The 72,089-nt window shown below is 33.3% G+C and overlaps 3 protein-coding genes and 1 pseudogene across 5 annotated transcripts; 3 read left to right on the top strand and 1 right to left on the bottom strand.

Moving 5' to 3' along the window:
* Positions 1–16,541: 16,541 nt before the first annotated feature.
* Positions 16,542–21,085, top strand: LOC139902861 (uncharacterized). The gene is made up of 4 exons (XM_071885515.1): positions 16,542–16,882; positions 16,968–17,028; positions 18,051–18,195; positions 20,612–21,085. The coding sequence occupies exons 1-4, from the start codon at positions 16,678–16,680 to the stop codon at positions 20,864–20,866; spliced, it is 666 nt and encodes a 221-aa protein (XP_071741616.1). The 5' UTR covers positions 16,542–16,677; the 3' UTR covers positions 20,867–21,085.
* Positions 21,086–23,340: 2,255 nt separating this feature from the next.
* LOC139902859 (BRASSINOSTEROID INSENSITIVE 1-associated receptor kinase 1-like) lies at positions 23,341–26,901 on the top strand. Of its 3 annotated transcripts, none has more exons than XM_071885512.1 (6): positions 23,341–23,452; positions 23,706–24,744; positions 24,829–24,957; positions 25,042–25,359; positions 25,998–26,392; positions 26,482–26,901. In XM_071885512.1, exons 2-6 carry the CDS (start codon positions 24,651–24,653, stop codon positions 26,791–26,793), a joined length of 1,248 nt encoding a protein of 415 aa, XP_071741613.1. In that variant the 5' UTR covers positions 23,341–23,452; positions 23,706–24,650; the 3' UTR covers positions 26,794–26,901. The 3 variants fall into 3 exon arrangements, with proteins under 3 accessions (XP_071741613.1, XP_071741612.1, XP_071741611.1); XM_071885511.1 differs by having other exon boundaries at positions 25,042–25,383; XM_071885510.1 differs by having other exon boundaries at positions 25,042–25,383; positions 25,986–26,392.
* Positions 23,733–24,485, top strand: LOC139901640 (putative receptor-like protein kinase At5g39000). Its single transcript, XM_071884330.1, has one exon. It carries the CDS (start codon positions 23,733–23,735, stop codon positions 24,483–24,485), a length of 753 nt encoding a protein of 250 aa, XP_071740431.1.
* Positions 26,902–27,269: 368 nt separating the features above from the next.
* On the bottom strand, positions 27,270–51,253 carry LOC139901639 (F-box/kelch-repeat protein At1g22040-like; annotated as a pseudogene).
* Positions 51,254–72,089: the final 20,836 nt, after the last annotated feature.

Raw genomic sequence — 72,089 nt, 5'->3', positions numbered from 1 at the left:
ATTTCATTGCGAGGTATTTGTCATAACCCGTCCTTAACCATAAGAACGCGTTAGATAACGTATGATTTCATTGCGAGGTATTGACCTCTATATGAGACATTTTTGAAAGAAAACTGCATATATTATACATTACAAACCATAACCATTATTTTTGTTACAAGCTTAAGACAATAAAAAGAAGATTAACGTTTAGCGATAATCTTCGACTTACAAACTTTACAAATGATGACAACAACACGGTTTCTAGCATATTTTACAGTACAACATCTCGGATATGCAGTTTTATTTTTGACACAAACATGCGTACGCAAGATCCTGGTTAGATCCAACATGATGCAGCGGAAGCTTTAGAAATCACCTGAGAATAGACATGTTTTAAAAAGGTCAACATAAAGTTGGTGAGATATAGGTTTAATGCCGGCAGCAATATATATATAGACCACAAGATTTCGTATATAAACAGTTTAATAAAAGTATTCTAAGTGGTTGAGCACTTGATAACCATACTTAACATTTTCACGTCGCATATTCCCTTTAATATGAAATCTTACTACACCGTACCAAGTGTAGTCACAAAACGAAGTACTGTGCAACCGTTGAATACTGGTCGTCCAGTCTGGTTGGGGTTGTCAGGCCCGATAGATCTATCAACAGGATTCGCGTTTACAATACCGCTGTAAATATTAGTTACCAAGCTACAGGGAAGTATGCCAGTGGTACAACTCAACGTAGAACATATTTTTCAGTTACTTGTGTCCATATCGTAAAACATAAAATACATGTATTCTCATCCCGAAATATTTAGAGTTTAAAAGTGGGACTATATACTCACCCTTGTCTTGATGATATATATATTTTGACTCGGTCTTCCGGTTGATATCACGAACCTATCCATATATAATATATCAATACCTTTTCTTTTTAAACAAACGTCACATATATATACTTGTTATACTTTTAATACTTTGAATAATTCCTTAGTCCGTAGTTAGCAGTTCGTTGTTAGTAATTCAATTTTAATGGTTCATTTTTAGATGTTTAATATACCCGCAATGAAATAAATAAAACCCCCAACGAAATAAATAAAACCCCATCGTATATGTATTGGTCGAGATTAATCTTGACCCATGGTACCGGTGTTGTCAAATGACGTGTTGCGTACATAAAGTACCGGTGTTGTCAAATGACGTGTTGCGTACAATCATGGGATCTTATGATTAATCTTCTCGTGTTGCTTATGGGTGATCCTGAACCATATGAAATTGAATTATGAGTACATATATATAAAATATCATGTTATCTTATAAATATGTGATTTTATGTAAATTTTTCCAATGAATCCCGAAGTCAATTAAGTCTTGGATAACCAATTTTGTTTCGGTCATAGTTTCTTCGTTACAAGTCCGTTTTCGTTGATTCAAATTGCCATCTTCTTGGATCGAGTTCTTCTTTAAGACTATGAACTGTAAATACCTTGGTTTGTATTCAAAATCATACGGCATAGGTGAAAGTTTAGTGAAACATATGAAGTTAAACATTTTTGTTACAACAAAATCATTTAATGACCATTTTTCCAAAAATACTTATACTTTGAAAAACCAAGTTTTACCTTGTTAAATTAACATATAAATAAGTTATATTACATGTCTTGAAGTATTTTAAAAGTTAAGTTAGAAGGATCTATTTAGTTTGCAAACAAGTTTGAAAACATTCAAACTATGTTCTTGTTGTTAAACTTTTGTACCACAAAATAAGATAGCTATATATATATGAATTGAATAAGGTTATGAACATAGATTCTACCTCAAGTTCCTTGGATAAGTTTGCTGTAAAAGAGGAGTAAGAAGCTAGAATCAAAAGGGTGATAGAAGTGGATGAAAGATTGGAAGTAAGTTGGTGTTCTTGGAAGGTTTTCTTGAAGTGTTGTTGTATGGTTTTCTTATGGTGTTTTAGTATGGTTTTTGAAGCTAGATCTTCAAGGTAAGTTGCTGAATGTTTATGGAGTTTAAGAGTAAAGAGAGAGTGTGTGTTTATCTTAGGAAATTTGAAGTTAAAATGAATGAAAGTGAGGATCCATATCCCTCCTTAAAAACGTGGCCAAGGATGGACAAAAACAAAATTCTTACTTGTAATCTTGTGTAATTATTGATGGTAAATGTCAAAAAGGAATTCCCTCTTGATGAAGGCAACAATAGCAGCTGATTAGGTGTGATTTGATGTGTATTTACTATTAGTAAATACGTATAGAAGCTTGGTATGATACGAGTACAAATACTCTAGGTATACGTATGGAAATTTTGTGAAAAATGGAAAGAGAATTCAAATATAGCTATCTTTTGTGAATACACTTATATGGTTTTATGTATTTAAGTCTTTAAAAGTGATTAAATACATTACTTATACAATATATGTATAAACATTATATGTCTTAAGTATTTATGTCAAATAACGTTACGTATAGTTATCGTTTTGAAAACTTAAGTTAGTAGTTTCAAAATACACATATAACTTGTTGTTATTAATATAAAATGAGGTATTAAAACATTCTTTAATCATGTTAAATATGTATATATACATATATATACACAAACGTATAATTATCACATATTGTATGGTTCGTGATATCATCGGTCAAACTAGACGGTCAAACGTTGTGTAAAACTCTTTTCGGAAATATCAGTCTCGACAATTTGGATTGCTTATCAAGTTGGTAATGTTTAATTTATGTAGATATCAATCTTATAAGTATAGAACGATCGAAAAAGTGCGGGTCGTTACATTACCTCCCCGTTAAATAAATTTCGTCCCGAAATTTTAAAATTGTACCTATTTTGCGTTATCGAGAAACAAGTGTGGATACTTTTGTTTCATTTAATCCTCTCGTTCCCACGTAAACTCGGGACCTCTTCTAGCATTCCAACGAACCTTAACAATCGGTATATTGCTCTGTTTGAGCTGTTTAACTTCACGGTCCATGATTTCGATTGGTTCTTCGATGAATTGTAGTTTCTCGTCGACATGGATTTCTTCAAGAGGAATGGTGAGGTCTTCCTTTGCAAGACACTTCTTAAGGTTCGAGACGTGAAAGGTATTATGTACTCCGGCGAGTTGTTGCGGTAACTCGAGTCGATATGCTACCGGTCCAATGCGTTCGATGATCTTAAACGGGCCTACGTACCTTGGGTTCAGTTTACCCCTTTTTCCAAAACGTATCACACCTTTCCAAGGTGACACCTTTAGCATAACCATGTCCCCGACCTGAAACTCTAATGGTTTCCTTCGGACATCAGCGTAGCTCTTTTGGCGACTACGGGCTGTTTTCAATCTCTCCTTGATTTGCACTATCTTCTCAGTCGTTTCATGTATGATCTCGGGACCAGTTAAATGCCGATCTCCTACTTCATTCCAACAGATAGGAGATCTACACTTCCTTCCATACAATGCTTCGAATGGTGCAGCTCCAATGCTCGCATGATAACTATTATTATACGAGAATTCTGCTAACGGTAGATATTTATCCCATCCGTTTCCAAAATCGATCACACATGCCCTGAGCATGTCTTCGAGAGTCTGAATCGTTCTCTCACTCTGTCCATCGGTTTGTGGATGATATGCGGTACTCATATCCAACCGAGTTCCTAGTGCCTCCTGTAGTGATTGCCAGAATTTTGAGGTAAATCTACTATCACGATCGGATATAATGGAAATAGGTATCCCATGCCTTGAAACAACTTCCTTTATATACAATCGTAATAGTTTCTCCATTCTATCCGTTTCCTTTATAGGCAAGAAATGTGCAGACTTGGTGAGACGATCAACAATCACCCAAATGGTGTCGTATCCCCAGGCAGTCTTTGGTAACTTCGTGATAAAATCCATGGTAATACCATCCCACTTCCATTCTGGGATTTCTGGTTGTTGAAGTAACCCTGACGGCTTCTGGTGTTCTGCTTTGACCTTAGAACAAGTTAAACACTCCCCAACATATGTTGCAACGTCGGTCTTTAAATTAGGCCACCAATATCGTGTCTTAAGATCTTGATACATCTTTCCAACTCCAGGATGTATCGAGTATCTTTTCTTATGTGCCTCGTTCAATATTAACTTCCTTAATCCACCCAACTTCGGTACCCAAATACGATTTGCAAAATATCGAATTCCATCTTCCCGCATAACGAGTTGCTTCGCATACTTCTTCATTATTTCATTTCCTATATTTTCTTTAGTAAGTGCTTCTCGTTGAACTTCTTTGATTTGTGAGTTGAGATTCATGCGAATTTTTATGTTCATCGCTCGTACTCGAATTGGTTCTCGTTCCTTTCTGCTTAGTGCGTCAGCCACCACATTCGCTTTCCCGGGATGATAACGAATTTCACAATCATAGTCGTTTATTAACTCGACCCACCTACGTTGCCTCATGTTCAATTGTTTCTGATCAAAAATATGTTGAAGGCTTTTATGATCAGTAAACACAGTGAATTTAACCCCATACAAGTAGTGTCTCCACATCTTCAATGCAAACACGACTGCTCCCAATTCTAGATCATGCGTCGTATAATTCCGCTCGTGAATCTTCAATTGTCGGGATGCAAATGCAATTACTTTCTTTCGTTGCATAAGAACACAACCAAAACCTTGTCGCGAAGCGTCACAATATATTTCAAAATCATCGTTCCCTTCTGGTAACGATAAAATAGGCGCCGTAGTTAACTTCTTCTTCAGTATTTGAAATGCGTTCTCCTGCTCCGAGGTCCATTCATATTTCTTCCCTTTTTGCGTTAACGCTGTCAACGGTTTAGCTATTCGGGAAAAATCTTGAATAAACCTTCTATAATAACCGGCTAAACCCAAAAATTGGCGTATCTGTGTTGGTGTCTTAGGAGTCTCCCATTTTTCAATAGCTTCAGTTTTTGCTGGATCAACCTGAATTCCTTCGCTATTAACAACGTGACCAAGAAATTGCACTTCTTTCAACCAGAAAGCACACTTAGAAAATTTAGCATAAAGTTGTTCTTTTCTCAACAACTCCAGTATCAACCTTAAATGCTCTTCATGCTCTTGCTCACTCTTGGAATAGATAAGAATATCATCAATGAAAACGATAACAAACTTATCTAAATACGGACTACAAACTCGATTCATGAGGTCCATGAATACAGCTGGCGCATTCGTCAATCCAAACGGCATAACCAAAAATTCGTAATGACCATAACGTGTCCGAAAAGCAGTTTTCGGAATATCCTCTTCTTTGACGCGTAGTTGATGATAGCCCGATCTTAAGTCGATTTTCGAATAAACACATGATCCTTGCAATTGATCAAATAAGTCATCAATTCTCGGTAGTGGATACCGATTCTTGATAGTTAACTTATTTAATTCACGATAATCTATACACATTCGGAAAGATCCGTCTTTCTTCTTGACAAACAAAATTGGAGCTCCCCACGGTGATGTACTTGGTCGTATGAATCCACGGTCCAATAATTCTTTTAACTGACTTTGAAGTTCTTTTAATTCGGACGGTGCAAGTCTATATGGAGCACGAGCCACTGGTGCAGCTCCTGGTACTAAATCTATTTGAAATTCTACCGATCTAAATGGAGGTAATCCCGGCAATTCTTCCGGAAAAACTTCAGGAAAATCTCTTGCCACAGGCACGTCATTGATGCACTTTTCTTTCATTTCGACTTTATTAACATGTGCTAAAATAGCGTAACATCCCTTTTCTAAACACTTCTTGGCTTTCAAACAGCTAATGAGTTTTAGCTTTGAATTACCCTTCTCTCCATAAATCATCACCGGTATTTTATCCTTACCAGGAATACGAATTGCCTTCTTGGCACAAACAACTTCCGCTCCTATTTTGGACATCCAGTCCATGCCGACTATTACATCAAAACCTCCTAATTCTACGGGTATTAAGTCGATTTTAAACGTTTCTCCGGCTAGATTTATTTCACAATCACGACAAATTTTATCGGCTTTAATTAGTTTACCATTAGCTAACTCAATCAAGTACTTAGCATCTAGAGGTAATGATGAACAATTCAATTTAGTGTAAAAATTTATACACACGTAACTTCTATCGGCGCCCGTATCAAATAAAATAGATGCTGATAAGTTATTAATGGTAAACGTACCCGTAACAAGCTCCGGGTCTTCTCGTGCCTCTCTAGCATTAATAACAAACGCTCTTCCACGTGCAGGTCCGCCATTCTGATTCGGGCACTGGCTCTTATAGTGACCTTGTTTTCCACACCCAAAACAAGTAATGTTAGCCAAAGCAGTTCTATTTGCGTTGGTGGCAGGAGTCTTGTTACCATTTGCATTTGTAACGAGAGCCTTACAATCTTCAGCGAGATGTCCCTGTCGATTGCATTTGGTGCACAACACACTACAGTAACCAAAGTGATGTTTGTGACAACGGTTGCATAAAGGACTTTGTCCTTTGTAACCAAAACCTGAACCACTACCCGCACCTTTCGGGGTTTCTGGTTTCTTAAAAGATTGCTGTTGGTAACCTCGATCATAATTTCCGTTCCACTTCCTTTTGTTACTCGATACCTTCACCTCAGTAGTGAATGCTTTCTTATCCAGAATGACCTGATCCATTAACTCGTTCGCCATGGTTATAGCTTCATGAATTGTCTTAGGTTTCGACGCCGTAACGTTTGCCTTGACCTTTTTGGGCAAACCACCTTTGTACATTTCAATCTTCCGTGCTTCGGTTGGAACCAATTCAGGACATAGTAAAACCAATTCCATGAATCGCTGATTGTAGTTGGTGATTTCAGTACCAACCACCTTCAAACTTCGTAACTCATCTTCCAACTTAATAACCTCATTCCTTGGACAATACTCGGTGATTATCATTGCTTTGAATTCTTCCCATGGAGTATCATAAGCTACATCTCCTCCTACCGCCTTCACATAATTCTTCCACCATGTGAGTGCACTATCTTGTAAAGTGCACGATGCAAACTTGGTCATGTCTTTTTCATCACAACCACTGATTTTAAACACCGTCTCCATCTTTTCTATCCATCGGGTTAAACCGATCGGTCCTTCCGTTCCACTGAATGATGATGGCTTGCAAGCTTGGAACGTCTTGTAGGAGCATCCTACACTAGGATTTGGATTAACTGCAGCAGCTCTTGCAGCCTCAACCCATAACATTCTGTCGTTCACTCGCTGGTTGATGAGTTCCTCGAGTTCTTGTTCCGTCATTCGATTCAATCGCGCCATTTCCTAATGAAAGAAAATAATTATTCACATGGAATATTATAGATGTAGTGTGTATTTATAGTACATTTATAGCTTGTTAATAATATGAACCAGGTATTATTATAAAAGCCTTTTCTTCTTATTAGCGTTTTATAATTATATCTTGGGTAGTACCTACCCGTTAATGTTCATACTTAATAGCTTAGTACAGAATCAATTACTACAATCTAAATAATACTTAACCATGGAAAATTATTGCATTTCATACTTCGCTATTTTACATATGCTTACATCAAACTTTAAACAAACCACACTAATAATATTATACAAAACATTATGTGATTCCATGGTTTAATACGGTAGCGCATCATTTGGTCTATTTCCCAAAACATTTATGTCCAGGGAATCCCCCAACACGAATCCTAGCTGTCTCCCTACGTTTTGGCTGAGGTGCCGAAGAACTAGATGCGGGGATAGCACTAATAGGAATAGCGGGGATAGGGGTGGTAGTGTTGAGTGGAATTGGTGCCACTTCATTCTCATTAAACTCGGGATTTGGATTTTCTAATTCACTAGCTTTTCGTTTCTTTCCTAGTTCGAACTCGTCTTTTGTAATTTCCTGTATTTCTTCCTCGGGTTCACTTTCCTCCTCGGGTTCACTTTCCTCCTCGGGTTCACTTTCCTCCTCGGGTTCACTTTCCTCCTCGGGTTCATCCGGAAATTGTGAGTCTTCCCCAAAAATACCACTTTCGTCATCGGATATGTTAATGACTGAAACACAATCTGAAGGTTCTGATTCGGAGTCGCTGAATGTGATAATAAGTTTCGAGCCCGACATCTATCACATAACAACTAACCCATTAGTACTTACATAATATTTACATATAAATTTTTAACCAACAGTGATAAGCAATGGTTTTTAAAATCAGACCCGGTCAAAGTCCAGACTTTACTAATGTATCCTAACGACTTCTTGGTTAGACACACTAATGCAAACCTGGTTCGCTAAGACCAACGCTCTGATACCACATGTCATAACCCGTCCTTAACCATAAGAACGCGTTAGATAACGTATGATTTCATTGCGAGGTATTGACCTCTATATGAGACATTTTTGAAAGAAAACTGCATATATTATACATTACAAACCATAACCATTATTTTTGTTACAAGCTTAAGACAATAAAAAGAAGATTAACGTTTAGCGATAATCTTCGACTTACAAACTTTACAAATGATGACAACAACACGGTTTCTAGCATATTTTACAGTACAACATCTCGGATATGCAGTTTTATTTTTGACACAAACATGCGTACGCAAGATCCTGGTTAGATCCAACATGATGCAGCGGAAGCTTTAGAAATCACCTGAGAATAGACATGTTTTAAAAAGGTCAACATAAAGTTGGTGAGATATAGGTTTAATGCCGGCAGCAATATATATATAGACCACAAGATTTCGTATATAAACAGTTTAATAAAAGTATTCTAAGTGGTTGAGCACTTGATAACCATACTTAACATTTTCACGTCGCATATTCCCTTTAATATGAAATCTTACTACACCGTACCAAGTGTAGTCACAAAACGAAGTACTGTGCAACCGTTGAATACTGGTCGTCCAGTCCGGTTGGGGTTGTCAGGCCCGATAGATCTATCAACAGGATTCGCGTTTACAATACCGCTGTAAATATTAGTTACCAAGCTACAGGGAAGTATGCCAGTGGTACAACTCAACGTAGAACATATTTTTCAGTTACTTGTGTCCATATCGTAAAACATAAAATACATGTATTCTCATCCCGAAATATTTAGAGTTTAAAAGTGGGACTATATACTCACCCTTGTCTTGATGATATATATATTTTGACTCGGTCTTCCGGTTGATATCACGAACCTATCCATATATAATATATCAATACCTTTTCTTTTTAAACAAACGTCACATATATATACTTGTTATACTTTTAATACTTTGAATAATTCCTTAGTCCGTAGTTAGCAGTTCGTTGTTAGTAATTCAATTTTAATGGTTCATTTTTAGATGTTTAATATACCCGCAATGAAATAAATAAAACCCCCAACGAAATAAATAAAACCCCATCGTATATGTATTGGTCGAGATTAATCTTGACCCATGGTACCGGTGTTGTCAAATGACGTGTTGCGTACATAAAGTACCGGTGTTGTCAAATGACGTGTTGCGTACAATCATGGGATCTTATGATTAATCTTCTCGTGTTGCTTACGGGTGATCCTGAACCATATGAAATTGAATTATGAGTACATATATATAAAATATCATGTTATCTTATAAATATGTGATTTTATGTAAATTTTTCCAATGAATCCCGAAGTCAATTAAGTCTTGGATAACCAATTTTGTTTCGGTCATAGTTTCTTCGTTACAAGTCCGTTTTCGTTGATTCAAATTGCCATCTTCTTGGATCGAGTTCTTCTTTAAGACTATGAACTGTAAATACCTTGGTTTGTATTCAAAATCATACGGCATAGGTGAAAGTTTAGTGAAACATATGAAGTTAAACATTTTTGTTACAACAAAATCATTTAATGACCATTTTTCCAAAAATACTTATACTTTGAAAAACCAAGTTTTACCTTGTTAAATTAACATATAAATAAGTTATATTACATGTCTTGAAGTATTTTAAAAGTTAAGTTAGAAGGATCTATTTAGTTTGCAAACAAGTTTGAAAACATTCAAACTATGTTCTTGTTGTTAAACTTTTGTACCACAAAATAAGATAGCTATATATATATGAATTGAATAAGGTTATGAACATAGATTCTACCTCAAGTTCCTTGGATAAGTTTGCTGTAAAAGAGGAGTAAGAAGCTAGAATCAAAAGGGTGATAGAAGTGGATGAAAGATTGGAAGTAAGTTGGTGTTCTTGGAAGGTTTTCTTGAAGTGTTGTTGTATGGTTTTCTTATGGTGTTTTAGTATGGTTTTTGAAGCTAGATCTTCAAGGTAAGTTGCTGAATGTTTATGGAGTTTAAGAGTAAAGAGAGAGTGTGTGTTTATCTTAGGAAATTTGAAGTTAAAATGAATGAAAGTGAGGATCCATATCCCTCCTTAAAAACGTGGCCAAGGATGGACAAAAACAAAATTCTTACTTGTAATCTTGTGTAATTATTGATGGTAAATGTCAAAAAGTAATTCCCTCTTGATGAGGGCAACAATAGCAGCTGATTAGGTGTGATTTGATGTGTATTTACTATTAGTAAATACGTATAGAAGCTTGGTATGATACGAGTACAAATACTCTAGGTATACGTATGGAAATTTTGTGAAAAATGGAAAGAGAATTCAAATATAGCTATCTTTTGTGAATACACTTATATGGTTTTATGTATTTAAGTCTTTAAAAGTGATTAAATACATTACTTATACAATATATGTATAAACATTATATGTCTTAAGTATTTATGTCAAATAACGTTACGTATAGTTATCATTTTGAAAACTTAAGTTAGTAGTTTCAAAATACACATATAACTTGTTGTTATTAATATAAAATGAGGTATTAAAACATTCTTTAATCATGTTAAATATGTATATATACATATATATACACAAACGTATAATTATCACATATTGTATGGTTCGTGATATCATCGGTCAAACTAGACGGTCAAACGTTGTGTAAAACTCTTTTCGGAAATATCAGTCTCGACAATTTGGATTGCTTATCAAGTTGGTAATGTTTAATTTATGTAAATATCAATCTTATAAGTATAGAACGATCGAAAAAGTGCGGGTCGTTACAGTATTTGACCTCTATATGATACGTTTTATAAACATTGCATTCTTTTGAAAAGGCACACCATAAATGAATATTTAAATCACAGGTTTTCGACATATGATGATTTCTACATATAGACAATCACCGTAAATAATAGTTTACAATAGTACTTCCGTTGACAATGCAGTCAAAATAAGATACATGGTGATGATTTGGTGAATGCAACGTTTCCTTGAAAAGTATGTCATGTAAGACTCCATGCACATAGCTTGTCTAACATATAAGCAACAGCGGAAGACTTCTAGCAAACCTGAGAATAAACATGCTAACAAGTGTCAACACAAAGGTTGGTGAGTTCATAGTTTTATTGTTTCGTATAATCTGTATGTAAAGGTGAATCACAAGATTTTAGTTGTTTCATCCTGAAACGTTTATCAATAGATTATATAAAAATGGATCACAAGATTTCAGTTGTTTCATCCAGAAACGTTTATCAATAGATTCTACATAACAGAGCACCCTGGTAACTAAACTTTAACGTTATAATGATAAATACCCCATTCGTTTTAATACACGCAAACCAACGTGTCCTAAACTCAAATAACATACGTCCGTTAAAAGGCTAGCGCTCTAGCTCGGACGGGGATGTCAAGCCCTATGGATCCATATACTATTATTCGCGCCCACCAGTCCACATCCTATGTACTGGCAGTTACTAGTTACCAAAGCTAAGGGATTTTCGGTTTAAACTCAGTGTAGAATTAAGTATGTACTTGTATCCATTGCGTTTAAAATAAATTGCATGTATTCTCAGCCCAAAAATGTATATTGCAAAAGCAATTAAAAAGGGAGCAAATGAAACTCACGCATATAAATCTAGTATTTTCAGTATTTATAAACAGTCGCATGTATTCTCAGTCCCAAAAATATATATTGCAAAAGCATTTAAAAAGGGAGCAAATGAAACTCACGCAAAATCAGTTTTAGCATTTGTATCCATTTAGTAATACAATTATAAAAGCATTGCATATATTCTCAGCCCAAAAACGTAAAGAGTAAAAGGGATCATATGAAACTCACGCATATAAATATTGTATATCGGTTAATAAAGCATTTGCATGTATTCTCAGCCCAAAAATGTAGAGAGTAAAAGGGATCTTATGAAACTCACCTTAGCAGCATATAAAGTCGTTCACCAAAATGTGATCGAAACTCGGATTACCAAATAACCGTAGATCTCAACGTATCAGTATTGAGATTCAATATTGTAGAAAAGTACGTAGACGTAACGGAGATGATAAACACTAGGTTTGATTCATAAATATACCCCCCGAACATTACCCATAACCTCCTTGGCAATAACCCATAATTTCCTTAGCTCTAGCTTGCTTGTAAATTTATTTTAAAAGGGACACGCTCATAACCTCGTCGTAGTATTTTATGTATAATACTAATAACATTACTAATAATAATTAGATTAATAATAATATTAATCTTAATAATAATAATAATAATAATAATAATAATAATAATAATAATAATAATAATAATAATAATAATATTAAATAAAATAAATAAATATCTACGGAGTAATTAAAATAAGATCAGAAACAGAAATGATCGGGTATTTATAGTTGTGGCCTGTCCCTGGTGTCCATGCGATCGCATGGCTGGGAAGGCTATATCCCATGCGATCGCATGGGCCGGCTATCCAGCACACAATCCTTTTGTTTTCTTGCTTGTCGACATATTTAAATATTAATATAATATATATAATTTATATAATTAATTATATATTATATTAAATTCATGTGCATAGTTGATTTGTAATTTTTGTCCCAAAAAGTCATACGTCGTTACTCGACTTATGTCTCGGTTCCGGTTTCTCAAACGCATTTTCGTACGCTTAGAAAACTAGCACTTTACATTTCGTGAATCGTACCTTTGTCAAAATATAGTCTTAAATCATCCATAAACTATACCACTCGAGGTATAACTTATACATTTGAGTGTTTTGATCATTTACTTCTATAAATCATCGTATCGCTATTTGTTAATATATCTATATATATATTTTCATTTTGAAATAGTGTTTTACTGTAGCAAAGTTACTGTAGCAATTCACTGTAGCAAATAGTGATTTTCAAAAATACTGTAGCATTTTGGGTACTGTAGCAATTTGAAAATACTGTAGCAAATTAGTATTTTACTGGTTCATCTTAAACGCTTTAGTTAACTTATCTAAATATCAATCAAATCAATAAACGAATGTTACTATCGTTTACTAAATAACTTGAAATTATATATAAGTATATATCTTTATACATAAATCAGTTTTTAAATACACATTGGAAGTTATTTATAATTAATTTTAATAATAAATATTTCAACTTATCATATATATTCAAATAGATATTTAAACCAATAAGTTTAATGTACGATATCAAACAATTAATACATTGTTACTTTTTCAAGTTATAGTATATATGTATCTATTTACATATAATTGTTCGTGAATCGTCGAAAACAGCCGAAGGGTATTTAAATATATAAAAGTAGTTCAAAAATTTTGAGATTCAGTTTACAGACTTTGCTTATCGTGTCGAAAATGTTAATCATACAAAGATTAAGTTTAAATTTGGTCAGAAATTTTCGGGTCATCACAATATGCATATGTAAATTATGTATTGCAGGGTACTAATCTACATCCTATAATCTATTTCTTATCGAAAATCCTTCATCTGTTCGTACGAGATGAATCCCTCAACCAGTTCGATTCCTCAGATTCCGATAGCCATTCCGATAGTTATTCCGACAGCTATTCCGACATGGATGTTCACCTAAGCTCCGGAAACAGCGTCACCGGAATGAATCAACCAATCAGCCATCATCAATTCTGGATGAATTGGGGCTGAGTTCGTAGTCGACTTAATCAATGGAGACGAGAAGAAGGCGATACTTTCCATCAACCAAATTTCCCTCTTGGCGATGAACCTGAAGCACTCACCGGCGAACCAATCTGAAACACCATTTTCACCCTTATTTCCCGAATATCTCGCCATGATTATATTCTATCTAAAATTCTAGATCTTATTCATCCGCTTGTTCAAACCACCAATCATCCCGGAATAATAGAAGAAGTCAACGAACTTCGCGCTCGAGTAATCAATTTAGAAAACATGGTGCAAAACTTACCAGCTTCGGCAACATCACCGACAACACCAGTACCACCAACAACCCAAGTTTCAATATCACACGTCTCAACATCACAATCCATACCTCAAACTTTATTATCGTTCTACGAATCATTCTACATCATTTATCTTCGTTCTACATGGGGATTATGTAATCTCTAATATTTTAGAGATTATATATTCTAGTTCTAACGAAAAATCAAATGAGATTAATATCATATTAACTCATTAAATCCATGATTACATCTGAAGAAAATATATATGTATATATGTTTTCATAAAGATTGTAATTAAAAATTCTTCTGTACAAACTGTTAATGGTGAAAATATTTTAACGGGTAGGTAATACCCGAGGAATATTTAGATTTCACATTAATAAGGTACACTGTACATTCTTCGAACCTGATTCAACAGTCATTTACTATCCTACTTACATCCACATATATACGTATCCGTTCACCGCAGAATAACCATTTTTATTCAATTTCATATTTGGATTTTGACTTACATCCACAAATACCTCGCGATGTAACCAAATGTAATGTATTCGTCCAGATGGATTAGGACGGGTCGTTAAATTATTGATGCACATTATATGTTAAGGTCGGTTACCATGTTGAGCAATAAAATCGAAATGAATGTTATGTATCGAGAGAATGATTTTTATACACAGGTTATGTGTATTAGTTTTGTGCACGAGATATGTGCACGATTATTGAAAATCGCGAGGCAATCTACGGGAGAGAAAAGGATACGAATCTACTCTGCTAAGCATTATGAAAAATAGTTTCGTACACGAGATAGGTGTACTGTATTTGAATCTTGTGGTCTATCAAAATGATGAATTTTATTGTTTACGATAAACTTATGAACTCACCAACCTTTTGGTTGACACTTGAAAGCATGTTTATTCTCAGGTATGAAAGAAATCTTCCGCTGTGCATTTGCTCATTTTAGAGATATTACTTGGAGTCATTCATGACATATTTCAAAAGACGTTGCATTCGAGTCATTGAGTTCAACAAGATTATTATTTAGTCAATTATAGTTGGATATATTATGAAATGGTATGCATGCCGTCAACTTTCGATGTAATGAAAGTTTGTCTTTTAAAAACGAATGCAATGTTTGTAAAATGTATCATATAGAGGTCAAGTACCTCGCGATGTAACCAAATGTAATGTATTCGTCCAGATGGTTTAGGACGGGTCATTAAAATTGGGATGGTGGAAGGTGGAAGAGTAGATAATTTGACGGGGAGGTATTGAGATGGTCGCTCGTGTGGCTAACTAGGTCTTGGGATTAGACATTACGATCTTGATATCGTGTTCAATAATGAATTTCCCGTACATTATAAATTATTATTGAGTCATATTCATACATACATAATCCTAACAATATGCATCTAATAACAGAACAATAGCCCCTCCATTCTCCTATTCAAATTCGTCTTTGTACATCATTACAATGTTAACCCATCATCCATTGACAGTTTGAAAGTATTATGAAAGTAACAAAATATAAATTTTACATTTTAATAAGAGTTAAAAGATAAACATTTAGGCTAAATATCACCGTTTAATATGGACTAACATTCTAAAAATAAATATTTAGGGCAATAACAATAACAATATGTTTTATTACAGATTTATAGTAGCTATAATAAAAGTAAAAAATAAAATTTTGAAAATTTAATACTTTCTTCATTTAAAAACAGTATGGTTTAACTTTTTGTTAAATTTAAGAGATATATATTAATAAATTGTCTAATTTGTCCTCCACCCTTAATGTTCTTATAAAGAGTAACTAATATATTTATTATCATATTTAATGTTCAATTTTCTAATAATAAAAAGAACATAATTATAACTTCAATCATTTTTAATTGTTATTTACCGAAATGCACAATAATTCTAAGGCAAACAAAATAGTAGAGTGTACAGTTTTTAACGAACCGGTAAAATAACACTTTAGCGAAATTTAGGGGAAATAATATGATAGGCCTCTTGCAAGTTCAAGCTTTTTAACGTGGAGTTTAGATTTGCATTATAAAACTTGATTATTTAGTTTTTAAATAATTATTTAAAAACTAAATAATTAACCCGCGTTATTAATAGTGTTTTGTACGGAGTATATGATTATTATATACTGATCGATAACGCAACAGTTTATACAACGATAAATAATTTATGTGTATATAAAAAAATAAAATTAAAATTTAATACCCTCAAATGTTGACTAAACAGTTTTCTACAATACTGTTGACCGACCCGACCCGACCCGACATCAACTCCAAAGTGAAAACTACAAACACGAAACACCACACACACACACACACACACACACACACACTCTTTGACATCTCCGTCATCATCACTCACTCTTAACCACCGAACTAACCGCCACCCTCCGCCGCATCGGAAATATCGCCGGTGAACTACTCTCTCTTCAAATACCCACAAATTACAAAACCCTAGGTGCATTTTTCTTCAATGGCTTCTTCAACTCTCTCTCATTCTCTCATTTCTCCACTCAATTTTCAGTCCCAAATCTCCAATCGAACCTCGCAAACTCCTTCATTCAATCGATTATCAATTTCAAGAATCTATAGATCCAAATTGAAAACAAGCTTAGTTGTCAATTGCACTTTAGCTGCAAGTGATAGTAGCTCAAAAGATGAAACCCCAATTGAACTCAGTATGTTTTTTTATTTTAAAAATTCAATCTTTCATTGATTGTTTTTATGTGTTTATTGATTTTGAATTTATGTTTTTGTATTCAGGGTTTCCTGCATATCCTACGGTTGTTGATATCAATCAGATTCGTGACATTTTGCCACACAGGTCTGTTCTCTTTCCTTGATATCTGATTGTTTTAGCTTTTTCTCTTCCCATTTTTTGATTCCAACTTTTGGTTGGAATTATTTTTTGGTCAATCAGTTTTGAACTTTTGGTTTGAACTTTTGAACGCGAGATTTAAAGTGGTTATATGTAATCGAATGTCGATTACTTTAATCCACGGACCAACTAAGGAGATTTTATTGATATAATTCGTGCATATACATAAGGGTTAAGGATGCTTATATAGGCCAAAAACAACAAGGAAACACCTTGGAGAACAAGAAAAAACGCCAATATAGAAACTCCCCGTCAGACCAAGCCGCACCGCGGCTATATTGGGCCGCGCCGCGCCTCCAAGGCAAAATCCAGGACAAAAGCTTCTCGAATCTATTGCTCTGTTCTTGTGTTAGGCCGCGGCGCGCCATTCAAGGGCCGCGGCGCACCTCTTCCCTTGAACTGATTCCTTCGACTTGTTTTGATATCCTTCACATCCAACATTATAATGCATTGTTTGATTTATGATCGGGTTTGGTTTCTTGATAGTTAGCTGTAGTTTCCATGGTTGTTGGTTACTAAAGTTTTGATCTTTTTGTAAAAATTATGATGTATGATGTATGTATTATTTGATTTCTGAAAATAATGATGTCATGATGTATGTATTATTATGATCTTATATGCTGTTTCTCTGTTTTCTTATTTTTGGTCGTGCCCATGTAATTTTTGTTAGAAATTATTTAACTCTATCTACAAATTACTATATGTAATACTTGATTTCTGATTTGGGGTTATTTCTATGTAGTATTCATGTTTTTTCGATATTAAAGATTTGAACTTTATGTACATTTTTATGCTTTGTAATTTCTGATTTCTGATTTGGGGTTATTTCTAGTGGTATTCATGTATTTACCCTAAAAAGATTCGAACTTTTATATTATACTTTGTAATGTTTGATTTCTGATTTGTGGTTGTTGTTTTTTTTGTAGTATCACTTTGATTTCTAATTTGTGTTATTGTTGTGTTGGCAGATTTCCGTTTCTTTTGGTGGACAGGGTAATCGAGTATAATCCAGGAGTTTCAGCAGTTGGGATCAAGAATGTGACTATCAACGATAACTTTTTCCCTGGTCATTTTCCTGACAGACCAATTTTGCCTGGTGTTCTTATGGTTGAGGTACACATTTATAATTCTTGTACACGTTTACATCTGATGTGAATTGGGGTATCTGTTTTTTCGCTGTTGGACTTGTATATATAGTTGTTTTCTCGCTGTGTATTCAGAATATTGGGTAGCAAGTTTGGGTCAAAATGGATAAGTCTAGTCCGGTTGAAATAGGCTGAGTAGGGCTGGGTCAGTCAAACTACGGGCAACTTTATATTGGGAATTTAGGATCTTTGTGTCCTGTTCAATTGATTGATGAGGTTGTATGCATTTGAATACAGTTCACATGACTTTCATTCAGTTTGACCCACTCTACCCATTTGCCGCTTCCTTTGAGCTGAATATTTTACAAAAACTCATTTGGTTAATCTAGAGATAAATAAATGAAAATGACTGTTTCACACACTTTAATTGAAAATCTATTTTGTAATATATAATGAACAATCATATATACGTAGTAATACATAAATGTTAATGATATAATGAATCTTACAATATTTATTAATATATGCTATTATATATATATATATATATATATATATATATATATATATATATATATATATATATATATATATATATATAGTGGTAGGATCAAGAGGGAAGTAACCAATCGGGGGGAAGCGGGGGAAGCAAATTTTTTTCCCGCCAAAATAATAACATTCATCACGAAGTGTCTTTTCTAAATGTTCTTATTTTCATCCAATCTATAATGTTCGTGAACAAAGTTTTTTCAAAAAACGATTTTTTTTTTCCTTTTGCTTCCCCCCGCTTGGTTACTTCCCCATTGATCCTGCCCATATATATATATATATATATATATATATATATATATATATATATATATATATATATATATATATATATATATATATATATATATATATATATTGGGGAGAGATCAAGGGATAAGTGACATTTTTGGGATAAGGGGATAAGTAAAATTTGATTTTATTATCTTTTACATTAGAGCTCCGATTTAAAAAAAAAAAAAAAAAATTCTGTGAGTAACTGACATTGTGTAGATTCATAATTTTTTATTTATTTTTTCCAACAGGAGCTTAAAATGCATGTGATGTATGTTACCGTGTTTTGAAGTTTTTTTTAGAATTTAGCCCGATTTAGAGTTTAGAGTTTAGGGGTTAGGGTTTAGGGTTTAGTGTTTTGGGTTTACTCCGTAAACCCAAAACCCTAAACTCTAAACCGTTCGTATTAAAAACTCGTTCTAAACCCTAATTTCTAAACCCTAAACCCTAATTTCTAAACCCTAATTACTAAACCCTAAACACTGTTTTTCATTAATCAAAAGTCATTTTTTCTTTGTTTTTTGTTAACATACATCTGATGCATGAAAAGCAGCATGAAAAGCAGTTAACATGCATCAAACAGCAGCTAACATGCATCAGATGCATCTTAACGATCCAGTTAAATTTTTTTTTTTTTTTTTTCTGAATCTACACAATGAAAATAGATACCAGCAATTATTTTTTTTTTTTTTTAAATCGGAGCTGTAGAACTAAAGATATAAAATTCACAAAATCACTTATCCCCTTATCCCACCAACACCCACTTAGCGCTGGATCTTTACACATATTATATTTATATTTATATTTTATATAACACATTAAAATAATGCTTTAATTAGGACATCATCAATCAAAAGCTTAGCTTCATTTGTTAACCTTAAAACAGGTATTCAGTGTAAAACCAAAATCATACAAATAAAAGTCTCTATGCCCTCTATATTCCTCAGATTCTTAAATAAAAGCCCCATAGGCACATACATTGCAATAGTTTATTTTGAAAACTGAAGGATTATCATTAATTGTAAGCAAATTTATAGATATTTGAAAACCTTTTTCCCTTCTTATTACTTCGATTCAATCCATGGCAACAACATAAAGATTATACAAGGATACAACTAAACGTAAAATGAATTCTTTTTCTTTTTCACTAAAAAAAATGCAATGGTAATCAATGTTGAAGAATGGTGGTGGGAAATGACAACGGTCGCTAATCAACGCCGGCGGCTGTCAAAAGTAGCAATCGAACAATTGTGTGATTTCAGTGTTGGAAAATGATTATGAGGTTCCGCCGTTCCGGCCATTATCGTCGAGCAAAAAGTGTTTTTCATTTGCCAATTTTTATACCATTTGAAGGATCTCTGTAAAAGAGAGGCATCAAAGGGATGAGGGTAGTTTGGTAAAGAAGATGACAGGATGGGGAGTAATAAGGTTTTGAGGTTGAGCGAATAAGTCCGTAGGGTAGTTAGGTTAAGTGAACAAGTCCGAAGTAAACAAGGAGGGTGGGTGAGCGAATAATCCCCATAGAACAGTTGGCCCTTTTATTTTCCAAGTATTTGCAAAGGGTGTCCATCTCTTGATCTGTAAAATAATTTTTTTTTATTTTTGTGAATAATTGTTTGTAGGCAATGGCACAAGTTGGCGGTTTGGTAATGCTGCAACCAGAAGTGGGAGGGGCACGTGACAGTTTCTTCTTTGCTGGAATTGACAAAGTGCGGTTCAGGAAACCAGTTGTGGCCGGAGACACTTTAGTCATGCGAATGACTCTCACCAAACTTCAAAAACGATTCGGAATCGCAAAAATGGACGGGAAAGCGTATGTTGGAGGCGAGCTTGTCTGTGAAGGTGAGTTTTTAATGGCCATGGGTAGCAGTGAGTGAGTGAGTTCTTTTGTTTTGTGTAACATTTGCGGATTGAAGTTTTGCATTATTTGAGCCATTTTTCATGCTTTTTATATTAGAACCTGTATTGAGCAGTGGATCCGATGGGTTATTGTAAGACCCTGTTTTTAATTTAATATTTGAAGGGAGGATTAACATAAGCAGGTTTGTGAAATCTATATTAACGTTTGATTGGGAATTAGAGTTCGTAATAAACATAAGCATATTTGGGTCTCTTTTTTTGGATGTGCGTTTATCTGACATTGAAATTCAAAACGACCAATCAGGTGAATAGAAATATACGGAGTACATACTAAACAAAGTAGTTTCGGAACGTGTTTTTTGTGGTTTAATAACTTTGAACCCTTCGTAACTGTGTATGAATTAAATGAGTCGGTATGAACATTGTCTTTCCATATCAAGTTATGTGTATATTGGGATTTCAATCTAGTAGGAAAATTGTCTTTCTTGATATTGCTCCATTTTATACATATATTGCTCCATTTATCCGCAATATCAGTTTCTAACACTATGATTCCGAGTAGTTTAAAAGACTTTTGATTCGAGATTAAGTTGAAATGATGATTTGGTTCAAAGCAGTCTTTATAGTCTTTATTAGAGCATTGAGTTTGATTTCAGCAAGAATTCGGTTAAATGGACGATTAAATGAGAAAGTTCGACAGGAAAAGGAAGATCTGCACGCCACACATATCTCGCGACCGGATTAGATGACCTCGTGGTTGCGAGGTTGGATTATGGTTGCGAAGTTTTGCATTGCGTCTGCGAGATCGAGACAAAAGATCATGAACCGAAGAAGCAGCATCTCGCGATCGCGAAGTTATTTATTGCAGTAGTGAATAGCATCATCTCGCGATCGCGAGGTTATCTATCGTGGTCGCGAGGTTAGGTCGGCCAGCATGTCCGAATTTTCCCCTATAAATACCAAACATAATCCACTTTTAGGGCAGCTTTACTTTTACGAATTTTTGAGTTTTAAGGTCATACTTTAGAGTTTTTTCAATATTGTTCTTGAAGTTTAACACTTGAATTTCAATCTTGGCCAAAGTTAATCAGTGGTAAGTGGTAACATTACTCTTATTTTAATTATTACAATGATGATTGCTTATTGTTCATCTATTTGTTTGATTGCTTCTTTTACAATTATGTCTAGCTAATTTAATTGTATTCACTTAAACGATTGAACTTAGATGGTGGATTGCTATCTTTTGTTTGTGATAATTGATTAATTAAATTATTAAGTTTATGTCTAACTAACGAATGATTGTTATTAAAAATTGTTGATTTGTTTTATCGCTAAAATCATTAATTGGTTAACGAAAGTTAAATCGATTGGTGATTGTTACTAAGTTATTGATGAATGATTTAGAAATGTGTTGAATCATATGAGACACCGATATTATAACTAGACGTTTAGCGATTTAACTTGATACTTGTTGCAATAATTTTGAGGTTGTAAAGGGACACCAAAACAACCTAAGTTATCTTGAGTAGTTTGTAGTTGATTAATTGTGTGTTTAGTTAAAAGATTCATTATTGTTTGAATTGTTCGGTTTAAACCTGTTGCATAAGTTATTGAGTAATTAATGACAGTTAGTTTACATAGATAATTTGTTAGATAGTTTGTGCTTCAACACCTTGAGTGATCTGAACAATTGTGTGAGTAATGCGGGATAACCTTGTAGGAACATAATTACTGATTGGTTTGCGTTTAATTCTTATAGTCGTGTAGTTATAATTGAGACACCGGCTACATTTTTTTTTTTCTTTTAATAACGGGTTTAACAAAGCAATCCTAGACAGATGAATTGATTCTAAGTGGATACATTTGTCTCTATTGATTCTTGTTTTATTTACTTTTTGTGTTATTTTAGTTTAATACAAATTCACCTTTTAAAAACCCTCCTTTTTATTAGAATTAGAATAATTATTTATTTTAAATTCTTAATTACATTTGCTCCATCTGAAATGAATCAAATTTATTTACCATTAGTCTATTATTGCATGATTAGGATAGTTGCCATTTTATGTGTTAATCGATAGTAGTATTTGTAGTTTACTTTTATTTTAGTTTATTTCACTAATTTTTCTTTTTATTACGGGGTATTATTTAAAAAAAAAAAATTCTACTTTTTGACCGGATGTCCACTCGTCGACAGAGGTATGACTTTCTCGAATATGCGTGGAGAAACGACTATTGTCGATTGGTTCTCCTTAGGAAGATTGTTGCGTTTTGAAGCGGAATTATTGGCTTTTGGTGCAAGAACATGGGAAGCTTTCAACTTCAATCTAATCAAATTAAATAGAAAAAGCCATAACATTTTCAAAAACTACTCAACTGATGATTACTGAATTTTCACTTCGTGATCTTTTTGCAGTGTCGATTTGAAATCTCTATAGGAACTGAACGGATCCAATCATGAACAGAGAGGGGGGGGGGGGGGGGGGGGGGGGGGGGGGGGACGAGAAATTTATCTTCAGCGGTCGTTAGTTAGTAAAAGGACTCTCCGCGTATTAAATGAAAAGAAAGAAAAGATGGCCATTCAGTCATCCGTGTACAAACACTAGGTAACTTCCGTGAATTTTATACTAATGATTATAATAATAATAATAATAATTATTATTATAATTATATATTGTCGTATATATATTATATATATATTCAAAAATAAAGGTAAGAAAGTTGTCTATGGATGGGTTTTCATATTGATCAATTCATTAGCATAAATATTTGTACTATACAAGTGTCTGTCTTTCTATGTGTTCTCAACTAGCAAATCCTAAATATACCCGTTGACCAATAAATTTGAAACTATTGAAGAGCTGCTCGGAGAATCTATTCAAGCCAATGTTGTTACCTCAAAATACTGTAGATGCGGATACAAACTCCTCAATCATACAGCCTCACCAAACCTGTCATCGTTTCACACTTGCTGAGATTCAATCTGCAACCAACAACTTTGATGTGAAACTAGTTATTGGGCGAGGAGGTTTCGGTAACGTGTATAAATGTAACCACAAAATTGGTTTAGTAGACCAAGTTGCGTTAAAACGGTTGCAAACTACATCTAACCAAGGAACCCGTGAATTTGAGGCTGAAATTGAGATTCTTTCTAAGCTGCGACATGGTAATCTTGTGTCACTCATTGGTTATTGCAGTGAAGGAAACGAGATGGTTCTAGCCTATGAGTTTATGCCCAACGGAAACCTTCATGATCACCTCCGCAAAAATGGTACAGATCTATATCTATCCTGGTTACAAAGATTAAAAATATGTATAGGTGCAGCTCGTGGGTTAGATTACCTTCACACAGGTACATCAACTCGACACGGTGTCATACATCGTGATGTTAAAACCTCCAATATTTTGTTGGATGCAAATTTTGCTGCTAAAATTTCAGACTTTGGGTTGGCCAGAGTTGGACCAATAGACCAAACAAAAACTTTGGTGAGCACCTCAGTCAAAGGGACATTTGGATATATGGATCCATCTTATTTTTACACTGGAAATCTGACAAGAAAATCCGATGTTTATGCCTTTGGGGTTGTACTATTTGAGGTCTTGTCAGGTAAGCAAGCGGTAGATCGAAGCATTGATTAAGAGCAATGGAGTTTGGCAATTTGGGTTCAAGACCAAATTAAAGAGGGAAAACTTAAACATATAATTGACCCTAGATTGATCGGACAAATCTCAAAAAGATCCGTGAAGGAGTTTGCAAGCATAGCAGCCCAGTGCTTGCATAATCAACCAAAAAAACGCCCTACAATGGCAGAAGTTGTGGTTAAGCTCGATTCCATTCTATTGCAAGAGAGAAATTCCACTGTTTCTGTTGGTGATGAAGTCTATACCACTTGCACAGGTATGTTCAAGTATTTAAAGCATCTTGACGACAGTCTTAATGGGAAAAATCCTTTAACTTTTTATGCAACTGAAATTTGAGCAGGCTGGAGTGCAACCAGTGCCATTGCTGGAGGCGTAGCTGGTGGTGCAGCTCTCCTTTTTGCGGTTCCCACAAGCGCACTTGCTTTGTGGTGCCGCAAAAAAGCACAAGATGATTTCTATGATATACCTGGTTAGTACACACATTGTAACAAATTTAATCTATAATATGGCTCCTAGTGTGATTTTTCACTCATTTGATTGTTTCAATTTACAGCTGAGCAAGACCTACCGGTTCATTTGGGACAGCTAAGGTTTTCGCTGAGCGAGCTACAAGTTGCAACAGATAATTTTAGTAAAACTCATATTCTTGGGCGAGGTGGATTTGGTAAAGTTTACAAAGGACGGTTAGCCGATGGGCGTTTGGTGGCAGTTAAAAGACTAAAAGAGGAGCGTTCTCAAGGTGGTGAATTACAGTTTCAAACTGAAGTTGAAATGATCAGTGTGGCGGCAGAGCATCGAAATCTACTTAAGTTGCTCGGATTTTGCATGACACAAACCGAACGATTGCTTGTATACCCCTACATGATCAATGGTAGTGTTGCATCATGTCTTAGAGGTAATTTTACTTTCCCTCTTACCAAGGTTTTTTTAGTCGCGAGTCGGAAAAGAGTCGGTCGAGACTTTGGAGGGACGAGTTAGTCGGGAACGAGTCAGAGTTTTCCAACGTTGACTTTTAGTAATAAATAAGTTAAACCTATATATATTTCACATAAATATATCAAACATAAACATTTCATAGATATATGACACAGATTCTTATTTTAAAAAAATATATAACTTTTTACCTAACTTTGACCGCCTCGAGGCCTGACTTTCACCTGACTTTTTAACGTTCACCGACTTTTAAGACGTTTTTGAGCGAGTCAGGACGGGCTAGTTGCCAAACAGAAGCATTATCTGACTCGGCCGACTTTTACAACAGTGCCTCTGATTCTACACATCCGCTTTTCAGGTGAAATGCAAGAACTTCTTTATTCAAAATAGAATAATCAGTTGCCTTTCAAATCTATATATTGTCATCATATTTAACGTGCACATTAGTATACAGTAGTAATAAAAATTGAATGATGGTCCCCCCTAGCACGGCCTGTTTTGACCCGTACCAAAGTTACCCATCTTGACGCAACACACTTTAACCTGTTACCTAACTCTATTGAGGTATTACTGCAGAACGACGTGAAACGCAAGCTGTACTTAACTGGGAAACAAGGGAACGAGTGGCACTGGGGTCCGCAAGGGGACTTGCATATTTGCACGAACATTGCAACCCTAAGATTATTCACAGGGACGTAAAAGCTGCAAATATACTGTTGGATGAGAAGTTTGAAGCGGTAGTTGGAGATTTTGGGCTGGCTAAACTCATGGACTATAAGGATACACTTGTTACAACAGCTGTTCGTGGTACAATTGGACATATAGCCCCTGAGTATCTTTCTACGGGTAAATGTTCAGATAAAACTGACGTTTTTGGATATGGTGTGATGCTTCTTGAACTCATCACTGGGCAACGGGCCTTCGATCTTGCTCGACTAGCATACGACGACGACGTCATGTTGCTTGATTGGGTAAGCACTAAGCAGGTTTAATATGATGTGATTCTCATTTCTTAATACAAAGTTCATACCTTTTTATTATGGAGTTGGAAATTGTTTAGGTAAAAGGACTTCTAGAGGCTCAAAAGTTGGAGACACTAGTCGATGCAGATTTAGAAGGTAATTATGTGAGCGATGGAGTAGAAAAGTTGATGAAAATTGCTCTATTGTGCACACAAGGAAGACCATTAGAACGACCCAATATGTCAGAAGTTGTTAAAATGCTTGAAGGTGATGGTTTAACCGAGAGGTGGGAACAATGGCAGAACCACGAGATTTTGCAACAAGAGATTAGCCATGAACACAGTTTTACTTATTATATTGATCCTAATTCACCCAACCCTAGCAATGAACAACTGTCTGGTCCCAGATGATCAAGCTAGACCATCTTAAGTTAGTATTTGAGTAAACCTTTGTGCGTTTGATAAACTTTAATGATTAAGCGTTAAATGATTCATAATCTGAATGATTCAAAGGTTCTGGATGACAATAATAAGTTTGATAATCATTTTGAATTAACAATGCGAAGGATGTAAAATTACATTATTGACATTTAAAAAAGATTTTATATAAAATTTAGGTACTTAGGGTATTTTAACCTTGAATGGTTCAGTACCATATATTATTCAAAAGTCAGAAACAAACGTTCTGAATGCTAAAATTTAGTACTGAACCATTCAATTAAGAGGTAATCAGACGACCCAAAGTTATAGGTTTCATCTTACGGCTATAGCCAACAGTTATTTTAGACTTGGTAACGCAACGTTTCATATGGAACAAAAGTTGACAGAACATATCTGATTACTATATACAACAGTTCAAGATCTCATGTAAAAAGATGACTATATTGACACAAAGAAAAACTTTAAAACAATACTCACATAGTAAACTTACCAGTAAATGAACAAAAAACTGATATGGTGTCACGCAATAGAAGCATAGACAATGATGTAAACGATAACATGGAGCTTTATACAGATAATAATCCAAACATTGTAGAAAAAACTCTTAAATATCAAGATTTTGACAACTGACAAATTCAGTAGACCCAAAATTCCTGGCCGAAATCACGTTCCATATATTCGGTTCAGACGTTCTAGTTGATTCAGTTGTTCCTTTGCCAAAACCAGCAACCGCAGAACGAGTTTGTTTATCAGCCTGCATTACCGCAATGTTATGGTTACCATCTTTAGTAATAACATGAAGCTTACCTAATAAACCCGCAAGCAAATAAGGTGACTCGGACTCTGCAAAATCACGAATCGGTACATCACCTTCAACCACTTTCCAAGAATCATCCTGGTAATCATAAACTTTAATTTTAGCACTTTCTAATGAATTAGAAGGATCCAAAGCATATTAATCACCATTAACAATCACACTCAATTTGGTTCCTGCTTGCTTAGCTGGCCAACCTTCACTCATACCCGTAGGCATATGCACCCATAAATTCGTCTCGGGATCATAAACTTAACCACCAACTTCCACAAAAAACGGCCAGCGCTATAAACTCTGAGGAACATACAGTTTTCCTCTGTAAGAAGTCAACCCCGTTGCAATCGGCTAAAGCAAATCAGCTAAAAAAGCAGTTGGTAACACTTGTGCTTTTGAAAAGGGCATACTTGGTATTTCAGACCATAACTCGGTTACCGGATCATACACCTCAGCAGATTGTAGCGGTGTTAAACCGCCACGGCCCCGACTAACACCGCCAACAACAAACAATTTGTTATTTAACACACCTGTTTTGCAATAGGCTCGACCCACAGACATAGAACTTGCTTCAGTCCAAGAATTTGAAACCGGGTCATATTTCCATACACGGGTCATGGCAGCAGCTTTAGAAAACCCGCCCAACATATAAAGACAACCATCAACGGCTCCAATAGCACAACCACAAAACGGGATTTGATCTGAACCGTCCCTTCTTCCAAGCCAACCTTCTGCAATTCTGATACTTGATCCTAATTCCTACCATGTTCCACATACGAGAATCAGACAAGCCTCTTTTGTAATCATCTTCTGTAACTGTTTCAAAGGTTACTGATATGCTTTTCAGCTATCAACTGTTTAAAAGTTATAATGCAACCTATAACCTATGAGATTGTTTTAGGCCAACAACATATACTACATACAAGCTTATGAGTTACACACTACTCTAAAATAAATTGAGGTTCTCAAGTCTTTATATGCATACATTTGTTTATTTTATTTTTCGATGTGGAACTGTGATTTGGCACCCATTAACCGATTATCTCCAACACAAACAATTCATTAGATGGTACTTGTTAGTTATATTTTTGTTAGAAGAAAATATGAAGTTTGTCCCACATTGGTAGATGAAATAAGTTGGAGGTAAACTCTTTGGTTATAAAACGAGCCCATGATGAGATTACTTCCAACTTGTACCAATCAATACACTTTAGTTATTTGATTATTTCTTTATTTCTTACTCTTGTTTGAGAGTTGTATTAGTCAAATATTTTTGCAGAGTGTAGTTGGCTTAAGAGAGTTGTCTATGTCATTATAACAATTTGTAATATAGTGTATTTCTCTGTTTGGACGCCCGTGATTTTTTCTCCGATTTGGAGTTTCCATGTTAAATTTTTGTGTTGTGAATTATTCTTATTTGTTTACTGTCTTTCATTGGGCGTGTGTTGGGAATTAGTGAGACCATTTTTCCCAACAACTGGTATCAGAGAGAGTCAGATTTGGCTGGGGGGTCTCGGTTATAGGAGTCGGAGTATGCTCCGTGGTCGCGGCTTAGTCTGATTTTCCACATCAGAAACTACTTATATTGATTGTATAGGGTATATGGCAGACAATAGTTTTCATGATTCGGAGTAAGTGGTGTCAAGAATTTGCAGTGGACCTAGTTACTGGATTTCTGAACAGTCTCCAAATATATTAGGACCAAACAGATCCTTCCTCTCAACTACATCTGTCGGCCAGTTGAAACGTGAGCAAAATCAGAAAAAGTATTGTTTATAAGATACGGATACGATGTCGAAGTTCAGTCCAATGAGGTTTGATGTAGAGAAATTTGATGGGAGGATCAATTTTGGCTTGTGGCAGGTTCAAGTCAAGGATGTGTTGATTCAGTCCGGGTTACACAAGGTATTGAAAGGTAAACCCACCTTTGTTTCTGGCAGTGATTCTAGCACTAAGTTCAATGAAGACGAATGGGATGATATGGATTTGAGGGCGGCAAGTTTGATTCGTTTGTGTCTTGCAAAGAACGTGCTTGCAAATGTGCACGAGTTATCAACGGCTAAGGAGCTTTAGGTTAAACTAGAGCAGTTGTAGTTATACCAGGGCAAGGGTATTTCAAATCGGTTGTGTCTTAAAGAACAATTCCATACTTTGCGTATGGATGGGGGTTCAAAGATTTCAGATCATCTGAGTATTCTTAATGGTATTGTTTCGGAACTAGAGGCTATTGGAGTTAAAGTAGATGACGAAGATAAAGCTTTGAGGTTGATATTATCTTTGTCATCATCCTATGAACATATGAAACCTATTCTAATGTACAGGAAAGAAACGTTGAAGTTTGAAGATGTAACTAGCAAGCTCCTATCCGAGAAGAAAAGACTGAAAGGTAACGGGGTCTCTTCATCAGAAACTATGGTACTGTTGTGTTCGGATATGCGGAAGAGATACTCCAGGAAGAATTAGGAATGATGGGGTGCGGGAAGACTGGGCATGTAAGGGTTAATTGTCCAGGTGGAGCTTAGGCAAATGGCTCCAAAGATGCTAACATTGTCTCCGTTATTAAGGAGAGTGACGAATTCCTCTGAAGTCATGTCATACTCATGGTGTGTCCGCACCATCATAGAAAGGGATGTTCGTTAGCTGTTCCACAAATTGCACATGGACATTGATTTGGCGTTGATGCGGGTTGTGTGGTTGAAACGGATGTTGTAGTTGATGAGAATTTCAGGGAAAGCCAAATTAGAAGTTGCACCCTAACAGTTCAGCTGGGTATACAACATGTGCCGATGTGAAATGCTTGAAATGTGATATTGTAAGTGATATAGTCCTTATGGTGGAATATGATAACTCTGTTAAGAACTATGATTGTCTGTGAAGACAATGATTATAGGGTCTTGACAATGGTTGATGAGGATGAGGATGCATGTTTTGTCTCTTGGGAGATAATGTTAACGACATGGAGATGAGGATCTTGAAGTTGTCGTCGAAGAAGCATCTACGTCCGTTATCTTTGAAATATGAAGCATGGTTATCTTCTTCTATCTAAAAGGTGAAGATTTGTTAGTTATATTTTGGTTAGAAGAAAATATGGAGTTTGTCTCACGTTGATAGATGAAAAAAGTTGGAGGCAAACTCCTCGGTTATAAAAGGAGCTCGTGGGATTACTTCCAACTTGCACCAATCAATACACTTTAAGTATTTGATTATTTCTTTCTTTCTTACTCCTGTTTAAGAGTTGTATTAGTTAAATATTTTGGAGAGTGTAGTTGGCTTAAGAGAGTCGTCTATGTCATTGTAACAATTTGTGAGATAGTGTATTTCTCTATATGGAGGCCCGTGGTTTTTTTTTTTTGATTTGGAGTTTTCACGTTAAATTCTTGTGTTGTGGATTGTTCTTATTTTTCACTGTATTTCATTGGGTAGTGAGACCATTTTTCTCAACAGTACTAGGCATGGAGGCATACATATATGCACTTGTTTCATATTCATGTGCTATTGCATGCCACTAATTAAGTAATGAAGAACAACTTTTGTAGTATTTGTCGAGAAGAGCGAGATATATTTTATCAAGCATATTTTCACAGGGGTAGGATGAACCTACTCTTGAGTGCAATATTAGTTAGGTTTAAGGACAAACAATATTCGAACCTCCTACGTTTAGTCGTGGATAACCCGCACGGGAGCCACTATGATCCCGGTGGGGTGGCCGATCGTGAGCCCACCAACAACCTAGCATACAAGGTTAAGTGTGTAGTGACCCGAACTTTTCCATGATTATATATTAAATGAAATTGATATTTACATGATTAAATATTTTCAACATGTTAAGCAATCAAACTTGTTAAGACTTGATTATTTGGAATGAGTTTCATGTAGACAATTGACCACCCAGTTTGCCTGATGATTCAAGAACGTCATAACTTGTGATAATTATATAATCGTTTTTTTTATGATGTAAGTTTTTATTTTATATTTATATATATAAGAAGAAATACAATTAAATCAAAGATGTACAAGTAAAACACTATTGCTACATTAAAATACTATTTGCTACAGTAAAATACTATTTGCTACGGTAAACACAATTTACTCGTATTCAATCCGTATTCGTACTCGTACAATACCCAGCCTCTAGACATATATACTATTGGTATATACACTTCAATGATCAGCTCTTAGCAGCCTTAATGAGTCACCTAAACATGTGAGAACCATCATTTGGCAACTAGCATGAAATATCTAACAAAAATACAAACTAATAGAACCTTATATTCAAGGGTAGGATCACGTTTTTCTTCACCAACCATAACACTTTCATTTTTCAACTTTCATGCATCAAACTTATCTCTCTCTTGTTCTCTCTTGATGTTCTAAGTGTTCTTCATCACCTTCATCAAAATCTAGCTCAATCTAGCTCATAAATCCTAACCTAGATCAACTTACAAAACAACTACTCAAGAACACACCAAAACACTTTCAAGTTTACTAGCTTACTTCCAATCTTGTAAATCCATTTCAAGTGATCATCTAATCTCAAGAAATCTTTCTTATTTACAGTAAGATATCTTTCTAATTCAAGGTAATACTCATATTCAAACTTTGATTCAATTTCTATAACTATAACAATCTTATTTCGAGTGGAAATCTTACTTGAACTTGTTTTCGTGTCATGATTCTGCTTCAAGAACTTTCAAGCCATTCAAGGATCCTTTGAAGCTAGATCTATATTTCTCATTTTCAGTAGGTTTACCTACTAAAATTAAGGTAGTAATGATGTTCATAACATTATTCGATTCATACATATAAAACCATCTTATTCGAAGATTTAAACTTGTAATCACTAGAACATAGTTTAGTTAATTCTAAACTTGTTCGCAAATAAAGTTAATCCCTCTAAATTGACTTTTTAAATCAAATAAACACATGTTCTATATCTATATGATACGCTAACTTAATGATTTAAAACCTGGAAACACGATGAACACCGTAAAACCGGACATACGCCGTCGTAGTGAAACCGGGGGCTGTTTTGGGTTAGAAAAATAAAAACTATCTTAATCTTTGAATTAGAAGTTTATTTTCTGGAAAAATGATATTTCATATGAACATGATACTATATCCAAAAATCATGGTTAAACTCAAAGTGGAAGTATGTTTTTCAAAATGGTCATCAAGATGTCGTTCTTTCGACGGAAATGACTACCTCTTTAGTAAATGACTTGTAACCTATATTTCCGACAATAAACTTATACTTTTTCTGTTTAGTTTCATAAATTACAGTTCATTATGAAACCTTAGCAACTTGAATCACTCAAAACGGATTTAAAACGAAGAAATTATGGGTAAAACCAAATTGGAAAATTTTACTTGTTGTATCTACGAAAATTTTACAACAAATCTACACTAATCATATCCTAGCTAACTTCTATTGTATTATACATGTATTCTAACATATATTATGTAATCTTGGGATACCATAGACACGTATACAATGTTTTGACATATCATATCGACCCATATATATATATATTATTTGGAACAACCATAGACACTCTATATGCTGTAATGTTCGAGTTCGCTATACAGGGTTGAGGTTGATTCCAAAAATATATATACTTTGAGTTGTGATCTAGCCTGAGACGTGTATACACTGGGTCATGGATTGATTCAAGATAATATATATTGATTTATTTCTGTACATCTAACTGTGGACAACTAGTTGTAGGTTACTAATGAGGACTGCTAACTTAACAAACTTAAATCATAAAAGCGTAATAAAAAATGTTGTGAATATATTTCAATCATACTTTGATATATATGTACACATTTGTTATAGGTTCGTGAATCGACCAGTGGCCAAGTCTTATTTTCAACGAAGGAAAAATATGTGAAAGTGAGTTATAGTCCCATTTTTTACTATCTAATATTTTTGGGATGAGAATACATGCAGTTTTATAAATGTTTTACAAAATAGACACAAGTATTTGAAACTACATTCTATGTTGGATTATGAATACCGAATATCGCCCTTTTTAGCTTGGTAACCTAAGAATTAGGGAACAGTACCCCTAATTGACGCTAATCCTAAAGATAGATCTATGGGCCTAATAAACCCCATCCGAGGTACGGATGCTTTAGTACTTCGATTTTTATACAGACAAGAGGATTCTGTTATACAGACGAGAGGATTCTGTTTTGGGAATATTCTATATGCATCTTGTTAATGTCGGTTACCAGGTGTTCATCATATGAATGATTTTACCTTAATGCAGACGAGAGGATTCTGTTTGAGGATTATGTTTATAAAATGAAATCTTGTGGTCTATTATTATTATTACAATTTGATATATATAGATTAAACCTATAACTCACCAACATTTTGTTGACGTTTTAAGCATGTTTATTCTCAGGTGATTACTAAGAGCTTCCGCTGTTGCATGCTAAATTAAGGACAAGAATTGGAGTCAGCATGCTTGTATAATATTGTTTAAAAACTGCATTCAAAGTCTTAAGTTATTGTGTAATATTATTGTAAACCATTATGTAATGGTCGAGTGAAAACGCTATATTTTAGATTATCATTATTTGATAATCTTCGTAATATTTTAAACCTTTATCGATAAAATAAAGGTTATGGTTTGTTTTAAAAACGAGTGCAGTCTTTGAAAAACGTCTCATATAGAGGTCAAAACCTCGCAACGAAACCAATTAATACGAAACGTTTATAATTGATATGAACGGGACATTTCAGTTGGTATCCGAGCGTTGGTCTTAGAGAACCAGAAATTTGCATTAGTGTGTCTTATCGAGTTCGTTAGGATGCATTAGTGAGTCTGGACTTCGACCGTGTTTAATTGAAAAACGATTGCTTAACATTTTTTTGTTGGAAACTATATATTGTTAACATGTAAATATTATGTGATATATTAATCTCTTAAAGTGTTTGATATTGTGTGATAGATGTCTACCTCTAGTACAAATCCCATCGACTCACCTAATAATAATGAAGAGTCGAATATATATTGGGAAGATTCACAAATTCCCGAAGAGGAACCGGAAGAGGAGGAGCCGGAAGAAGAGGAACCGAAAGAAGAGGAACCGGAAGAAGAGATTCCGGAGGGGAAAATATTAGGAACCACAGAAAAACAGATAAATAAAAGAAAATCTTCAACCAATAGACCAAAGTTAATAATGGTCAATAGTGTTTCCGCCAAGGAAGCAAAATATTGGGAAAATTACCAATTTTATGATGAATCGGATTCCGATGAGGATTCCGATGATGTTATAGAAATTACCTCGACCCAATTTGAAAAAGCAAGAAAATAATAAGGGAAAGGGCATCAAAATAGAGAAATCTGATTCCAACCTCGATGAATTTTATATGTATCGTCAACACCCGTATTTCTTAAGTTGTAACAATAACCCGGGAACCTCTAAGCCACCAGGTTTTTCTAAACCATTTGTGAAAACAACGGCTCGTATTAGAGGAACATCATATATCCCTAGGAAATTAGCGAAACGAACCAAGTCCAAAGAGGAAAAACGAGTGAGTCAGAATAAAAAGTAGTAATCATGTTGTGTAATATATGTATTGTAGTGTGCTTGTATTTTCATGTTATATGTAAAAATGGTTTGTATTGTTTCTTAATTATCTTTTACGAATCTACTCCTCGTCTATTTTACAGTATAAAAACACACAATGGACGTTAAGGATAGACAACCGAATATTTTAGAAGACCTACCCGGGGACATGATTGATGAAATCTTGTCTAAAGTCGGTCAGAATTCGTCGGCACAATTATTTACGACAAAATTAGTTTGTAGAACATTTGAAGAACGTTCCAGGCATGCCTTAGTTTATAAAAGGCTTTCATTTGAAAGATGGGGTATATCACATTGGGGACACCGTAAGTTACGCCGTGTTTTCTTTAAAGCGTTAAATGCGAGGAACCCAAATGCAATTTTACGCTACGGGTTAAGAACCTATTTTGACTCAACATATCCCAACGTAGGACTTCGTGATTTAGAAATAGCTTCTTACATGCAACATAAAGAAGCATGTTATGCTTACGGGTTAGTGATGTTCGCTTCTCACCAAAGTGAGAAAAAGAACATCGGATTACAACTTTTAAATAACACCTTCCCACAAGTGATGGATTCAGTAGTTGGGGTGAAAAACAAGGTTTTTAGATTATTACGGGACTGTTGGACATTACGAAACCCTCGTCCCTTTGACGACGTTAAAACATGCTATCTTGTCAACGGCCACAACGGTTATGTTCCACAAGACCAAGGATGAGAAATAGTCTTAGTAAAATCAGAATGCATGACTTGCATCTGGACTTATGAATTACGTGTTTTTACTGCCTTTGCTGAACGACTTGCGTATTAACTAGAATTGTTGTCACAACTATTTTGTATCAAAGTTATTGTGTGCTATATTTCATGCTATATGTATAATAGCGATATTGTAAGTTTGTAAAATATTGTATAAAAGTTTGAACGCGAAATATTATTATAATCAGTTTTTCATATAGAATTGTAGTAGTTGAATTGTATGTTAGCTACTAAGTATGAACTTAACGGGTAGGTACTACCCGAATTAAAAATTATAAAACGCTAATATGAAGAAAAAGCTTTTACAAATAAGTTCATATTATGCTATGAAATACTATTGACTACTCTTAAAATTCTATATGATTAACTCAATTCTTTTGGCTATTTTTGAAGGAAATGGCACCGACTACTCGTCAGAATTTGAATATGAGCGAGGAAGATTTCCGTGCATTCCTTGCTGCAAACATAGCCGCAGTTCAGGCTGCAATGCAAAACAACAACAATAACTCTGGGTCTAGCAGTGGAGTTAACTCCATAGGAAGCCGTGTAGGATGCTCCTACAAGGCTTTCACTGCCAGTAAACCTCTAGAATTTGATGGAACTGAAGGACCAGTCGGACTGAAACGATGGACTGAGAAGGTCGAATCTGTGTTTGCTATAAGCAAATGCGCCGAAGAAGACAGGGTTAAGTACGCCACACATACTTTCACAGGTACTGCGTTAACATGGTGGAACACCTACCTCGAACAGGTGGGACAAGATGTTGCTTACGCACTACCGTGGCCAGCATTCAAACACTTGATGAATGAGCAGTATCGTCCCAGAAATGAAGTCAACAAGCTCAAGACAGAGCTTAGAGAATTACGAGCGCAAGGATTCGATATTACCACATACGAAAGACGATTCATAGAGTTGTGTTTATTGTGTCCAAGAGTGTTCGAAGATGAAGAAGAGCAGATCGATGCGTTTGTAAAAGGGTTACCAGAGAGAATTCAGGAGGATGTGAGTGCGAGCGCGCCTACCTCAATGCAAAACGCAAGTCGAATGGCTCACAAACTTATAAATCAGATCGAGGGGAGGATTAAAGAGCAGGCGGTCGAGGAGGCCAAAATGAAACAAGTCAAGAGGAAGTGGGTAGAAAATAGTGACAAGGGTCACCAACACAACAACAGTAACTATCGCTTCAACAGTCAGCCCAACAATCACAACTACAATCGCACCATTTTTCGCAAAAACAAATGCAACAACAACCATGTCAATAACAACAACTATAACAACCATTCCAACAACAATAACAACCACAACCACAACAATCCCAGCAATAACAACAAGGGGCAGAAACCGTGCCAGAGGTATGAAGGATACCATCCGAATGGGTTCTGCACGACATTTTGCACCAAGTGTAAGAGAAATGGTCATAGTGCGATGAAGTGTGAAGTCTACGGACCAATGACCAACAGAATTAAAAGAACAAATAATGTCAGAACAAATAATGTCGGAACAAATAATGCCGCCATTATTTGTTATGGATGTGGGAAACCGGGCCACTTCAGGACTAACTGCCTGAACCAAGGGAATATTAATGGGCAAGGCCACGGAAGAGTCTTCAATATTAATGCGGCAGAAGCACAGGAAGACTCGGAGCTTGTTTCGGGTATGTTTCTTATTGATAAAAAACCTGCTTATGTTTTATTTGATTCGGGTGTGGATAGAAGCTATATGAGTAGAGATTTTTATGCTAAATTGAATTGTCCATTAACGCCTTTGGATAATAAGTTTTTACTCGAATTAGCAAACGGTAAATTTATTACAGCGGATAAAATATGTCAGAACCGAGAAATTAAATTAGTTGGCGAAACGTTTAAGATTAATTTGATACCAGTAGAGTTAGGGAGTTTCGATGTGATAATTGGCATGGATTGGTTGAAAAAGGAGAGATCAGAGGTTGTATGTTACAAAAACGCGATTCGCATTGTACGCGAAAAAGGAAAACCCATAATGGTGTACGGAGAAAAGAGCAACGCGAAGTTAAATCTTATTAGTAGCTTGAAGGAGAAAAAACTAATAAGAAAAGGTTGCTATGTCATTTTAGCACACATCGAGGAAGTCAAAACCGAAGAAAAGAACATCAGTGATGTTCCCGTCGCAAAAGAATTTCCCAATGTATTTCCGAAAGAATTACCGGGACTACATCCACATCGATCCGTTGAATTTCAAATAGATCTTGTACCCGAAGCTGCACCAATAGCTCGTGCTCCATACAGACTCGCACCTAGCGAAATGAAGGAATTACAAAGCCAATTACAAGAACTTTTGAAACGTGATTTCATTCGACCAAGCACATCACCATGGGGAGCTCCTGTTTTGTTTGTCAAGAAGAAAGATGGTACATTTAGATTGTGTATCGACTACCGAGAGTTGAATAAAGTTACCATCAAGAACCGTTATTCACTACCGAGAATCGACGACTTATTCGATCAACTGCAAGGTTCGTCGGTTTATTCGAAGATCGATTTACGTTCTGGGTATCATCAAATGCGGGTGAAGGAGGATGATATTCCAAAGACTGCATTTAGAACACGTTATGGTCATTATTAGTTTATGGTAATGCCGTTTGGTTTAACTAATGCACCAGCCGTGTTCATGGACCTCATGAACCGAGTGTGTGGACTATACCTTGACAAGTTTGTCATTGTTTTCATCGATGACATACTCATTTACTCAAAGAATGATCAAGAGCACGAAGAACATTTGAGAAAAGTGCTAGAGATGCTGAGGAAAGAAAAACTGTACACTAAGTTTTCAAAGTGTGCATTTTGGTTGGAAGAAGTTCAAATCCTCGGTCACATAGTGAACAAAGAAGGTATTCAGGTGGATCCGGAAATGATTGAAATCGTTGAAAAATGGGAAACCCCGAAAACTCCGAAGCATATACGTCAATTTTTAGGATTGGCTGGTTACTACAGAAGTTTCATCCAAGATTTATCCAAAATAGCAAAACCCTTGACTGCATTAACGCATAAAGGGAAGAAATTTGAATGAAAGGATGAGCAGGAGAAAGCGTTTCAATTGTTGAAGAAAAAGTTAACTACGGCACCTATATTGTCATTGCCTGAAGGGAATGATGATTTGGTGATATATTGTGACACCTCAAAGCAAGGCCTCGGTTGTGTATTAATGCAACAAACAAAGGTAATTGCTTATGCGTCTAGACAATTGAAGATTCACGAGCAGAATTATACGACGCATGATTTGGAATTAGGAGCGGTTGTTTTTGCATTAAAAACTTGGAGGCACTACTTATATGGGGTCAAAAGTATTATATATACCGATCACAAAAGTCTCCAACATATATTTAATCAGAAATAACTAAACATGAGGCAGCGTAGGTGGATTGAATTGTTAAATGATTACGATTTTGAGATTCGTTACCACCCGGGAAAGGCGAATGTGGTAGCCGACGCTTTGAGTAGAAAAGACAGAGAACCTATGCGGGTAAAAGCTATGAATATAATTATTCGTACTAACCTTACTACTCAAATAAAGGAGGCACAACAGGGAGTTTTAAAAGAGAGAAATTTGAAGAATGAAATACCCAAAGGATCGGAAAAACATCTTAATATTCGAGAAGACGGAACCCGGTATAGGGCTGAAAGAATTTGGGTACCAAAATTTGGAGATGTGAGAGAAATGGTACTTAATGAAGCACATAAAACTAGATATTCGATACATCCCGGAGCGGGGAAGATGTACAAAGATCTCAAGAAACACTTTTGGTGGCCGGGTATGAAAGCCGATATTGCTAAATACGTAGGAGAATGTTTTGTAACATCCCGCGTTTTTCCGTTAAATTTAATTTTAACACCGTCTTTTTTTTTAAACATAATCTTTCGTATTTAAATTAATAGTTTCCGTGAGTAACGTTCATTATATTCCCGCTATTTAATTTTGACATCACCCGTTACTCGAGCGTTTTAAAATATTCGTTTGGTTAATTACCGCACCCGCTTTGAAACTTGAGGGACCAATCTCGTCACTTGGCCAAATTGGGGCAACTAGCCACCACCTCCCCACCTTCCTCACCATTCAATCACCTCCATCTCTCTCTCTTTCTCTCTAGCAAGAACACACACACAAACACCCAATTCAAACATTCATCATCTAAATTCGGATCGGGAAGCAAACTTCAAAACAAATTACATATTCGTGATCCTCTCTTCATCCTCTACATTTTGATACCAATTTCATCAAGTTTGGGTAACTTTCTAAAAACTCTAGATTTCTATAAATTCGTGTTTTTGACTTGAAATTGTGTTGGTTAGTGTCTATGGCTCGTGTATAACATGAATATATGATTTGTATGCTCGATCTTGATGTTTTGGTGTAACTAGCTTGAAAATGAAAAGTGTATGCTTAATCTTTGATTTTGGATGATCAAATGTGTTAGATTGTTAAAGTTCATGTTTTAAAAGTGTTACTAGCATCATTAGCTCCATGTTGATGTATAGATTGATTAAAGAAACTTCATAAACGTGATTATTGATTTTGTGAACTTTTAGTTAGGGTTTGATAGCTTTAAAACGAACTTTTGATGCGTTGAATGCTTGTTAATGTTGTTAGTAAGTGTTTAGATGCAATGTATGCTTAATTACCTTCGAAACGGCATATCGTATGTGTAAATTGGATTCCCGAATCATAAAATACATTTTACGAACTTGAAACTTTGAAAATAAACCTTTCTTGATCAATTGACGAGTTTTCGGTTATTGTAATTGATGTTTTTGCTTGTGAAAGGTAGTTAATTGTATTCCTTGTCGAAATAGCTTTCCGATGATATAAAATACATGTTCTAATTGTTTGCGGGTCAAGTGTTGTGTTAGAAAAGGTTTTGGTTCGTGCACACTTGGAAAAACTGACCAGAATTCTCTGCCCAGGTAGTGGCGCGGCGCGCCACATCCCCGCGCGGTGCGCAGAATCACCTGGCCAGATTCTGACCTCTTGGACCCATTTCACGTGAAATGTTTGACTAGCTACCGACCTCCGATTCACATGAAACTTGTTCTAATATACTTGTATATGAATAACTAGCATAGAAAAATAGTTCGGGACCCGACCCGAACGCGTTGACTTTTTCGTTGACTTTGACCAAGTTTGACTTTTAGTCAAACTTAACCAAACTTTTATACAATCATTCTAACATGCTTTTATACTTGTTTCTTGTATGAAACTTGACAACGTGATTCACATGCTATATTTAATCGAGTCGTAACGAGCCATAGGACTAATTGAACACATTTCACCCGACCTTGTGTCGTAACCGGTTAATTGATACAACTTACTTGTTTAGGTCAAGGCTAAGCAACATTCATGCACACGTTTACTTTGTGAAGTACATTTATACTCGTGCACTCGAGGTGAGATCATAGTCCCACCTTTTCAACAACTTTTTATACTTTTAAATTGTGGGCTGAGAAACATATACTTTGTTACATTTTGTACTACTTACTTTTATACTTTGAACACAAGTACAAGGAAAACAAACATTCCACAGCGAGTTAGAACAAAAATCCTCAATTCGATTATCATTAGTTACACTTGCAGGGTGTAAGCGAGAACTTATATTGTGTGGCCATACGGGTTTGACAAACCCTCATTTCGGACGGTTCGCTACCGTCTACGGATGAAATATATTTTCGAGAATCAGTGTTTGTTCTAGCACTATGGATGGGGTATACAATGGAGGAAACGTTAAGTCTTGATAATTAGGTGCTCGCGAACAATACTTTTGGAATGCAAACGATTTTGATAATCAACTATGGGAATACTAAATCTTGTGGTTCAAAAACAACGTTTACAAACACCTATGATTTCACCAACGTTTTTCGTTGACAGTTTTCTATATGTTTCTCAGGTTCATACTCGGCTATTTGATACATGCTTCCGCACACTTTGATTTCTTGCTTGAGGTCAAGCATACATGCACACGCTAGTGATAGCACTTTTGGATTAAACCTTAAAGCATACATACTTACGCTATTTATAGCAACTGTGATTTTCAACTTATATTATGTCGCAAGTTATTTCATTTATACTTTACAATTTTTGTAATCTTAAACTTGTTGTCGAATTGTTTGTAAACTAAACTTTGCAAGTCTTGTACGTTTCAAATGAATGCGACATAATTTTGGTCAAACGAGTCTCATATAGGGACTACGACCACGCAACGGGACCTAAGTTAACGGCGCCGTCAATAACGGTTTTGGTCGGGTCGCTACAAGTGGTATCAGAGCGTTGGTTGTAGGGAACTAGGACGTGTATTAGTGTGTCTAACAGAGTCGTTAGGACGCATTAGTGAGTCTAGACTACAATCGGATAGTTAGCATTTGCATTCTGACATACATTTGCTATAGATAGCACTTACTTGACTACTTGTGCATTATACTTGAATCATTCTTAGGCAAACTTTTTAATGGTACCCAACCTTCATCATACGAACTCGTATTCCGCCACTTTTTGGTAACACACGTAAATTCATGATTCATACACGTATGGATGACGACGACTTCATTAGTCACACTTGTTCGGGAACTCTGTCTCCCGGATTGTTGTTTGCCACCGTTTCAACTTACTATCGGTTTTCCACTGGTGTTTCTTACTATCTACTTTTTGGTGTTACTACCATCACTACTCTAGGTGAGTATCGTCATCAACATTTATCACTACGGTTGCGTACTACTCGTTATCATGACCCGTTACTCTTTTCATACCTGAATACCTTATTGTCTGACTCGAACCACATTGCCGTGAACAATCATTTATACACTTCCCTCGGGGAACGCTTCTTTATAGTTGCACTAATTCTTTCGATTCAATACGAGTCACGTTAGAGACGTTGTTACACTTCGTTTATTTTAAACTTCACGATTACACGAACTTGAATCTATAGAGTGATGTGGGAATGGAGGTATGAGTTAGCGTAATATAACGACACTCGATCAACGTGGTTATATTACGGTAAGACATACCAAAGTTCTAGTGACGCGTGATGGTGGTTAGACTCGATCAACCTAAACACCACCATGTGCCATGTACATGACTTCATCTTTTCAGGTTTGGACATCCGAAAACTCCGAGAATATTTATAACAACCATACCGGGGACACACCTTCAATTATTGTCAAATTATATTTATACTTCCGAATGAATTACCGATTCCATTCGACTTCAACCGTATGTCGCACGGGTATACTAGCTCGTCCTCGCCCAGTCTTATTGACTAACTACAATTTACTCGTTATGCTCACATCGGGGCGGAAATTTCTCTTGCATCACCCTCGTACTTCCGGTTCAGGAGGTCCTTATTCTAAATTCTCAATGGAGAGCGACTCTTCACGTCATACAAGTATTCGCCGCGAGGGTGGATAGTCCTAACAATCGTTTTCAAAACCCGATAAGAACTTGCCCCGACGAACGTTTTTGGAAACCGATAAATCTTCCGCGACGCGAATTTTCTTGAGAAACTTGTCCTAGCTAACGTTTTCAATTCCTAGCAAACTTGTTCAATATGCCTTAGGGAAATGTACCCCGTTTCGGATCGAGATCCTCGTTTCACTTCTAGATTTTGGAGTACCTTACAAAAAGCCTCGGGACCGCGTTTAGACATGAGTACCGCGTACCATCCACAACCCGACGGACCGAACAAACATATGATTTAAGTCTTGAAAACCATAATACGAATTTGTATTACCAACTTCAAATTTACTTGAGAAAAGTATTTTCCTTTAACCGAATCCTCGTACTACAATGATTTTCATTCGAGTTTTAACGTCACTCCTTTTGAAACCACATGTGACCGGAAACGTCATTCTCCTTTGTCGAACCAAGTAAACGATGATCAATTCACCGGGGCCGAGGTTATTCATGAGCAACCGAGAAAATTTATTCATATTCAGGTAAAACCCTACGCGACTCGTAATCACCAAGAGCTACGCCGATGTTAGACGTAAACATTTCAAATTCCAAGTGGGTAACCGCGTCACGTTAAGAGTCGCACCTTGGAAAGGTGCAATCCGTTTCGGGAAACGTAGGAAGCTAAATCCGCTATATTTCGATCCTTTAAATTCTTGGGGTGTTTTGGACCCGTCGCTAGCCGTTTAGATTTTTCCGACTCATTTTGGGTCTCCGTTTATCCTACATTCGATGTATCAACTCAAAGACGTGTTTTGCGAAACGAGAACTTGTTATCTCCTTTGATGAACTCACTATCGACGATAACCCTCACTTCCTAGGAGGACCGGTTGAAACCATAAATCGTGAAGCCAAACCTTAAAACAACATATGATCCCGACCGTCAAAATTCGTTGAAATACCCTAGGACGTACTTCTCCCTCACTCGTAGAATTGGCAACGCAAGATCTCGAGGAAGATTCAACAACTACTACTTCCAACTAAATTTCGGGACGAAATTTCTTTTGAGGCGTGGATAATGTAACATCCCGCGTTTTTCCGTTAAATTTAATTTTAACACCGTCTTTTTTTTTTAAACATAATCTTTCGTATTTAAATTAATAGTTTCCGTGAGTAACGTTCATTATATTCCCGCTATTTAATTTTGACATCACCCGTTACTCGAGCGTTTTAAAATATTCGTTTGGTTAATTACCGCACCCGCTTTGAAACTTGAGGGACCAATCTCGTCACTTGGCCAAATTGGGGCAACTAGCCACCACCTCCCCACCTTCCTCACCATTCAATCACCTCCATCTCTCTCTCTTTCTCTCTAGCAAGAACACACACACAAACACCCAATTCAAACATTCATCATCTAAATTCGGATCGGGAAGCAAACTTCAAAACAAATTACATATTCGTGATCCTCTCTTCATCCTCTACATTTTGATACCAATTTCATCAAGTTTGGGTAACTTTCTAAAAACTCTAGATTTCTATAAATTCGTGTTTTTGACTTGAAATTGTGTTGGTTAGTGTCTATGGCTCGTGTATAACATGAATATATGATTTGTATGCTCGATCTTGATGTTTTGGTGTAACTAGCTTGAAAATGAAAAGTGTATGCTTAATCTTTGATTTTGGATGATCAAATGTGTTAGATTGTTAAAGTTCATGTTTTAAAAGTGTTACTAGCATCATTAGCTCCATGTTGATGTATAGATTGATTAAAGAAACTTCATAAACGTGATTATTGATTTTGTGAACTTTTAGTTAGGGTTTGATAGCTTTAAAACGAACTTTTGATGCGTTGAATGCTTGTTAATGTTGTTAGTAAGTGTTTAGATGCAATGTATGCTTAATTACCTTCGAAACGGCATATCGTATGTGTAAATTGGATTCCCGAATCATAAAATACGTTTTACGAACTTGAAACTTTGAAAATAAACCTTTCTTGATCAATTGACGAGTTTTTGGTTATTGTAATTGATGTTTTTGCTTGTGAAAGGTAGTTAATTGTATTCCTTGTCGAAATAGCTTTCCGATGATATAAAATACATGTTCTAATTGTTTGCGGGTCAAGTGTTGTGTTAGAAAAGGTTTTGGTTCGTGCACACTTGGAAAAACTGACCAGAATTCTCTGCCCAGGTAGTGGCGCGGCGCGCCACATCCCCGCGCAGCGCGCAGAATCACCTGGCCAGATTCTGACCTCTTGGACCCATTTCACGTGAAATGTTTGACTAGCTACCGACCTCCGATTCACATGAAACTTGTTCTAATATACTTGTATATGAATAACTAGCATAGAAAAATAGTTCGGGACCCGACCCGAATGCGTTGACTTTTTCGTTGACTTTGACCAAGTTTGACTTTTAGTCAAACTTAACCAAACTTTTATACAATCATTCTAACATGCTTTTATACTTGTTTCTTGTATGAAACTTGACAACGTGATTCACATGCTATATTTAATCGAGTCGTAACGAGCCATAGGACTAATTGAACACATTTCACCCGACCTTGTGTCGTAACCGGTTAATTGATACAACTTACTTGTTTAGGCAAGGCTAAGCAACATTCATGCACACGTTTACTTTGTGAAGTACATTTATACTCGTGCACTCGAGGTGAGATCATAGTCCCACCTTTTCAACAACTTTTTATAATTTTAAATTGTGGGATGAGAAACATATACTTTGTTACATTTTGTACTACTTACTTTTATACTTTGAACACAAGTACAAGGAAAACAAACATTCCACAGCGAGTTAGAACAAAAATCCTCAATTCGATTATCATTAGTTACACTTGCAGGGTGTAAGCGAGAACTTATATTGTGTGGCCATACGGGTTTGACAAACCCTCATTTCGGACGGTTCGCTACCGTCTACGGATGAAATATATTTTCGAGAATCAGTGTTTGTTCTAGCACTATGGATGGGGTATACAATGGAGGAAACGTTAAGTCTTGATAATTGGGTGCTCGCGAACAATACTTTTGGAATGCAAATGATTTTGATAATCAACTATGGGAATACTAAATCTTGTGGTTCAAAAACAACGTTTACAAACACCTATGATTTCACCAACGTTTTTCGTTGACAGTTTTCTATATGTTTCTCAGGTTCATACTCGGCTATTTGATACATGCTTCCGCACACTTTGATTTCTTGCTTGAGGTCAAGCATACATGCACACGCTAGTGATAGCACTTTTGGATTAAACCTTAAAGCATACATACTTACGCTATTTATAGCAACTGTGATTTTCAACTTATATTATGTCGCAAGTTATTTCATTTATACTTTACAATTTTTGTAATCTTAAACTTGTTGTCGAATTGTTTGTAAACTAAACTTTGCAAGTCTTGTACGTTTCAAATGAATGCGACATAATTTTGGTCAAACGAGTCTCATATAGGGACTACGACCACGCAACGGGACCTAAGTTAACGGCGCCGTCAATAACGGTTTTGGTCGGGTCGCTACATGTTTGACGTGTTCTAAGGTCAAAGCTGAACATCAGAAACCATCAGGTCTACTTCAACAACCTGAAATCCCGAAATGAAAATGGGAAAACATTACCATGGATTTCATTACTAAATTGCCAAGGACTGCAAGTGGTTATGATACTATTTGGGTAATAGTCGATCGTCTCACCAAGTCAGCACACTTTCTGCCAATGAGAAAAGATGATAAAATGGAGAAGTTAGCACGACTATACTTGAAGGATGTTGTCTCCAGACATGGAATACCAATCTCTATTATCTCTGATAGGGATGGCAGATTTGTCTCAAGGTTTTGGCAAACGTTACAACAAGCATTGGGGACTCGTCTAGACATGAGTACTGCCTATCATCCACAAACTGATGGGCAAAGTGAAAGGACGATACAGACTCTTGAAGAATGCTACGAGCATGTGTTATTGATTTTGGAAACAGTTGGGATCGACATCTACCGTTAGCAGAATTTTCCTACAACAACAGTTACCACTCGAGTATTGAGATGGCACCGTTTGAGGCACTTTATGGCAGAAAGTGCAGGTCTCCGGTTTGTTGGAGTGAAGTGAGGGATAGACAAATTACGGGTCCAGAAATTTTCCAAGAAACTACCGAGAAAATCATTCAAATTCAACAACGATTGAAAACCGCTCAAAGTCAACAAAAGAGCTACGCGGATAGTAAAAGAAAGGATATAGAATTTGAAATTGGTGACATGGTCATGCTTAAGGTTTCACCTTGGAAAGGCGTTGTTCGATTTGGTAAACGGGAGAAATTAAATCCGAGGTACATTGGACCATTCAAGATTATTGATCGTGTCAGACCAGTAGCTTACCAACTTGAGTTACCTCAACAACTCGCTGGTGTACATAACACCTTCCACGTCTCGAATTTGAAGAAATGCTTTGCTAAAGAAGATCTCACCATTCTATTAGACGAGATTACAATTAACGAAAAACTATAATTCATTGAAGAACCCGTCGAAATAATGGATTGTGAGGTTAAAAGACTTAAGAAAAATAAAATACCAATAGTTAAGGTTCGATGGAATGCTCGTAGAGGACCCGAGTTCACCTGGGAGCGTGAAGATCAAATGAAGTTGAAATACCCGCACCTATTTCCAGAAGATGCGTCAACACCTTCAACAACTTAAAATTTCGGGACGAAATTTATTTAACGGGTAGGTACTGTAGTGACCCGAACTTTTCCATGATTATATATTAAATGAAATTGATATTTACATGATTAAATGTTTTCAACATGTTAAGCAATCAAACTTGTTAAGACTTGATTATTTGAAATGAGTTTCATGTAGACAATTGACCACCCAGTTTGCCTGATGATTCACGAACGTCATAACTTGTGATAATTATATAATCATTTTATTTTTTATGATGTAAGTTTTTATTTTATATTTATATATATAAGAAGAAATACAATTAAATCAAAGATGTACAAGTAAAACACTATTGCTACAGTAAAATACTATTTGCTACAGTAAAATACTATTTGCTACAGTAAACACAATTTACTCGTATTCAATCCGTATTCGTACTCGTACAATACCCAGCCTTAGACGTATATACTATTGGTATATACACTTCAATGATCAGCTCTTAGCAGCCTTAATGAGTCACCTAAATATGTGGGAACCATCATTTGGCAACTAGCATGAAATATCTAACAAAAATACAAACTAATGGAACCTTATATTCAAGGGTAGGATCACGTTTTTCTTCACCAACCATAACACTTCATTTTTCAACTTTCATGCATCAAACTTATCTCTCTCTTGTTCTCTCTTAATGTTCTAAGTGTTCTTCATCACCTTCATCAAAATCTAGCTCAATCTAGCCCATAAATCCTAACCTAGATCAACTTACAAAACAACTACTCAAGAACACACCAAAACACTTTCAAGTTTACTAGCTTACTTCAAATCTTGTAAATCCATTTCAAGTGATCATCTAATCTCAAGAAATCTTTCTTATTTACAGTAAGATATCTTTCTAATTCAAGGTAATACTCATATTCAAACTTTGATTCAATTTCTATAACTATAACAATCTTATTTCGAGTGGAAATCTTACTTGAACTTGTTTTCGTGTCATGATTCTGCTTCAAGAACTTTCAAGCCATTCAAGGATCCTTTGAAGCTAGATCTATATTTCTCATTTTCAGTAGGTTTACCTACTAAAATTAAGGTAGTAATGATATTCATAACATTATTCGATTCATACATATAAAACCATCTTATTCGAAGATTTAAACTTGTAATCACTAGAACATAGTTTAGTTAATTCTAAACTTGTTCGCAAATAAAGTTAATCCCTCTAAATTGACTTTTTAAATCAAATAAACACATGTTATATATCTATATGATACGCTAACTTAATGATTTAAAACCTGGAAACACGATGAACACCGTAAAACCGGACATACGCCGTCGTAGTGAAACCGGGGGCTGTTTTGGGTTAGAAAAATAAAAACTATCTTAATCTTTGAATTAGAAGTTTATTTTCTGGAAAAATTATATTTCATATGAACATGATACTATATCCAAAAATCATGGTTAAACTCAAAGTGGAAGTATGTTTTTCAAAATGGTCATCAAGATGTCGTTCTTTCGACGGAAATGACTACCTCTTTAGTAAATGACTTGTAACCTGTATTTCCGACTATAAACTTATACTTTTTCTATTTAGTTTCATAAATTACAGTTCATTATGAAACCTTAGCAACTTGAATCACTCAAAACGGATTTAAAACGAAGAAATTATGGGTAAAACAAAATTGGAAAATTTTACTTGTTGTAGCTACGAAAATTTTACAACAAATCTACACTAATCATATCCTAGCTAACTTCTATTGTATTATACATGTATTCTAACATATACTATGTAATCTTGGGATACCATAGACACGTATACAATGTTTTGACATATCATATCGACCCATCTATATATATTATTTGGAACAACCATAGACACTCTATATGCTGTAATGTTCGAGTTCGCTATACAGGGTTGAGGTTGATTCCAAAAATATATATACTTTGAGTTGTGATCTAGCCTGAGACGTGTATACACTGGGTCATGGATTTATTCAAGATAATATATATTGATTTATTTCTGTACATCTAACTGTGGACAACTAGTTGTAGGTTACTAACGAGAACTGCTAACTTAACAAAATTAAATCATAAAAGCGTAATAAAAAATGTTGTGAATATATTTCAATCATACTTTGATATATATGTACAAATTTGTTATAGGTTCGTGAATCGACCAGTGGCCAAGTCTTATTTCCAACGAAGGAAAAATCTGTGAAAGTGAGTTATAGTCCCATTTTTTACTATCTAATATTTTTGGGATGAGAATACATACAGTTTTATAAATGTTTTACAAAATAGACACAATTACTTGAAACTACATTCTATGTTGGATTATGAATACCAAATATCGCCCTTTTTAGCTTGGTAACCTAAGAATTAGGGAACAGTACCCCTAATTGACGCGAATCCTAAAGATAGATCTATGGGACTAACAAACCCCATCCGAGGTACGGATGCTTTAGTACTTCAATTTTTATACAGACGAGAGGATTCTGTTATACAGACGAGAGGATTCTGTTTTGGGGATATTTTATATGCATCTTGTTAATGTCGGTTACCAGGTGTTCATCATATGAATGATTTTACCTTAATGCAGACGAGAGGATTCTGCTTGAGGATTATGTTTATAAAATGAAATCTTGTGGTCTATTATTATTAAAATTTGATATATATAGATTAAACCTATAACTCACCAACATTTTGTTAACGTTTTAAGCATGTTTATTCTCAGGTGATTATTAAGAGCTTCCGTTGTTGCATGCTAAATTAAGGACAAGAATTGGAGTCAGCATGCTTGTATAATATTGTTTAAAAACTGCATTCAAATACTTAAGTTATTGTGTAATATTATTGTAAACCATTATGTAATGGTCGAGTGAAAACGCTATATTTTAGATTATCATTATTTGATAATCTTCGTAATATTTTAAACCTTTATCGATAAAATAAAGGTTATGGTTTGTTTTAAAAATGAATGCAGTCTTTGAAAAACGTCTCATATAGAGGTCAAAACCTCGCAACGAAACCAATTAATATGAAACGTTTATAATTGATATGAACGGGACATTTCAAAGTGGCCCTCAGGACATGAAGGATTCATAGTTAGATGAACTTACCTGAAAGTCTTGACTCGATGGTGAAGATCGTATGAATGTAATTCGTACGTAAGAGTATGTGTGTTACGTAGTATGCAACGTGTACCTCTTAGGGTTTTTAGAGCCATGTATCTATAGGATAGAAATTATTTTTTGAATAGGATTCTATTCCCCTTCGATCGTAATCTTTTCCATAATCAACTTACGTTAATAAAGGAAACCGAATAAAGGATTGATCTTATCCTCTTACTTGGTTAATAAGTTAAGCGTTTGACCAAGTCAATAGAGACCGCATCCATTGGTATAGGCGCATTAGGAGCGCGGCTATACCCATGGTTTTATACGTTGCATACATAGATATTTATTATTTAGTATGCATGTTAGGACTTTAATGTGTATTCCTCATGAGCATGCGGATATGTGTTTCATTAAGTCCCCCCAGTTCGATGTCATATATAGTGACAACTAATGTATGGCGTCGAACTTTAAATAATAACAAATAAGTCCTTTCAAATGTGACTAGAAAGTCAAATGATACTTGAAATGGAACTAGAAGTGCAATTGTTTATAATATATTATGGAAACCATGCCAACCGGTGCATTTTATGCGATGTATGTGCATAGTCGCAAAAACGTCCTTTCACTTCTGAATCCTGCACTCGAGGTGACAACTGTCACTATTATATGAAAAGGTAATGATTTTATTATGCAACCGCCTGGATATGCTATCGTGGCGTGTAGTGAAAGGTTGTAGTATGAGATCGTGACACGTGTACGTTCTGGATTGCAACCCGGGGAGTATTCGAACCATTTTACTGGCTTATAAATAGCCTTTTCATATTGTTTATTTTATACAAGCTTTTGATTTCAAAATTATTCGCCCTTTTCTGCTGTATTTTTGGCAATCGTTGTAATATTCTCCTAAATTCCTATTAAGGTCCGTACTATCTCTTACTCTTTCTTGTATTTTACTTATCTTCTTGCTCAATGGCACCAGATAAAAATGTAAAGGATGTTCAATCCTCTATCACTCTACAATATGTTCTCGATATTATTAAGTGGTACCCACCAATAAAAAATTTAAACCCTATTGCTCCTTTGGAAGAGCAGAGGGCGAATGGCCCACCGGAAAAGAAGGTTGTTGTTTATGACGATGTCATGAATTGTGGCAACATCCGCATTCCTCCCACGAACTCTTATATGCAAGTAATATCTCATTATAGCATTGGCATCAGACAACTTTACCCTTACCGCGCAATGAGAGTCTCGATTTTTGAGATGTGGAGTCGTGTCAATAACAAGACTCCTTCACTCACCATTCTTACCAATTTGTTTCGATCATCCTTGAGTGATCAAGGTTGGTATTCATTTGATAACCAACGAGGCTTTATAAATAGTCCCAAACAAGGCCTCAAAGTCAAATGGAAAAAATCATTCTTCTTCGTAGACAACTCCTTCGTTCCTGAAGATTTCAACAACATCCTTGATTGGTATTTCAACAAAAAAGTCGAAGAAAATAAGCCTTAACCCATGTCTCAAACCGAGGAATTATTTTTTAATTCCTGTGTTGATTTGCATTTGCCCGCAAGTGTGTATGATGCCGTGGCACTTGTACTTGGTTGCATTTCCATTCACTTGCCACAACCTGACAGACGCCCGGTCATAATGAAAAAAATTGGGTATACCAATGCTTTAAGTTTGTTTATCTACACTTAAACTTATCGTTGCCATATAATTTATTAACTTGTTGCGCACTTTGTAGAGATGGATATGTAGTCTTTCATCCAGGTCAAGAAGACTGCCGGTATTGCTTATGGACAAAAATCGTTGACAGACACTGATGCTAACAAAGTTCCAGAATCTCAAGCTTGCCAACCTAAGAAAGCCGCTGCGGCTACCACAAAGCGTAAGGTTACCATCCTATGCAACGAAAGAGAAACTGATATGTCCTCATTTGTGGAGATTCAGGATGAACAAGTTGTGAATACGTCCAAAAGGGCAGGCAAGCGACCGATTGGAGGTATGTTACTAAATTTGTTGTCCGTTTTTCATTTATACCTTGGTAACTAAGTGATGCATTTGTTTCATTTTATGTGGAGGTTGCTGAGCAAGAAGTGTATTCTGATACTCAAATGATTCTGCCTCAAACATCCATGACCGATGGTGGTGACATGTTGAATTCTCCTATCCGACCTCAACCTGTTATACCGCTAACTGATACTTCTCGTAACCAATCGCTGCCACGCACCAATCTTTATTCTGAGGAGATATCTATTGACACAAGTCGCAATAAAAGGGTGTGTTTTAATATTCCTTCCAGCTACACTTTGAATCCGGAGTTAAAACTGGACAATTTTTACCAGTTTTTCAAAATTTCCACCGCTGCTTTTGGCGAGTAGTTTTCACACCTGCAAGCTTGTGCTCCTACCAATCTTCTTGGCAAGTTTCAGGGTGTTTCTTCTGAAGAGGATCTTTTTATTGATATGCAAGAGACCGTTTTTAACCTTGCGAAAGACCTTAACCGTTTGCGGGAGATATCAAACTCCCTTGTGATCGGCCGCAAGCATGCTTATCGAGAAAACAAAGAGTTTGCCAGGTTAGAAAAAGAAAAGGAAGAGTTGCGAAATCAACTAAAATCTACTGTTGCTGCTCAGTTTAAGGTGGAGCAACATGTTTCCCTTCTTCATGGTGAGAATCAAATGCTGTTAAATGAGAGCAACCGATTTGATGAGTTGCGGAAGTAATTGGAGATATAGGTTGAAGATTTATCACTAAATCTTGGCACTGCTCAATATGAAGTGTAACAACCCTGCTTTTTCCGTTACTTCCGTTAACCTTTCGTTAGTTTATTTAACGGCGATTATTTGACTTTTATGTGTTTATGTGTAATAAATGCATACTTGATCTTTGGAGGGTTACAATAATTAATATGGGTTGATATTAATTCAAAAAAATATTTCGGAGAATGAAATACGATAAAAACGATACGATTTTGATAACTGCTTTTTGAGCAACGAAACGCTCGGGTTTATTTTAATAATTAATTTATTAATTGTTAACTTTTTAAAAATAATTAATTTATTAGGTTTTTAATAAATTAACGTTTGGTTGCGTTTAACGATCGGTTTAGCGTTCCGGGTCCTCGGTACGACTAAACGGTACTTGAAACGGACCACGATTACACGGAATTGCAAAACACGAGCCCGGGAGTACCCCATGGGGCCCATTCGGCAGAACACCCCCCCCCCCTCTCACCCTTTTATGTTTAATTTTTACAACTTGGAGGACTTAGGTACAATTTAAGAGAACTAGGGCTAGTATAAAGGCTTAAGTGATAACCTAAACACTGTAAACCCTCACAATTACACATACCAGTCAATTTTTTTGTTCCCCCCTCCCTTTGGCTGCCGTCGATCACCATCACCAATACCACAATCAATTTTCAATTTTTGCTCAAGCCTTGAACACGAAAAGTGTAATTCTCGATCTCCTCTACGTATTGGTGTGCTTTAATTGTTGATCTAAGGTATAAACACATAAACCATAATATTAAAAATCTAATTTTTATTAAAGTTTCATAGTTATGTTGTCAATTGCTCAAGTCTATACGCGTACGTGTTAATTGTAATCGTTATATTAATTGTTTGATGCGTTAGGGTTTAAAACCGAATTTGTTTATGCATGATCAGAAAAATTAAGTTTTTCAAATGTTAATTATTATGTTATATTCAGATTCCTTGCGAAAAACTATTGAGTTTAGGCTTTGGATGTGACGACCCAGAAATTTTCGACCAAATTTAAACTTGATCTTTATTTGATCTCGACACGATAAGTGAAGCGACCCGTCCTAATCCATCCAGACGAAGTCCACATCGATTATAAACGATTCACAACAGTTGATTACATCACGAGGTACTTGACCTCTATATGGTACATTTTACAAACATTGCATTCGTTTTTGAAAAGACAACCTTTCATTACATCGAAAGTTGATGGCATGCATACCATTTTATAATATATCTAACTATAATTGACTTAATAATAATCTTGATGAACTCAACGACTCGAGTGCAACGTATTTTGAAATATATCATGAATGACTCCAAGTAATATCTTGAAAATGAGCAATTGCACAGCGGGAGACTTCTTTCATACCTGAGAATAAACATGCTTTCAAGTGTCAACCAAAAGGTTGGTGAGTTCATTAGTTTAATATAAATAATCATTTCATAATTTTAATAGACCACAAGATTTCATATTTCTATTTCTCATAAACATACGTCCCATGCATAGAGACAAAAATATCATTCATATGGATTGAACACCTGGTAACCGACCTTAACAAGATGCATATAGAATATCCCCTATCATTCCGGGATCCTCCTTCGGACATGATATAAATTTTGAAGTACTAAAGCATCCGGTACTTTGGATGGGGCTTGTTGGGCCCGATAGATCTATCGTTAGAGTTCGCGTCAATTAGGGTGTCTGTTCCCTAATTCTTAGATTACCAGACTTAATAAAAAGGGGCATATTCGATTTTGATAATTCAACCATAGAATGTAATTTCGATTACTTGTGTCTATTTCGTAAAACAGTTATAAAAACAGCACATGTATTCTCAGTCCCAAAAATATATATTGCAAAAGCATTTAAAAGGGATCAAATGAAACTCACGCATATAAATATTGTAAAACAGTTAATAAAACATTTGCATGTATTCTCAGCCCAAAAACGTAAAGAGTAAAAAGGGCAAATGAAACTCACCATACTGTATTTGTAGTAAAAATACATACGACTATATTGAATAACTGAACAATGCAGGGTTGGCCTCGGATTCACGAACCTATATCTGTATTATATATCAGATAATATCATAAACGTATTAAATATTAATTATATAATATTTATAAAAGTTTTATGTTAAATTCCAATATGTACATTATTTACTTATTACATACTTATTTCATATATTATATATGTATATTATATATATTTATTTATTTTATATACTATAATATTAAGTTATCATAATATTCAATTATTAATACTTTTGTCGATAATAACAATAATAATATTAAAAATTTGTAATATGATACTAATAATAATATTTATAATAATTTGTATGATGTTCATAATAATGATAATAATGATCATAATTATAATATTAATAATAATAATAATAATAATAATAATAATAATAACATGTTACTTTACTTTAATAATCTAATGATAATAACAGTGATAATAGTAAGAATCATATTTATCATAACTTTGTGATTAATTTCAAAACTTATAAATACGTATATATACCTTTAACTTACTTTCTTAGTCATATTTATAACTGTATATGTATTCATATAATTTATAATTATTTTCTATAATTTTTACCATAACAATTTTTATTATTAATTTTATAATGTAGACATTTATTAACATGTTCATAATCATAATAATAATAGTATCAATAATACTACCTTAAGAACAATACTAGTACTAATAATGTTAGTGACACAATTTATATTAGTGTTAACAATAATAATAATTTACTTAATGATAATAATAATAACAATGATAATAATAATAAATGATAGTGAGAAAAGCTACCTCACCAATATTTCCCAAAAAAAAAATTAAGACTGCCCACGCCCGGGTTCGAACCCGCGACCCCTCGATTATACGCAAACACCCATGACCATCCAGCTAGTTCCGCTTTTCTGATTATTATTAGATTTTAATTCTACTTAAATCGTATATCAGTTTCATATCCATTTCTTCCTCATTCCAAAACCAATCGATCCAAGGATATACATCAATATTCAAAACAAGAGTTATAATAATAATACATCGATATCATTTGATCATTTTTAATTGAAAATGAAAAAGAAACGAAAAAAAAAAAAAAGTTCATCGCAGCATACTGCTGCCGCAAGTTTTTTTTTAAAGAAAAATTATTGTTTCAGTTTTTTTGAACATTTTAGATGATTGTTATAACATGAATTGTGTTTCAAATGGTTCATATAAACTTTATGAATCCTTAATTTTATTAAAAACAATTTCCAACACTTCAATTTGATTCAAGAACACAGGTTTGACTTTTTTGTAAAAAAAACTTTGACTTCGAAATTCTCAATCAATAACATGAATTAAAACCTCAAATTTTGCAGATAGTTTTCACAACCTATTCCTAACAAAACTGTATTTTTAGTTTTTTGCAATTCATTCATTATCGAGCTTTGTGTAATAAAATTTAAAAGTACAGAGGAACGAGTTAAGAAGAAGAAAAAAAATGTTTACCTTGCTTCCTATTATATTCGCTGATTGGTACCAGATATAGAGTATAATTGATAACAATGATGAAAGGTAAAAACGATTTTTATGTAAAAAAAATATGTCCTGGTCGAATAATAAAAGAGAAGGAAGAAGGGATATTGAAGATCACGGGTATACAAGATAATAAAAAGATGATTCTGACTTATAACAGCACTCTTGTCTTTTTATTTTTATTTAATTATTATTAATAATTAATAAAGATATATTAATAATATTAATAATACAATTAAAAAAATATACTACTTATAATAAAAATAATAATAATAATAATAATAGTGATGATAATATCTAAATATGATACTAGTAATACTATAATAGTTTGTACATAACAATTTCATATGTGTATCATAATTGTATTAGTATTGTTATTTATTTTGTTAATAATGAAAGTAATGATCATATTGTTAACATAACATTTATACTTTAACTTGTAATTACATATGATATTTAATATCTTTTATTGAATAGTTATTATTTATAAATTTTATATATATATATATATATATATATATATATATATATATATATATATATATATATATATATATATATATATCTATTACACTATACATTTAATAATAATTATACCTAGTATCATATATATTTATATAGATTCATTTTACATTACGCTTAATTATTTTGTACATTATTTTATAATTTCAATTCAAATGATTATTTTGTATTATATTAATTTAATATATATACTTATAATTGCATGTATATATTTATATATTTTTATTTACATATTTGTTTACACATTTGTTCGTGAATCGTCAGGAATGGTCAGAGGTCAAATGAATATATGAAAATAGTTCAAACTTTTTGAGACTCAACTTAACAGACTTTGCTTATCGTGTCGAAATCATACAAAGATTAAGTTTAAATTTAGTCAGAAATTCCCGGGTCGTCACAGTACCTACCCGTTAAAGAAATTTCGTCCCGAAATTTGAGTGAGGTGGTCATGGTTAACCATAAAAATGTTTTCTTGACGAAAATGAGTTGATAAATAGTGTTTTATCATCATTGAGTATTATGGATAAAATAATCCGATTACTCGAAGAGTACGAGTGAAGCTATCACCAATTAGTGAAATAGGAAAGTAAAGATTCACCTTAACTTTTGTCAGAGTCAGGGTTGAATTTAGAAAATAAGGTTCGTCTTAACTTTTGACGTCGTCTTCGTTGAATTCCGGAATTCAAGGGATCTTAAGAAAATTTTCGAAATCTAAAAGATTTGATTCTTGGGCGAATAAGGGAATTAAGATCTCTATAATTAAATACGGTGATCTGCCTCGATTACTCTGTCTGATATTTCCATTATAAATTTACCTTTTCCGTTCCATTAGTTTCCACCACTTCTATACCTTCTTTCTCAGTTCATATATCAAAAAGATTATAATAATGCTTAATCCGGTTCTAATCCTTGTTCTTATTCTGACTATCGTAATGATTGTTCTTCTTTTCCAACTCCCACCGGAAGAATCTGTTTATTTCTACTATGCTCTAGGGATTATTGTATTTATAATCCTCCCGTGTCTTTATATTGCTATACGTGCTGATATCCACGGTATGTGATTTCTGTGTTGTTATTGGACTTTATATCTTCCCTTACATTTCGATGTCTTTGTTTCTGTAATTCTGTAATTATTGACATACACAGTTAACACTCTCTCCAATTTACTGTGATTTATACTCCCATTTTTATTTCAGATCTTCATTCTTTTGTTTTCTCTTCCTGACTTTAAATCAAGCGAATAATGATCCAGAATTCGTAAGTACGGAATTTCGAATGAACTTAATGTTCTAAACAAGAAAGAACGTGATAGCACGATTTGATTTTCAAATTTATCAACATCACGGAAGATAGATCCATCAAGAATACATTTTCTTGATATGTTCAGAAGTTAAGTAGAATGAAAGAGTTATGTAACATGACACATGATGACGGTATGATCTACTGTGAACCATCATCACGTTTCATTAGAAACTCAGCATGGCTTACTGTAATATAATCATGTTGATCAAGTGTCATTATATTATACTAACTCGTGCATCAGTTCCCAATACTACTTCAAAAATATTCATATTTTAAACTCGAAAGTTTACGGAATATAGAAACTAACAGTTTCTATATGATGTAACACTGATAGCTCGAAGAGATTAATGATTTCAGATAAGAATAATTATAAAAATATCTTCAGAAATATGGAGGATATGTATAATGAAAGATACGATAATATCTTTGAATATCTAAGACCAGGGAATGGTGGAGACTATTGTCTGCAAGGGTTTAGAGTAACGAGCAAGATATTCTCTAAAGATTTCAGCAGACATTGAATCATTTAGATTCTTTGAAGTCAAACTTATTTTTTGTGATTTGTCCACGGATTTCTTTATAGTTTCGCATAATCTGCTTTTCGGTACTAAATTTTCTCTTGAATATTTCCAATATAATGATACACAGGAAACACGAAGAGGTATATAATTTCGGACGTGAATATTTTTGAAAATATCCTCAGAAATATCGAAAATATTGATGATGATATTTTGGAATTTCTAAGTTCGATGGTTGATGGAGAAAGATTTTTCCGCAAGATTTTAACATGACTTCGGAGCAAGATATTCTCTAAAGATTTCAACGGATCCAGAATTACCTGAATCTTTTGAATATAGGGTTTGGTCCTTGTATTTGTCCTTAGTCTCCTTCATGGGTAGCTCAATCTGTTTTTCAATACTCAATTTTCTATCGAGCGTTCTTAACACTCCTTTCTTTATCATCAAACTTTTGGTCATTTAAACCATCTACCATTTTTCTGTTTCCTCTGCATTTAATGCTATGATATCTGAATCATTGGTTATTAATCCGAGGAGGTTTCAAGAAAATTGTGTTTTTAGATGATTAAACGCTGATGGTAATATGGTAGAATATGAAAGGTTCCCTGGTAACAATAAAAGAGCACGCGTATATATCAATGTTATAATAAGGTTGTTTTGTACGAAAAGTCGAAGTTGTCTTGCTGGAGCTGTGACAAAACTGGCTATCTTGAACAGCAGATGCAAAGTTATTTTCGGTAATAATAACGCTAAAGGAATTAGCACAGCTACGTGTTAAACGTTTACTCAGGTTCCGAGTGTTTTCAGGTGCATAACTATATGCATCAATCTTTCCTTCTGTAGATAAGGTGCGGTTGGTTCATCCTCTCGATTGAGGTGTTTTCAAGAGTCATGAAAGATTTGAACGCAAATTGTAATCGTCAAGATACAAATGAGGTTTAAGATGAAATCAAGTGGCAAACTTGAAGAAATGTTTAGTTTCATATGTTATAATTAATATTTTAATTCATTTTAATTGTCCACTGTTGATAGTCCATAGTTCAAAGTCCACAGTTAGCAATTCAATAATTCATATATAGTTTAATATATAACATTCGAATTAATTAATACGTATCATGACCCGTGTACATGTCTCAGACTCGATCACAACTCAAATTATATATATTATTGTAGAATCAACCTCAACCCTGTATAGAGAACTCGATCATTACTGCTTATAGAGTGTCTATGGTTATTTCAAATAATATATATAAATGCGTCGATATGATATGTCAAAACCTTGTATACGTGTCCCGATATTTAAAGTGCGTAAAATAAATAACAGAAATTTAAATAACGATAAATAAAGTGCGTAAAGTAAATAACAGAAATTAAATGACGATAAATAAAATTGCGATAATTAAATTGCGATAAATAAACTGCGATAAATAAAATGTAATCAGTTAGCTAGGAACAGTTAGCTAGGAACAGTTAGCGTGGATTCTTAACAAAATTCCTCATAGTTAATTTGTTTGTTTCTAACAAATTTTATTTTTGTCGAATGTTTTTCTTCATTATGCCACTTGTTGGATTATGTAAGTCAAAATGCAAATATGAAATTGAATAAAAATGGTTATTCTGTGGTGAACGAATTCGTATATCTGTAGATATAAGTAGGATAGTAAATGACTGTTGAATCAGATTCGAAGAATGTACAGTGTAACTTATTAATGCGAAATCTTAAATATTCCTCGGGTATTACCTACTCGTTAAAATATTTTCACCATTAATAGTTTGTACAAAAGAATTTTTAATTACAATCTTTATGAAAATATACTTACATATATATTTTCTTCAGTTGTAATCATAGATTTAATGAGTTAATATAATATTAATCTCATTTGATTTACCGTTAGAACTAGAATATATAATCTCTAAAACATTGAAGATTACATAATCGTCATGTCGAACGAAGATAAATGATGTAGAACGATTCGCAGATTGATGATTAAGCTCGAGGTACATAATTAGATGTTGAGGTGTATGATGTGAACTTGAGTTGTTGGTGGTACTGGTATTGATGTTGGTGCTGGTAATGTTGCTGAAGCTGGTACATTTTGCACCATATTCTCCAAATTGATTACTAGCGCGCGAAGTTCGTTGACTTCTTATATTACTCCGGGATGATTGTCGATCGAAACGAGCGGATGATTAAGGTTCAGAATTGTGGATAGAATATAATCTTGTCGAGTTACCCTGGAAATGAGACTGAAAATGATGTCTCGAACAGGTTCGCCGGTAAACGCTTCAGGTTCATTGTCAAGAGGTGAATTCGGTTGGTGGAAGGGATTGCCTTCTGCGCGTTTCCATTAATTAAGGCAACTACGAACCCATCAGATGAGTTGATAATGGCTGATTGGTTGATTCATGCCGATGACGCTGTTTTCGGAGCTTAGGTGAACATCTATGTCGGAATAACTATTGGAATAGCTATCAGAATCTGAGGGACTCGAACTGGTTGCAGGATTCATCTCGTATGATCAGATGAAGGATTTTTGATAAGAAATAGATTATAGGATGTAGGTTAGTACCCTGCAATACATAATTTACATATGCATATATAATACTAAAGTCCCATAAGTTACGGAGGAATCTACGGAAGTCGTCAGGCAAAGTTACAGTAACAGATACGCTAAGATTTGAATTTTGTCTATACACTATTCATGCAGTCAATGCAGTAAAACGTGTCTAGACTAAGAATGATAAGCAAGTGATTCTCTAAAAATGTTAAGCAAGTAATTTTTGACACAAAATGATAAGCAAAACTTTTGACATGCAGACACGGTCGAAGTCCAGACTCACTAATGCATCCTAACGACTTATCAGTTAGACACACTAATGCAGACATGGTTCGCTAAGACCACCGCTCTGATACCAACTAAAGCGACCCATCCTAATCCATCCGGACGAAGTCCACATCGATTATAAACGATTCACAACAGTTGATTACATCGCGAGGTACTTGACCTCTATATGGTACATTTTACAAACATTGCATTCATTTTTGAAAATACAACCTTTCATTACATCGAAAGTTGATGGCATGCATACCATTTTATAATATATCTAACTATAATTGACTTAATAATAATCTTGATGAACTCAACGACTCGAATGCAACGTATTTTGAAATATATCATGAATGACTCCAAGTAATATCTTGAAAATGAGCAATTGCACAGCGGAAGACTTCTTTTATACCTGAGAATAAACATGCTTTCAAGTGTCAACCAAAAGGTTGGTGAGTTCATTAGTTTAATATAAATAATCATTTCATAATTTTAATAGACCACAAGATTTCATATTTCCATTTCTCATAAACATACGTTCCATGCATAGAGACAAAAATATCATTCATATGGATTGAACACCTGGTAACCGACCTTAATAAGATGCATATAGAATATCCCCTATCATTCCGGGATCCTCCTTCGGACATGATATAAATTTTGAAGTACTAAAGCATCCGGTACTTTGGATGGGGCTTGTTGGGCCCGATAGATCTATCTTTAGAGTTCGCGTCAATTAGGGTGTCTGTTCCCTAATTCTTAGATTACCAGACTTAATAAAAAGGGGCATATTCGATTTCGATAATTCAACCATAGAATGTAATTTCGATTACTTGTGTCTATTTCGTAAAACAGTTATAAAAATAGCACATGTATTCTCTGTCCCAAAAATATATATTGCAAAAGCATTTAAAAAGGGATCAAATGAAACTCACGCATATAAATATTGTAAAACAGTTAATAAAACATTTGCATGTATTCTCAGCCCAAAAACGTAAAGAGTAAAAAGGGCAAATGAAACTCACCATACTGTATTTTGTAGTAAAAATACATACGACTATATTGAATAACTGAACAATGCAGGGTTGGCCTCGGATTCACGAACTTATATCAGTATTATATATCAGATAATATCATAAACGTATTAAATATTAATTATATAATATTTATAAAAGTTTTATGTTAAATTCCAATATGTACATTATTTACTTATTACATACTTATTTCATATATTATATATGTATATTATATATATTTATTTATTTTATATACTATAATATTAAGTTATCATAATATTCAATTATTAATACTTTTGTCGATAATAACAATAATAATATTAAAAATTTGTAATATGATACTAATAATAATATTTATAATAATTTGTATGATGTTCATAATAATGATAATAATGATCATAATTATAATATTAATAATAATAATAATAATAATAATAACATGTTACTTTACTTTAATAATCTAATGATAATAACAGTGATAATAGTAAGAATCATATTTATCATAACTTTGTGATTAATTTCAAAACTTATAAATACGTATATATACCTTTAACTTACTTTCTTAGTCATATTTATAACTGTATATGTATTCATATAATTTATAATTATTTTCTATAATTTTTACCATAACAATTTTTATTATTAATTTTATAATATAGACATTTATTAACATGTTCTTAATCATAATAATAATAATAGTATCAATAATACTACCTTAAGAACAATACTAGTACTAATAATGTTAGTGACACAATTTATATTAGTGTTAACAATAATAATAATTTACTTAATGATAATAATAATAATAATGATAATAATAATAAATGATAGTGAGAAAAGCTACCTCACCAATATTTCCCAAAAAAAAATTAAGACTGCCCACGCCCGGGTTCGAACTCGCGACCCCTCGATTATACGCAAACACCCATGACCTTCCAGCTAGTTCCACTTTTCTGATTATTATTAGATTTTAATTCTACTTAAATCGTATATTAGTTTCATATCCATTTCTTCCTCATTCCAAAATCCAATCGATCCAAGGATATACATCAATATTCAAAACAAGAGTTATAATAATAATAGATCGATATCATTTGATCATTTTTAATTGAAAACGAAAAAGAAACGAAAAAAATAAATAAAAAAAAGTTCATCGCAGCATACTGCTGCCGCAAGTTTTTTTTTAAAGAAAAATTATTGTTTTCAATTTTTTTGAACGTTTTAGATGATTGTTATAACATGAATCGTGTTTCAAATGGTTCATATAAACTTTATGAATCCTTAATTTTATCAAAAACAATTTCTAACACTTCAATTTGATTCAAGAACACAGGTTTGACTTTTTGTAAAAAAAACTTTGACTTCGAAATTCTCAATCAATAACATGAATTAAAACCTCAAATTTTGCAGATAGTTTTCACAACCTATTCCTAACAAAACTGTATTTTTAGTTTTTCGCAATTCATTCATTATCGAGCTTTGTGTAAAAAAATTTAAAAGTACAGAGGAACGAGTTAAGAAGAAGAAAAAAAATGTTTACCTTGCTTCCTATTATATTCGCTGATTGGTACCAGATATAGAGTATAATTGATAACAATGATGAAAGGTAAAAACAATTTTTCTGTAAAAAAAATATGTCCTGGTCGAATAATAAAAGAGAAGGAAGAAGGGATATTGAAGATCACGGGTATACAAGATAATAAAAAGATGATTTTAACTTATAACAGCACTCTTGTCTTTTTATTTTTTATTTAATTATTATTAATAATTAATAAAGATATATTAATAATATTAATAATACAATTAAAAAAATATACTACTTATAATAAAAATAATAATAATAATAATAATAATAGTGATGATAATATCTAAATATGATACTAGTAATACTATAATAGTTTGTACATAACAATTTCATATGTGTATCATAATTGTATTAGTATTGTTATTTATTTTGTTAATAATGAAAGTAATGATCATATTGTTAACATAACATTTATACTTTAACTTGTAATTACATATGATATTTAATATCTTTTATTGAATAGTTATTATTTATAAATTTTATATATATATATATATATATATATATATATATATATATATATATATATATATATATATATATATATATATATATATATATATATATATATATATATATATATATATATATATATATATCTATTACACTATACATTTAATAATAATTATACCTAGTATCATATATATTTATATAGATTCATTTTACATTACGCTTAATTATTTTGTATATTATTTTATAATTTCAATTCAAATGATTATTTTGTATTATATTAATTTAATATATACACTTATAATTGCATGTATATATTTATATATTTTTATTTACATATTTGTTTACACATTTGTTCGTGAATCGTCGGGAATGGTCAGAGGTCAAATGAATATATGAAAATAGTTCGAACTTTTTGAGACTCAACTTAACAGACTTTGCTTATCGTGTCGAAATCATACAAAGATTAAGTTTAAATTTAGTCGGAAATTCCCGGGTCGTCACAATAAGCAAAGTTTGTAATGATGAGTCACAAAATTTTTGAACTGTTTACATGGATTCAGTTAACCTTTGACTATTCTCGACGATTCACGAACCTTTAATTGTAAACAGAAATGTATATATAAATAATTATATAATAATATATAATAAATATATTAATGAACTATTATGTGATTTAGTTATTATGAAAGATAATTTAAAATAACTAAAACTTGTTATTTTAAATATGTAGAGTATATTGAATATAAATGATTTCGAACATAAATTGTCAACGTTAACAAAGTATTAAACGTATAATGTTATACTTTGAGTTTAATTATTTTAATATATATAATAAATATATTCATCTAAGTAATAAAACTTGATCTTTAAAACATAATTATATATACAGTAGTTTAAACATATATATATGACTTCTATAAATAATAATTATTAATATAATATATATATATGACTTCTATAAATAATAATTATTAATATAAGTTAATATTAATATATATATAATATATAATCATTAAATATTATATGATCAATAATATATAATCTTAATATATAAAATTCAATTAAAAGTCAAATACGGTTGTTATAGTAATATTATTAATACTTTCAATACTTAAAATCAATATTTATATTATTGATACTAATATTTTAAATATATGATATATAGATATAAATTTGATACATTTAATTTGTTGTATTATTATTAATATTACTAATTACTAATATTATTGATATCATTAATAATAATATTATTATTATTACTATTATATTATCGTTATTTTTTCTTTCTTATTATTACTATTATTTTTATTATCATTATTCATAATATTAAAAGTATTAATATTATTTATATATTTACTAATTATTATGATTAATTAATTATTAATATATAAACTACGGATATATAAATACAGATATTTACGCATGAATTCAGTTCCCTATCATTTTCATTTTTGTCTTCCTGTCTCCATTTTTCGTCCTCTGTGAATGCTGTCATCTATCAGCAACCCTACAAGATAACTTTGATCAATTATTATTTTGGAAGCAATCTTATAAACCGCACCATATAATCATCTTCTACGAATTGTTAAATCAATTGGGTTCTTTATACTTATATTTTTTTTTTCTTTTCCTTTCTGTCATATAAACCGAAACCCTTTTAACCTTCAAATTGATTCGAGACAAATTGAAGAAAAGTGGAAATGTAAAAACATTCTAATTCATTGCTTGAAACTTTCTTCAAAGTTACAAAAGCTAATTCGAAGAAACTGAAAGGAATAGTTCATATACATTATAAACGATTCACAATAGTTGATTACATCGCGAGGTATTTGACCTCTATATGATACATTTTACAAATATTGCATTCGTTTTCAAAAGACAAACTTTCTTTACATCGAAAGTTGACAGCATGCATACCATTTCATAATACATCCAACTATAATTGACTTAATAATAATCTTGATGAACTCAACGACTCGAATGCAACGTCTTTCGAAATATGCCATGAATGACTCCAAGTAATATCCTTAAAATAAGCTAATGCACAGCGGAAGATTTCCTTAATACCTGAGAATAAACATGCTTTAAAGTGTCAACCAAAAGGTTGGTGAGTTCATTAGTTTATCATAATCAATCATTTCCCATTTATATAATAGACCACAAGATTCTCATTTTTCCATAAATCTCATTACACTCGCAAGTGCATAAAAATCATTCATATGATGAACACCTGATAACCGACATTAACATAATGCATATAGAATATCCCCCGCATACTCGCAAGTATGCCATAAATATTGGCAATCGCAATCACCATTTAAATCGAAGTACTAAAGCATTCCAAATTCCAGAATGGGGTTTGTTAGGCCCATAGATCTATCTTTAGGATTCGCGTCAATTAGGGGCCATTTCCCTAATTCTTAGGTTACCAGACTTGAAGGGGCGATATTCAATTTCGATAATCCAACCATATAATGTAGTTTCGATTACATGTGTCTATTTCGTAAAACATTTATAAAAGCGCATGTATTCTCAGTCCCAAAAATATATATATTGCAAAAGCATTTAAAAAGGGAGCAAATGAAACTCACAATATTGTATTTCGTAGTAATTAAGCATATGATGGCATTGAACAAGTGCAAGGTTGGCCTCGGATTCACGAACCTATATTAATTATATATATTTATATGTTTGATCAATATCTGTCTAAAAATTTAGGTCAAGTCGTAGTGTATCACAATCCTAATGCTCGAGACTAAATATGCAAAAGTCAACAAAAGTCATATTGACCAAAATGTCTTCCAAAATTTATACATGATTATTATATAGTTTAAATATAGTTATTTTATATATTTAAATATTTTTAACAGATTTTATCAAAGTAAATAATATAGTTCTTTTATTAATAAATAAAATTTTATATTAAAATTTATATAATAAAAATATACTTTTATATATCTTAAGTAATAAAATTTATAAAGTTCATTTAATATCATAAAAATAATATGATAGGTATTATTAATGTAATTATATTATACGTAGTAAAATATCTTGGTATCACATATTTATTTGATAAAATAATATTGATAATAATAATAATAAGTAAAAGTTGTATTATTTTGTAATAATTATTATTATTCTACTAATAAAAATAACAATAATTATATTTTCTAAAAATGATAAAATGATAATTTTTATTAATAATAGTACTAAAATGATAATAATAATGATGTTTCATATTAACAATGATATTTTATTAAAAATAATAATTTTAGTAAAAATGATAGTTTTAATATTAATAATACTTTTAATAATAATAATAATAGTAAAATAATGAAAACGATATTTTTCCTTTAAATCAATATATTACAATATCTTAATTTCATCATGATACTCATACTCATTATTTCCTAATCGCTTCGTTTAATAGCTTTTAGTTTTCTTTTATATCACTTTCATATTAATAATAATAATAATAGTAATCATAATAATTAGATGTTACTAATATTAGTTTTAATTATAATAATACTAATAATAATAATATTAATGATAATACTAATAACTATTTAAATGATAATAATAATAATAATAATAATAATAATAATAATAATAATTATAACCTTAACGATAATAACGATAATAATAATAATAAAAATAACAATAATATCTTTTATTAATAACGACAATAATAATAATAATAATAATAATAATAATAATAATAATAATAATAATAATAATAATAATAATAATAATAATAATAATAATAATAATAATAATAATTAGATTATAACGACGATAATAACGACGATAATAATAATCACTTTTACAAAATTTCAATTGACTATAACTTCTAAACCGTTCATCGAAACCATTCGATATCTAAATGAAAAGTTCCCAATTTTTCGCTAACTTTCCAACGATATGCATATCATATACCTTATCTTAATAGCATATGTATTTAATTCAAGATTCGACATAACCTATCTAACGACAATAACGAATGTATAAGCATGCATAATCCTATATACTCGAGCACTAGTCAGGGATATACTAATAATATATAAAAGTTAAGTTATGAGTGCTCACGTATCAATATTGAGATTCAATATTGCAGGAAAAGTACGTAGAAGGAACAGGGATGATAAACACTAGTTTGACTCACGAGCAATACTCCCAAACCATACCCATAACCTCCATAGCTATAACCCATAATCTCCTTAGCTCTATCCCGCTCGAAAAACAATTTCGAAATCACTCGGACAGCACTCCGTCGTAATATTTTATGTATACTAATAATATCTTGAAATAATACGAAGTAAATATATATATATATATATATATATATATATATATATATATATATATATATATATATATATATATATATATATATATATATATATATATATATATATATATATATATATATGTAAATCGATTGAGAGAATTTAGAGAAAAATATTTTCAAATTTCTATGAAATAATGAAACCTATTGGATTCTATTTATAATAGATTTTTGAATTATTAAAGTGAATTATTAAAGTATGAATTATGAAAGTGAATTATTAAAGTATGAATTATGAAAGTGAATTATTAAAGTATGAATTATTAAAATGAATTATTAAAGTTAAAGTAAAGTAAAAATAAAGTAAAGGTAAAGTTTAAGTATAGTAAAAGTATAAAACTATGTACGTATAATACGCGTATAAATATATATAATATTAATTTAAATCGTTATATATATTAAATAAAATAAAATATAAATATCGTTATCTTTATCATACTGGTTAAGTAATGAGTTGTCAAAAGTGGTTCTAGATATTTATAAAAGTTATATACGTTTCAATAATAAAGTTCTTTTTTAAACTGAAAACGTTTTTGTACGTTTGAAACTAAATCAAATAAATATGATAATTTTGTTTTCCAAAACTAAATATATTTAAGAATCATTTTGTTTAAAGGTTAAAATAATGGAAATCGTTATATCATAAAACGTTTTAGAAAAGTAGAATCATATATATTCATAATAGGTTTCAAGTTTTTAAATTACAGTCTATTGGTGAAGCATGAGATAAAGTCCAAAAGTTAAATAAACGTATGAAATCATCTTAATGAAAAATGTTGAGTTACTTAACTTGTCGATATCCAACATCTAAGTTATTTACACTCCACGTTCTTACTTATAAATCACTTTAGCATTTTCCGAATCTTGTCAAAAAGAATAGATTTCTTAAACCACAGTGGACCTCATAACATGGACCCGTAATCATATCACAATGTATCTGATAAATCTATCATTTGATATTATCTTCTAATTCCATCGATAAACATATTGAAATAAATACGTTCGTGTAAAGTATTATACGTTTAATACTTTATTAATATTCTCAAGTTATAATATATATATATATATATATATATATATATATATATATATATATATATATATACACACACACACACACACATATATATACATATCTATTTATATATAACGGTTCGTGAATCGTCGAAATTTGGTCGAGGTTATAATGAATGTATGAACATAGTTTCAAATTATTGAGATTTAACTTAATAAACTTTGCTTATCGTGTCGGAATAATATAAAGATAAAGTTTAAATTTGGTTAAAATTTTCCGGGTTGTCACAGTACCTACCCGTTAAAGAAATTTCATCCCGAAATTTGAATGGGATGGTCATGGCTGATAATAAGTATGTTTTCATGATGTATACGAGTTGGAAATTAGAGTTTTATTATCATCAAGTAATATAGATAAAGCAATTTGATTTTTGTGAAGAGTACGAGTGAAGTTATCATAAAAGAATGAAATGAGTAAATGCACGTTCTTTTTAACCAATGATATAGTCACGGTTGATTTCCGGAATTCAAGGAATTTAGAGAAAATCCTCGTAATAAGATTTGGTTCTTCGGTAATTAAGGAAGTTAGGATCCGCTTTGATTAAATGCGATAATCTGTTTTGATTGCTCTGTCAGATATTTTACTATAAATCCACCTCCTTCGTTTCCTTGTAATTTACACCCTCTATTCTTTCTCCCTCAACTCATATTTTAAAGTATTCGTCAATATGCTCCATCCAGTACTGATTCTTGATATACTCCTCGCTTTCATATCTATCATTCTTCTCTTTCATCTACCACCGGAGGATTTTATTTATTTCTACTATTACCTTAGGGTTATAGTAATTTTAATACTCCCGTGCCTCTACGTGGCAATACGTATTGATATGCACGGTTTGTAATTTATGTGTTGTTGTCGAGCTTTATATTTTCTTTTATATTCAAGACTTTCATACTTTTGTCTCCCCTTCCCGACTTCAAGTCAAGCGAATAATGGTCCAGAATTTGTAGGTATGGATTTCGGAATGAACATAATTAATGTTCTAAGAAAGGAATT

This window comes from Rutidosis leptorrhynchoides, chromosome 3 (assembly GCF_046630445.1).
Source record: "Rutidosis leptorrhynchoides isolate AG116_Rl617_1_P2 chromosome 3, CSIRO_AGI_Rlap_v1, whole genome shotgun sequence".
NCBI classification, from domain to species: domain Eukaryota; kingdom Viridiplantae; phylum Streptophyta; class Magnoliopsida; order Asterales; family Asteraceae; genus Rutidosis; species Rutidosis leptorrhynchoides.
The sequence above is the reverse complement of the archived record's forward strand: the minus strand, read 5'-3'. Positions and strand labels throughout refer to the sequence as shown.

Coding starts and splice junctions, on each gene's coding strand:
- LOC139902859 (XM_071885510.1), top strand. CDS start 24,651: ATGGCAGAAGTTGTGGTTAAGCTCGATTCCATTCTATTGCAAGAGAGA. Junction 24,745..24,828: donor AGTCTATACCACTTGCACAG/GTATGTTCAAGT, acceptor AAATTTGAGCAG/GCTGGAGTGCAACCAGTGCC. Junction 24,958..25,041: donor TGATTTCTATGATATACCTG/GTTAGTACACAC, acceptor TTCAATTTACAG/CTGAGCAAGACCTACCGGTT.
- LOC139902861 (XM_071885515.1), top strand. CDS start 16,678: ATGGCTTCTTCAACTCTCTCTCATTCTCTCATTTCTCCACTCAATTTT. Junction 16,883..16,967: donor TGAAACCCCAATTGAACTCA/GTATGTTTTTTT, acceptor TTTTGTATTCAG/GGTTTCCTGCATATCCTACG. Junction 17,029..18,050: donor CGTGACATTTTGCCACACAG/GTCTGTTCTCTT, acceptor TTGTGTTGGCAG/ATTTCCGTTTCTTTTGGTGG.
- LOC139901640 (XM_071884330.1), top strand. CDS start 23,733: ATGTTGTTACCTCAAAATACTGTAGATGCGGATACAAACTCCTCAATC.